The sequence below is a fragment of the Abrus precatorius genome, unplaced genomic scaffold, assembly GCF_003935025.1.
Source record: "Abrus precatorius isolate BTA unplaced genomic scaffold, Abrus_2018 Scaffold5, whole genome shotgun sequence".
Taxonomy (NCBI): Eukaryota; Viridiplantae; Streptophyta; class Magnoliopsida; order Fabales; family Fabaceae; genus Abrus; species Abrus precatorius.
In genome coordinates, this window is record NW_020874395.1 from 2884387 (window position 1) to 2947378 (window position 62992).

The 62992-nt window shown below is 28.6% G+C and overlaps 5 protein-coding genes and 1 non-coding gene across 7 annotated transcripts; 2 read left to right on the forward strand and 4 right to left on the reverse strand.

Moving 5' to 3' along the window:
* Positions 1-2006: 2006 nt before the first annotated feature.
* Positions 2007-5365, reverse strand: LOC113867653 (cytochrome P450 85A-like). The gene is made up of 9 exons (XM_027503065.1): positions 5178-5365; positions 4305-4626; positions 4055-4204; positions 3565-3810; positions 3352-3438; positions 3181-3259; positions 2600-2706; positions 2376-2500; positions 2007-2094 (listed from the first exon to the last, which is right to left on the reverse strand). Exons 1-9 carry the CDS (start codon positions 5363-5365, stop codon positions 2007-2009), a joined length of 1392 nt encoding a protein of 463 aa, XP_027358866.1.
* Positions 5366-20003: 14638 nt separating this feature from the next.
* LOC113868056 lies at positions 20004-20698 on the reverse strand. The gene is made up of 3 exons (XM_027503614.1): positions 20675-20698; positions 20269-20357; positions 20004-20151 (listed from the first exon to the last, which is right to left on the reverse strand). The coding sequence occupies exons 1-3, from the start codon at positions 20696-20698 to the stop codon at positions 20004-20006; spliced, it is 261 nt and encodes an 86-aa protein (XP_027359415.1).
* Positions 20699-23045: 2347 nt separating this feature from the next.
* Positions 23046-25936, reverse strand: LOC113867654 (protein DOWNY MILDEW RESISTANCE 6-like). Its single transcript, XM_027503066.1, has 4 exons — positions 25727-25936; positions 25297-25547; positions 24168-24489; positions 23046-23282 (listed from the first exon to the last, which is right to left on the reverse strand). The coding sequence occupies exons 1-4, from the start codon at positions 25934-25936 to the stop codon at positions 23046-23048; spliced, it is 1020 nt and encodes a 339-aa protein (XP_027358867.1).
* A 1781-nt stretch (positions 25937-27717) lies between these two features.
* Positions 27718-27791, reverse strand: TRNAI-AAU. Its single transcript has one exon. It is a non-coding gene; the product is annotated as a tRNA-Ile (tRNA).
* An 87-nt stretch (positions 27792-27878) lies between these two features.
* On the forward strand, positions 27879-30575 carry LOC113867928. The gene is made up of 2 exons (XM_027503438.1): positions 27879-27996; positions 29882-30575. Exons 1-2 carry the CDS (start codon positions 27884-27886, stop codon positions 30099-30101), a joined length of 333 nt encoding a protein of 110 aa, XP_027359239.1. The 5' UTR covers positions 27879-27883; the 3' UTR covers positions 30102-30575.
* Positions 30576-38718: 8143 nt separating this feature from the next.
* On the forward strand, positions 38719-44440 carry LOC113867047 (developmental protein SEPALLATA 1). Of its 2 annotated transcripts, none has more exons than XM_027501987.1 (8): positions 38719-38903; positions 42423-42501; positions 42708-42769; positions 43013-43112; positions 43565-43606; positions 43685-43726; positions 44125-44261; positions 44344-44440. In XM_027501987.1, exons 1-8 carry the CDS (start codon positions 38719-38721, stop codon positions 44438-44440), a joined length of 744 nt encoding a protein of 247 aa, XP_027357788.1. The 2 variants fall into 2 exon arrangements, with proteins under 2 accessions (XP_027357788.1, XP_027357790.1); XM_027501989.1 differs by having other exon boundaries at positions 44356-44440.
* Positions 44441-62992: the final 18552 nt, after the last annotated feature.

Consider the following 62992-nt stretch of genomic DNA (forward strand, 5'->3'; position numbering starts at 1 on the left):
ACTCAACACTATGAAGAGGAAAAACACATACTATAATACAAAATTCTTGTGGCAACACAAACAAACTTGGCTCTACTCTTAGCTTTTAATTTCATTTTTATCATTTACAGGTCAACCTTTGATAATAGATTGCTATAACTTTCAGCAATGCCAAACAGGACTTAAGGTCGTTTGTTTATCATTTATAGATGGAGTTGGAGAAGATTCATAAGAAATTATATGGTCATGTGCCTTCAAAGAGTGGTAAAATGCAGTGACTAATCTCAATTTTTCATCCCAAGAGTTTGACACCGAATTCTTGTTTTTGGATCAAACCAAGTTCTTTCTTAGCCATTTTCTCTAATCCATCCACCGAAACCTTGTTCTCTTTTCTGTTCATTGGATCGAATTCATAATGATCGTTGATCAAATCAAATTCCTCTTATCTGCTATGCATCTGTTCCCCACTCTTTTTGTGGTGGAACAAACAGCATCTATGGTTCATTAGTCATCACTTAAAATATTTTTTTAAAATTTAATTATCTAAATAAATTTTAATAATTGCTCCATCTCATTAATCTTTTCTAAATTCATCTAATAACATATTTGATGGGGAAGAAGCATCACTGTGGTGCATATATGACATAAAACTTAGCAATGAGTAGTCCTAATATTTTCTCATAATACTCCAAAAATTATGAAATTAGCAAATAGTATTGCGCGCAAATGAAATTTTTAATGAAGCTAAAGTGAAAGAGAAAGCAATAGTCGTGCTATCAACATATAATATTTTCTTAAATTTTTATATAAAATAAAAATATGTAATTTAATTATAAGGTTAATCACAGATATCATGTTGACATTTAACTTATCACATTGTTAGACGAATTTGACATAATATATGTAATTTTATGAACTAAGTTACTTTATCATAATTCCATGGAATAAATTGATGAATACCTATAATTTCAGATATTCAAAGGATTGATTTATGATAATTCTAGGAACCAAACATTATATTCTATAATTTTAAGCACTAAATTAACAAGTATTTATTATTTTAAAGAATTAAAATGACTGATTTATTAGTATAATTTCAAGTATTTATAACGAAATATAGAAATATGAATATCTTGTATAATAATATCTAAAATTAAATAACAAATAATCAAATCTTAAAATATCTTATTAAAAATAATTAAATATTCAAATAAAAGAAAATGTTGCCTGTCAATATCCAAAGCTAAATAATATATGCATCAAATCTAACTATATCATATCCAAAATTATAAATAATAAATACATTAAATCTTGTATTATCCTATTAATAAATAATAAAGTATGTGAATCAAAGAAAATTTTATCTATATATATTCAAGGCCAAATAATAGAAGTGTCAAATATAATAGTATTAATATATATATATATATATATATATATATATATATATATATAAAATAATAGTATCAGATTAACAAATAACAAAATATAAAAATAAAGAATATCTTGTATATTAATATCTAAAATCAAGTTATAAATGGATTAGATCTTGTAGAATCTTGTTAATAAATAATTGAATATGTGAATCAAAGAAAATTTCACGTCGAAAGCTAAATAATAAATGCATAATATCTTATAATATTTTATTAATATACAATTTAACTTGTTAACCCCTGAAGTAGGACTTTGTTATTGAACATCTATTACAGTATATAATATTGATTTTGATAATTATCTAAACGGACATTACGTACTATTTGAGTCTGGTCTAGAAGGTTTAATGTTTTTCTATAATTATTATTCAATCTCAATCAACAATTGGGCCTATTTTTGTTGATCATGATCCATGGAGGTTAAACGGAAGCACTTTGGACAAAAAAAAAGAAGAGATTAAATGAAGGGAAATGAGAGAAGAAAATTCAATCTCATTCATTTTCTATTATTTGTTAGATCATTGTCATACACAAGCTCTACCATCTGCTACATCTCATTACTGTACATACATACAGTCACTGCCTAGTTACTAGTTACTTAGATGTCACCCTTATGTGGAGTCCATTAGGTGCCTGAACTCTAGGAAATTTCATTAGTTTCTGTCCTCCTACTTCTTCCCACCTGCAATGGACATTAAATATATAATAAGATGTCAGAAACAGCTTTAAATCAATATAAATTCTCAAAGCAGACAAATTAGTGCTTAATGATGGATAATTTATTTTGTAGATATATTATAAGTATATGGAGAATCTAGATTGGTCAAAAGTCAAAACCAGTTAGTGAGACCAATGGTGCAAAATAATTGTTGAAAAAATAAGATTGTTCTTTTTTAATTATTTGTGCCAACCAAACATGCTATTTTATGAGGTCTAGATGTTGAATAGGTAAATCAGTCACACCTGTATCTAGTTACAAAGTAGTGTAAGAAAGTGGAAATTTCTGTTATTCCCAACTCTTTTCCTGGACAAAGTCTGGTGCCACCTCCAAATATCAAGAAGTAGTTTTTTGACTCTAGATTTTGGCCCTGCATTTTTCATTTGAAGGTTATTAATATGGTGATATAGTGGTGTTTATAGGAATTTCATGCATAAGCAAAGTAAGAGGAATAGGTTGTTGAACTAACCAGCCATCTCCATGGATTGAATGTTAATGGATCAGGATAAAGAAAAGGATCATAATTTATCTCTCTTGTATACACATATATTCTCCATCCTTTGGGAATCAAATAGCCTGAAAATAACAATATGGATTTAGCAAGACTATTAATTGCAACAAGAAGATGATGGCATTTATTGTGAATAGTCAAATACTTGCATGCTTGTGTAAAATCCGTTAAGGACCCCCCCCCCCTTTCTTTCATTCATTCTTACTTTTTTTCCCTTTTCTTTTGGCCAACTCTCAGCACAGCATTTAATTTAATGCTAAAAGGCCAAAAAAAGTTGGGGGCAAAGCACCTCCTTATCTGGAAATCTTGTTTTATAGTGGAATTGTCTTTGTGTGGTTGTTGCATTGATGGCAAAAAATGCCAGGTGTATATATTATCACTATCTTGGGGATAAATTTCTCTTGAAGTTCAGTTTTACACATTTTATATTGGTTTGCTGAAGTGACCAAAAAGTGAAGTCCTAAAAGTCAAAAAATTAGCTTCTTGAGCCCAAAAATACAGCAAAAGCTATAGGAACCTAACACCTAATAAAAACCCACCATTTAATTCCATGTCTTGAGTGGTTTTCCTTAGGACCCCATTAACTATTGTGGCCAATCTAGAGGTCTCAAAAATCACCTGCAAAGTGTTCAAAACTTGATCAAATCTTCTTGCAATTATTAGAAAAACAAAACTGAACAATGTAATTGGAAATGGCATACAATTCTTACCGCACGAGTAAACCTCATTGATTTGAGATCATCGAAGTCAATTGGCTCATCTGGATTTTTCCTCTCTCTTATGGCCAAATGCTCTTTCTGTAACATATATTCCACACATCACATAGTCAGCAAAGAAAACATAACTACTCTATATATATATATATATATATATATATATATCAGTACATTATACCTAAGAAACAAAGAGAATTTTGCACTCACTCTAAGTTCTTCTAGAGCTTTGGGATGGTCATGGAGGTACTTCACAGCCATCATTGATGTAGTTGAAACAGTTTCGTAACCAGAATACATAACTGTAATTACTAGATCAATGATTTCTTCATCACTTAGTGAGTATCTATTCTCATCTCTTCTCATCAAGAAACCAAGCATGTCATGATGGATTTCATTGGATGCTCTCCTTTCCTCTAATAATTTACTCAGAATGTTGACTATATTCGTCCTTGCCTGCAAGACACAGTGAAATAGGCCTATATTAAATATTCATGCATTTTTCATCTCCATTTACCATGGTCAAAATTTTCATGCAAAGAAATAACAGTGTGTTTGATTCACGTTAGAATGCACATGGATCCACGTTTATTTCAACTATATTAGTTATAGCTGCTGCGTTGGATCAAGTTTGCCAGATTTCTAATGTGTTTTCAAACACATACTAAGCACCAAGATGGGAAAAGATCAATGATCACACCTGAAATCCACGGTGGTAGTTTGTGCCAGGAAGATCAATAGGGAGAGAAAGCGTTCCTAGAACTAGCTTAAAGAACTCAGTCATGAATGAGTCAGATAATGAGCCTGATTTTATGCCAGCAATCTGCCTCAGAGATGAGAGGAAGGCCATCTGATTCAAATGTTTGAGAATTTGGAAAGTTAATATTAGGGAGTTGAATTATTAATTTATGATATGGTTTATGAATTTTGATCGGATAAATGACACAAACCTCTTTAGTTTTCTCTTGAATGTTGATGACTTTGTTATCCCAATTGCTTAGGTGGGCTCTCATGAACTCATCAATTTTTGGCAAAAGCTGATCTCTAATCGATGTGGGACTAATGATGGAAAGTAGTGCTCCTCTCATGTACTTGTGAGTGGAGCCATGAACAGCTGCAATATTACATTTGCCTAAGATATCTAACATGGATTGCGGGTATCCAGGAACAAGGCCTTTTGCTTCATTCATTAGGATGTATCTATTAAGCTCTGGATCCATGGATACAATGGTAGGACAGCCCAGTATGTGGGATTTGAAAAAACTGCCATACCTGCCATTTTGACAAAAGGTAAAATAAAGTTAACAATCATTACTAATAGGGTAAAAGTACATGCATGAACAGTGCTTACCTCACACCCGGTTTAGCTAATTTAAGAAACATCATTAAGTAAGAAAAAGATTTTTCAAATGGGCATGATGATGTGCATGTCATTAATTATTCTTTATGGTCAAGAAAGAAAGTACCACTGAACCAAAGTCTATTGGCTTATTTCTCTTGATTTTCATTTCCATTATACTTCTCAATTTCCCTTCTTTCTTCACCCCCTACTCTCCTGAGAGGAGAAGGTTTTATTGATTTTATTTTTATGCTTAATATCTCTTGAAATGATTGTGCTACTACCAAACAACCCAACAACTTAAACACAACAAGAGTGGCAACTTGAAACAAGCCAAGCTATCACCAGAAGCAAAGGCTATATGGTCTATAAACCAGGTCCCAAAATTTTGCCAAAGCAAGTTTTTTCCCCTTATGCAAGTGAACAGAGAAAGACTCCTTGGACACAACAACTAAATATGAGGAAAACCATGTGATGTTGTTACCTTGCTCTTTGGTTTTTCATGAAGTTTGGACCTTGCTTAAGAAACTCAGTTGTCTCCCCAAAAACTGGCCAACCCATTGTGCCAGGAGGCAAACCTTTCTTCCTATACCTGACTTCATTCCACCTCAAGAGAGCAGAGCAAAAACAGAACACTAACACTACACCAAGGATTGCCATGAACATAGACATTAGTGCTCCCACTCCAAACCCAAACCACAGAGACTTAAAACAGAAGGCACACCTTCTTCTGTTGTAGTCAGGAGTGCACATAAACACATATATATAGGCCCTTGAGCTATACTACTACCATTTGCATATAAGAAAAATAAATTATCATAAAGACAAAAAAACCCGCACTCTACTACTGTATAAGACTAGGTCATAAAAAAAATCAACTATTTCTAATATATCTTCACATTAATTTTTCTTCTGAAAAATTTTTGCATGATTCAAGACATGTGGTCACAACCACTTTTACCATGTTATGTGTATAAATTTTATAATTTACGATAAAAAAAAAATAATAATTATGTGCTACGGTGTGTATAACTAGATCACATGATTTTAAGTTGCCTAAAAATTTATCTTTCTTTTCATTATTTTTTTTCATTTCTCTCTTCTTTATCACATTTTTTTCTTTCTATCTCTCTCATCTCCCCACCCATTTCATTGATGTCAGCATATTATTTTCCTAAAACAAAACAACAACACATAAATTTGAAATTAAGAGATTTAAAAAAGAAAAAAAAGAAGGGTGGTTGCCTTTTATGAAGGATTTCAGGGAAGTGAACAACATAATGCAACAGACATATGCAATATAAAATGATTTATGAATAAAATATTCAGACCCTATTTAGCCCTTCGAGATTTTAAGCTGGAAATGTTTGTTGCTTTTATAGAGGAAAGAGAAAAAAAATTGTTGTAAAGGGTTGGTTTGGTTGATGATAGTTAAATGAGTAGATACTTTAAACTACTTACTGCCTCAGTTTTTTTTGGTATTAAGTGTAGAGGTTATCGAGGAATCGATCAGGGAATTTTAAGGGAATATATAATATATCATTATGCACACATATGACAAATTTAAGTTATAATAAAATTAATTAGATTCAATCTAGTTTTTATTTATGATGTTGTACATCACTTAAGATTTAGCTCATTTATAATAAGACACAAGTAAAATGAAAAAAAAAATCTATCACTAAATTAAATTTAAATATTTTATAACATAATTAATTCTAATTCTAAAATATACAACATCCCTTTCTCATTTTTCATTTCTATTTTTTAAGGGTCAAATCCCATCACTTAGTGTGTGCATCAAATGGAATTGAAAAGAAATTTTCTAGTTTATCTTGATGGTAGAAAGGGGGGGAAAAAGTGGAAATAGTTTAAAGAAAAGGCACATGCATAGCACCCCATTGGACCTAAAAGAAAAGGTGGTCATAGCCAGCCCCAGTCCTTCACATGTCTGTCAATAAGATCTGGTCATGGAATTACATAATTCCACTACAAGACACTCTTCTTTGGGTTACCATGTGAATATGTGCCGAGAGAGGGAGAAAATGGGCATGGTTCCCTTCCAAGTCCTAAATACTAACTTCAAGTTTCAAGCTTTAAACTGACCCTTGTTTCAGTTTCAACCTGTGTGATCGTAATTCCTAGAAAACCATTTCACTGTGCCCTTCACTTTTTGCACTGTTCATTCTTGTGGTCTTCCATAATGGGGTGAATCTTTAAACATGATATATAGATATACCTCAATCATGTTCCATGCAACAATTCCCATTCCTTTATTTTCATGCATGATGCATTAGTATGAATACATACATTATTATATATAATATAAGTGAACCCTTTTCTACTTTAAATATGATAATGTTCCATTACGACATTACCAAATTGTATAAACTGTTATAATCATACAATAAAAAGAAACAAGTAAATTGTGAGAGTGTAAGTTTTGGAGTTTTATGAGATAATTAGATAAAGGACAGCAGAAGGTATGTTTCATATCATTTATATAATGAGGTACGTGTCCAATTAACATGAGCAGATAGTTCAACGTTGTAGCAGAAAAAGATAGGTATTTAATCACATCAATGGAATTAATAGAATTTGATGTTTGGAATTTTGCCATTGTGCGAAATCTTTTCAGCAACCAACCCAACTGCTGCATGAATTTAAAAAAGAAATTAATTTTTATTTTGTTATAATGATTCCAGAAATAAACATGGCTGAGAGGCGTGCAAGGACATAGTTTTTTGCTTAAAAGCAATGAAAACTAAACTTGATGAACAAAGTGATAACTGTTATAATTTGCAAATTGAGGGAATTATTATACTTTCACCATGAGGAGACCATTTTGGAATCAAATCACCTTTCTCTGTTTTTTGTTCCTTGACTTTAAATTAAAATTAACATTTTAAAAATAACTAAGAGGAAAAAATGTTACTTTTTAATCACTTGTCACTTCTCAATTGCGAAAACAGAAGACCAGGAAACAGAAACACAGCTGATTTCAATTAGATTGCTTGAGCCATTGGGCAATTTCTTCTTTTTTAATAGAAAAAGCTCAATAACTAATTTTTTTAAAAAATATTGGCAATTGTTCATAAATCACGAAGTTTTCTAAAGTTTAAAAAGCTCAATTAATATTTATTCACAGTTTGAGTTTAAAAAAAATTGCATGCAATAAAATTAAAACACAAATTCCTTTGTTAATTAAATCAACTCTATCTATATGAAAGTTATGATATTTTACACCATTACGTCAACTATTTATTTAGAATATTCAATTTCAGAAGCTAAGCTTTCAGTAAACATGCACTTCCATATAAAATATATACTTATTGGAAACAAAATTTATTTATTCAAACGAGCACTGTATCTCTCTTTCTTCTTATTATTAATATCTTAAAAATTAGAGACATCACAAATTTTTTTTCTGAAGATAATTAAGGATAAATTTCTTCTCTGTACATGAAAGTACGATTGGACATTAACCATACAAAGGGTGGTGATCAATCATAGTCATGCGATCTAGATGGGATGAATGCACAGCCATACTGTTATCAAATCTGTCATTTTCATCTTAGCATAATTATTTTATTATTTAAAAAAATCTCTAGGAGCAATATTCACTATCAGCACTGTTCAATCGCAATCAAATAAGCATGATTATTTGTTAGGAACCATTGTCCACTTATATATATATCCGATGAGAAAATCTTGTTTATCTTTTTCCCTTTTGTTTATTTATTTGTTTGTGTTTCCTTCTCAAGGTGGAGATGGTTCATTCATCAACATCTTATGGCTAAAGTTTATTGTATAAAGTATGAACACACTTACACACCATAGAAATAAGTACCAAGGTCCATCTCCGTACAGTTTCTAGGTTGGTGTATATGATGATCATGAGTCTCATCAACATGTTTTATGATTTTAATGAGACATGAATTTGGAGAAGGGACTGATTTCTGTATATTATCTTCTCTTCCTTCATTTTGTTTTTTGACTTTGTTTCAAGGGAGAGGACTTGTCATCAAGTGGCACAAAAGGTAGAGAGAATGGTGACAAAGAAGAAAAGTGTGGATCCACAGGCAGATCCATCGAAAGAGATTTGACATCAAACAACAAAATGCAGCCCTTGTTTTCAAGTATATATATCACAAATCAAAAGATGGAATTCACTTATTACCATCTGCATGTCATTTCAGTCTGCCATTATTCATATCTATATCTACCTCAAATTTTTATTTAATCTTCATTCAATAATATGTATATATATAATGAATTGTTTTATAATTGTATTACGTGAATACTGACTTTTCTCACATGAATTTTGATTTTATCATTTACCAACATCAGATATACCTTTTTTAATTATATTATTAAATTTTTAAGCTTATTATTTAGTACATATATTTTTCTATCCCTTTCTTGAATATTTATGAATTTTTTTTCTTTCAACCACAATACTCTTTACACTTTTTAGTTTTCTTTTTAATCATTTTTATCTTTTTTTTATTATCAAAATGTATATACTTCAAAAAAATTAATTAGCTGCTTTTCGTATATTAAAATAAATATTGAACATGTAAAGAATATCAATATTTTTAAAATTTTTATTGAATATATAAATCATCTATATTATTTTAAGAAAAATATTTTTAAGAACACTTTAAAAAATAATAAAGTGTGTATGCATACATGATGAATGTTTTAAAAATATGTCATGACATTCATTAAGTAGTTGATATAAATTTCTTTATCACAATAAAATATTTATAAAAAAATTATCTCTAATTTTATGAAAATAAATTCTAAAGTATTTACTTTAGTTTGAATTATTTTACTAGATAATATTTTTTTAATAAAACAAAATATTAAACTTTAAATATTAAAATTTAATTAAACTATATATTCATAAATATTTAAATTTACTTAACTATCAAGGTAACTATTTATGATACATTACTTGTAAGAAAAACAAGTTGAATAAATAATAAAATAATATTGTACTTGTATTGTTGAAATTAAAAATAAAGTGTGAGTATAATACAATATAAAAACTAATCAGATGTAAACAAATAATATTTTCCATTTCCAAATGTGAAGTGAACATTGTAATAAGCTTTGGGATTTAGAGATCTGATGGCATAACTTGTGGACAGGAGAATGAAGAGACAAATGGCGTAACAGGGACCATTTTCTGGATCACATTAATTAAAGATCAAATAATTGAGTTGGGTGCTGTCAGACCAATCAGAATGAGCAAAAATTAAAAGAAAAAGAAAAAAACAATTATTATAAAAGGATGATTAAATTTGATTTACTGATGATATAATTTTGAAAATGACTGTGAATATATAAAAAAGAGAGTGAGGGAACTAGAAATGGGATAGATAGGGTGGAGTGTAATAATTGGGTTTGGAGAGAGGGAGAGGAATGTCTACCCACACGCACACGCACACATGCATATATATATATATAAAGCTTTCCAAAGGTCTTTTTATTTATCAATAAACCAAACTTCGCACGAGGGCCTCTATTTTGTTCTCTTGTGCTTTTTTTCCTGCCAGAAATTGAGTGCCTTTCTTTCTCCCTTCTCCAATCAAAATGTTATTTTTCTCTAATAATTGCAATTGGGTATCTCTCTCTCTCTCTCTCTCTCTCTCTCTCATGTAGCAGTGTATATGCTTGCACATGCCCACACGTGCACCTAATCAGGACAATTTGGGGTCCAACTTCAACTTAGACTTGAGAAAGAGTCAACATATTTACCCCTAACTCCCTTTGGGTTTAACACCTTTATAGGGCTTAACCCCATCCATCATTCCACTCTTTTAGTCAATTCTCGTGCCCTTGTCCTCTTCCTCTCAACACTGTTTCGCCCCTTCTTTTCCACTTTCCCAATCATACCTCCCTTCTCCTTCATATATACCATTAATGCCATTCATCCCTTTCTCTCAATGCATACCATTTTCATTACGCCTCCATTTCCACCCTCTACCTCTTGTGTATTTTATGTTCACTTAATTTTCGTTGTAACTTACTGGTTGAAGTGGCTTCAGACATGTGACAACGTGAAAACAATACACTCAACATCATTGTCATAATAATGAAATCCAATTACGATAGGATAGAGATCTCGAGTTGTAACCATTTTATTTATCAATGTGGTCTTGTAAACATTGAAAAGGACGGTACCAGGCAGCAAGAAACGGATGTTCCAACCTATGTAGATCCTTTGAACAAACATTGAGTGGTCTATGCCTAATTTATTGTCAAAAGTCTCTGCTGCTTTCTTTATCCATATAAGTCTAAAAACTATTATACTTGTTTGATTTTTTTATTTAATTTATATCATTAGATATAAAAAAATAATAAATTATAATTCATATTATATATAAGTTAAACAAATTAACTTTAAATATTTTTAGATTTATATTAATATAAAAAATTATGCTATATATATTATTCTTCATGATTAACGATGTTTTTGTAAGAGAATTACCAATTGATTCTCCCTCCCAATTAATACAAATAAGAGTCTTGTTTTTGTACAAATATTAGATTTTCTTGAATGTGTATGTTTTACGTTTACGTGATCATAACGTAATCAATAGGCAAAACTTCCTCGCTAGGTTGGCTGCTAATCAAGTTGACTCTTCCCTTTGAAAAAAAAAGAAGCCATGAGTCTTACATATAAGCCATGAATTGAACGATAACAAGATTTGTATTTTAATCTTTGTTTTTTCTTATCCGTTATCTTTTCTTTTCTTTAATCATTTACTATATACTTTTAAATTATAAAAAATAATTTGCCATGATTACAAAAATTGTTAATAAAAATTATTGTAATTAATAAGTAAACTAAATTAATTAAAGATAATAGATTAAATAAAACAAATTGAAGAGTCAAATTATTAATTTTGTCAATTGTCATTAATTATGACACCGATAATAATAAAGTTCATCAATTAACTATATATGTTTTGATTTATTATGTGTACTTTTAAAAGAAAGAATTGTTTTCATTTATCTACTTTTTAAAATATTTAAGATGGTATTAAATATTACCTTTTCAAACTATATTTATATTTAAGCCTAGTAGATAATTTATTTCAAAAAATATATTCTTAAAAAATATAATAAGTAATTTAACAAGTATGAATATTTTTATTATAACATGTAATAGGAAATTATATTTTATTTGTTCATATTTTTTTCGTTAATAGTTATAAAATTATCCTTAAAATATAGGAACTTTATTTATGCTTATTAGACTATTATTATCGTATGACATCAAATGTGAAACACTTAATATTGTAGCCTTAGGCTTTCCTTCTCATGTTAATACACTGCTAATGGAAATTTATTTATTGAAATATTTGTGTAGAATTGTTAAATCCTATTTTGAGTGTCTTACTGCTGATTTTTAATGTATATAACTTTCATTAACAAATTCCATGTCAACAATTGCAAATTTTTTTTTAAAACATGAAAAGAGAAATACTTTATTTAATTGTTAATAATTCTTTATCAACAGATATAAATAATTATTTTTAAAACATAGGGTACGCAATAATTTTTAATTATTAATCATGTTATCGTCGGCGAAAAAAAACATTTATAAAATAAAGATGAATTTTTTTAAAGTATAAACATTATTTTTATCAATTCTTAAATAATAATTCATAAAATATATAATAAATAAAACTTTTTTATATCGCAATAACCAACAATCGGTAAACATGTTGAACTAGTGAAAACAATTTTATAGTTTTAATATACAATGATAAAAAACATCATTGTTAAAGCTATTATGCAATATTTTTATTTCTATGATAATTGTAAAAAACATGTCTTATTTTTAACAATGAACAACATATAGAAATTATGATCATCCACACATAAAAATATTAATAAGTAATGATTTTTTTTATTAAAAACAATAATATTTAATATTATTAGTGCAATGAATAGTTTTTTATTTTGTAAACTTTAAAAAATATAATATATAAATTTTTATTATGTGCCATTAGTACATTTTAAAAAATTAACATAAAAATATTTTTTTATAATATTTAAAAATACTTATATAATTATTGTATTAATATGTAGTATAAATAATAGAAAAAAGTACTCATAAATTATAAGAAAAGTTATAATGACAATAAAAATAATAACCAAAAGATTTTTTAATATCTAATTATAAATTTTTTTTGTAATTTCATTTATAAGAAACAAACAATTGAATAATTAATATTATAAATTTATATTGTATTCTAAAATATTTATAATATTAAATGGTTAAATTGATAATTTTTATATTAAATAAATAAACATATTTACTTGTACAGTTAACGAGTAAGTATTTTGTTATCATAAATATTATGATAAATAAGAATGTAAAAAATTAATAATTAATATATTTAAAAATAAGTCTTTATTTCTTATAATTTAGAATAAAAATATGAACTTTGTTAACTTTAATTCTTAAATCGAATTTAAACACTTTACTTAAAATAAAGTTATAAAAATATAATAAAATACTTCTTTTTAAAATATAATTTATTATTTTTAAATACTTAAAATCAACTTTAAATACTAAGATTAATATTTTTTAAAATATATAATATTTATTTTTTATAAATAAAATTAAAGATAATACAATATAAGAGTCTTGCTAACATTTATCTTTAGGACACCCATTAAAAAATTGAAGTAAAATTTAACTTTTAAAAATTATATTTAATTATATTAAAAATTAACACATATTTTTAATAAAAGTTTTATATTTGAAATTTCTTAAACAGTATTTTAAAACATAAATAGAAGAAAATAAGAATAAAAAGCAGTAGTGTATTAACTTTGTAGTGATTATAATATTTGAACTATTCTTATTTGAATTGATTTGTTAAAAAGGGCATTACTAAGACTTGGCAGAGGGGGGTTCTTGAGAGTGACAAAGTGAGGAGATAGAAAGGAGTGAATGGGAATGAATGCATATTGCAGAAAAGGGTTTGGTTTGGTTTGGTTTGGTTGCAGAACTGAGAAAGGAAAGGACGCGTTGTTGACGTTTTCATCCACAATATCATATCATGATTGAGTGCACGTGTGTGTGTCTGCACGTGTGCTACCTCTTTTCCTTTCTCTCTGTTTCCTACCCTCACGTCATTCATTTTTTTCTTATATCTATCTTTCACCCATTGATCCCCCCAAAGCTCTTAACTGCATCTCTGTCACTGTCTTCTTTTCTGTGTAACCATTAACTCACACATCTTCACTTAACTCTGTCAGACTCTTCTTTATTCCTTCCATTGTTTTACGTAAATTAATCAAAATATTTATAATTATATTATGAAACGAATGATCAAGTAACATTCGACACTTCAGTTACACCTTCGTGTACTTAGTACAACGTAGTATACTGTAACTCTTTTCCCCCTCTTTTTCTTGATGAACAGAGCTCAAAGTACTAACTCTATAGTTATAACTCTTTTTTGCTTATATAAAGGCTCATCGTAGTCTTTACAACCAGCGTGTGTATTATTATATATACTAACCATGTGAATCAATTAATAAGAATTATTCTATCTTAACATAATGTTTAAAGAAAATTAATACGATAATTATACTGACAGGGTAAACGAAATTCATAGGAGTTGTGCAGTAATAAGTATAGTGTTTGGGAGTGGGACGAAGGGGGATTTCACGTGTGATGGTCCATAGGCATAATAACTAGGCGATGACGATGGTGATTGGAATTGTGGATTCAACGTACAGCAACTACTGTTATGCTTCTACTTTCCCTTTGTTTTTTCATCTATCCAATGCGCATTTAATTCGTTCTATTGTTTTCACGTCAAAATGTATACAAGTACTTCCTTTTTCAATTAATGATAATTTATTCTAGTTTTAAATGCTTCATCAATGCATATCAGCTATATTTGTCTTGGAAGTATATATACGTCTGATGCGACATCTCATCCATGTAACTTCATTACAATAAACTATGTGGGAATTGTTGCCCTTCATTTGTGAATTTAAACAAATAAACAAACAAACATATATCGTATGCTGATCATAGGTTAAGAGTCCAAAATGATTTAATATTGCTAAAAAGATAACAAGAGTATTGTATTTGTAAAGGTATTCAACGCCTGAATTAAAATTTATATTAATATAATAACGATAGAAATTACGTATCTTATGATGTATGTAATGTATAATTATGGTATAAGGGCGAGTTTCGCTAGTATGATATGATTATCGAAGATTCTGTTGTTCATATATATTATTATAGGCGATAACTATGATTATATATATGATGTTATGTAGTGAGCGTATAAAGAATATCAAATGCAATGTTTATTGAACTGTGGAAGAGGAAATGGGTGGAATATGATATAAAGGAAGGTTGCGAATACTCTAAAGATTTTTCTCCTTTAAAATTGCTTTGATAATAACCAAAGATACTTTTCTTGATAGCTAGTTAGGCTATGTAGATTCTTTAACATGTTAATTTATATTTCTTTTTAATTAATCATTGAATTATTATAGACAAAATAACTTATTATAGTCTGTTAACTGATAAAAATATAATATAAAGCGAATAGCATGCATGTAACGATTTCGATGATTGTATTATAGATACCCCTCAGCCTCCTTTTAGCTGTACTTTCGGCCCACCACAATTGCAACTGCAATCCTCCATTTAAACAAACACTTCAATCAAATCATATGCATAAATGCATAAAGGCTAGCCTAATAATCAAGAGAGTCCAATATCGTAGTTTCTGGGTCGGACACATTAATAGATTTAAGAGTTATAATGATGGACCCTAAAAAGAAGAGTTTAGAGTTAGAAGATATATAATGTTAAAGTTAAACGATTTTTTATGCGTAAGATCCCATGTTATATCAAAAGAGAGATTATTTTCATTAGTTTCCATGAATTTCTTCCCACGCGAATCTAATCCATGGAGACATATTATCAAGTCAAAGGAAGCAAATGTGTGCAACCTACTCATAACACATTACAATCCTTTGCCAATTGTGTTTCTTGGATTCTTGAATTCTAGAATATGCATTCTAGCTCATCCAAATCTTGAATCAAGTTTATTTTATGATTAATGGCAGGGTTATATAGAAAGCAATCCTTTAGTTTTTGGACCAATGCATATATACATATATATAAATTAGTAGGGCTTTCTATCCCCTCCCCTAATCCGAGTTTTTGCAAAAGATTCTTAGCTTTATGGTGGTTGGCTCCACAGCACAAGATGAAGCGCCCCACCCCATGTGTGGAAGGTCCCCATTTCATTTTGTTTTATACTTGGGAGTGGTTTTGTCTTTGCTGTTATTTCTTTCATTTCCATTGATTCAATTTTGTTTTATAATCCTTCATTCCCTTGCTTTCAACCCACATTAGGTAACCTTATGTTACACACGAGTACCAAAACCCATGTGATCCGGTGATTGCTTGGCCACATTGAGGATGAAGTTCAAGACCTTGTGGGGTTACCCAATTGGAACTAACTTCTCATAGTGCCACAAACAACAAAGGAAAAAAATGCATGTTACCCCCTCGTGGGAATATCGTAATCGTCCTTGGTACGAAAACAAACCATTGACAAGTACTAGTCACTTTGCAATTGTGAGCCCAATTGAGCAACTTTGGTATACCCCCCTCCCCAAAGAACAGAAAATACACACAACCATCCTTGCAATTCCATGCTTTCAATCTTATCTTTTTGAGTTTAAACCTTGAGGTTGACATCTCCATCTATGGACAATGTTGCTTTTTCTTAGTTGATGGAAGATGCTCTCATTCTCCCCCCCTTTTTTGTTCACTAGTTTACTTCAATTTGGATCACTAGCATTATTATGTTCACAAATGTCCATGAACTAAGTAGTTGTGATGCTTTAGGAATGATTGTAACGGATTTGGATTCTTTCGTATTAGCAAAATACTGTGTTATGAGGGAAAAAAATACAAAAAAAAAGGAGGAAAGGATCCTTATAAATAAAGGTAAATTCTATTGTAATAATTGCTTTATCATTTTGTCACAGTATTAACGATTGTGATTAAGGGAAGACATCTTAAGAATTTTGCATTCAATCATTAAGGTTTCAAGTGTACATCTCGCTACAACCGTGTGCATGTGGGAATAAATTTGTATAAGATAGACTAATCATATGTTATGTGCAACCCAAAAGTTTAATAATTAAATCGTTCTGCTAATCTATGTACAACTTTTGCATTTGCAAGAAAAGTCCAGCTTGTGTGTAATCAACAAATCATAGTCTATAAATCATTGTAAATAACATGAACCCCACTACTTTTGCACACTAGAAACCGAATCATGTTGGAAGAGGAAGGAAATATTATGTTATTAATCAGGTTTTGTATTCTACAATAATACATCATAAAATGTTCGAGTAAGATTAGTATTTTGTGTTAATTAATTCGTCTAAGATTGCTAGCATGTGTAAGATACTTCCTAACCTACCTAATCACATGCTTCATAACACAAATCACTGGCTGAGGTGACAGATTGAGCTGCGGAGAAAGTTAGAAGCACTTATATAAAATGATTAATGTTTTAATTATAAAATCAAAGCCATAAAAGTGTGTGTTTTGAAATGAGTGCAAATTCACAGGGTCAGGTTGACTTGATCCTCCTCGTTATTCTCAAAAAGTTATGGCTTCCCCTTGACTATGACTCGCTGAATCTGTGTCGGTGGATATATAAATTAATGTTATGTTGGAAAATGAAAATGAAGGGAATTTACGCTTCCAGTATGTCACATGTCCAGGTTAGGATCATTTGAAAGGGTTGGCCCCAAGAATTTGGGCTAATCATAACTGAAAATCCCACTTTCGAATTACAATTTGATGGTATTGCAAGTAAGTGTCCTTTGGCTTCCAAATTGAGATTCGAAAATCTTAAAAGGGCTTATGGGTACACACTCCTTTCCTTCACTTTTCAAATCAAAATTTTAAGCAGATCTCCCGGGGTCGTGTTTGGTTGATGCAATAAAGTGGAAAATGATTCCCCTATGAAAGTGATGCTTCACTTAGTTTTATTCTTACTATAATTTGGTTGTATTTTGTATTAATTAATTTCAAGTTTATACTTTATACATTCAATAAATCGAGATATTGCCTGTATATTTTTGTATTATATACATTTGTGCTTTAATGCTTAAGAGTAATCTTACAAAAGAAACTACTAACTAGCCTGCCATTTATTTACTAATTAATCAATTTGATTCTTTCTGCATTAGCCCGAGTTTAAGGGAAATGTTAGCATGTAATAGCTTTAGATTTGCTTTTTGCAAACGAAGAAAGTTGATACTACCTTTATACCATATACATGCACTACAAATCTTAAATGATCTAATTTTCTTTTTCAAATCTTCACATGTAATTGTAATTCTTCACGTATAACATCTTATAACAATTACAAACTCAACATACACCTCTCACAGTTCTATTAGTGCTACTCTTAAAGAAGATTCAAAAATAATTAAAAAGCATGTTAATCCTAAAATTTGAAATCATATCGACTCTAACTAAAACCACTTACCAGAGTGAGAAAAGCCTGAAGAGTACTATAAATAGCTAAAGGTAAAGATTTTTTAACCATAATAATTTTTAGCACTCTCTCTTTGCAATCAATCATAGTATCAAACTGTCATTTTCTTAAAATGTGTGTTTATTTTCTTACAAATAAATTTCATAAAAAAACACTATATGACAAAAATACAACCGTCTTGTATTATATTAACTTTCATTTGTATTAAAAAAAAATTAAATAACTTTGTAAAGTCTTAGATCATACATTTTAAACAATATAAATAGAATTTAATTTTAAAACTGTAATATTATAACCATTTTTTTTTAAAATCCAAACATAAAATATAAAATCCTAAAAATTATTATTCTAAAATAATTAATACTGAAATTAATTTTTTTGGTTTTAATTCAAATTCTAAAATCTAAATTAATTATACTTTTTCCATTTGAGAAGTATGAACTTGAAGAAAGAAAAAAGATAGAAAGAAATAGCTAGGCACTCTGGAATTAATTAATAGAAATTGAACAAATAAGAACTATAAACATTAAATTTGAATAATTATCCAGTGGTGATTTTCTATATTAAAAAACTAACAAGGCCTCTCTGTCGGATCAAGGGTAGCCAGGATGAGTGGCCATTGCCAGCAAACAGTGTCGGAATTAAATGGAATAATGGATATATTGGGATAATCTCTCTTGTTCTTTGATAGCTTTCACATCATATCATTCTTTCGTTGCAGCCCATTCATACAGCAAAACATTGGGAGGAGCATAGTGGTGTATATCTTAAAGCTATGATTGATACTCATCTTATACACTACAAACAATGAGATTTTTCCAAGTTTTTTTAATCATCATATTGACATGCTTTATATGTACATGTGTATATTTTTTATTTCAACAAAGTTAAAAACAAACTTCCATGTCTAACTCATCATGTATTGGTTTATTTATATATAGATTAGTTTCTATCAAGTTGTGATGCTTGTGCCCTTTATTTGATCTCAACAAAGCAATCATTTTCAGCTTTTTCATGCTCTATTATTTGCCCTTTATAAGGAAGTTCGTATATATGCACTGTATACTTCAATATAAACTGTAGAGAGTAGTATTTCAATTTGGCTTGTTGAAAACTATCCAAATTAAATTGAATTCTGATTTTCTTATTTTTAAAATGCCTGATCTAAGAAAAACATTGGATGGAGTAATTTAAAAGCTTTATAGTGAATATGTTATTTTTAAAGTGAGATTAGAGAAGAAAAATTGAATAATATTACTTCTTAGTAATATTTGTGAAGATGAAATCTCTGCATGTGTTTAAATGCTCTTTTTTTGAAAAAAAAATAAAAACTTTTAAAATGGTATATTATTTCTCAAGTAAAACAGGGGAGGGGAGAGATGGGGAAGTCAAGAACTAATTTGTTAATGGACCCTAAATCCAATTATAGCACAGGCTATGTGGGCCAAGGAAATGGGTCACTAAAAAGATTTAGTCACAGTTTGGGCTTAAACCTTGTAGTAAAGAACATAACTAAATATTGACCAAAAAAAAAATGAACAGAGCTAAATGACTCTTAATGATATCTATTTGGGTGCTGATGATTACAAAATGCTGAAAAACCAAATCATATATATTTCAGTCACCAGATTCAGATTTTTATGAATTATAACGAAAATGCTTTGATTATTTTTTCATAAATTGAATTATTTTGATGTTCTACATTTTTTTACATTCATTCACTTATCTTCACTAAAGAAGTGGTTAATGGTGGGCATAATCTCAGGTGGTCGAGTACGAAGGAACCTCCTAAGGCCATGCTCACGGTATTTCTCTCCCTCTTCTTTGTTATCCAACACTCCCATATTGCGGCGCTCTTTGCTAATCCTATAGAAAATTTTTCCAAGAAAATGACCAGATAATAAGCAAATTAATACATTGATCTCTTTGTTCATAATGTTTAATTCTTGATTTTAGATAGTTTCCCTTGAGAATCAATTGTACCTAACATCAGGGTTCGTGAGCAAGTTTCTTGTTAGCTGAAAGACCACCATGCTGGTCACAAAGGCCATAGCACCCACTAAAGGGTATACCTATTGTGAACACATATGTTTGAGTAAGGAAAAGTGCAAGTGCCTCATAATTGAAAAATAAAGCAAAATGGTAAGAAAATTTTAAAAGTGAAAAAAAAAATAGATTCTCTCATATTCTAAAATAACGTGATATGAATATATTAAAGAGAGGCAATAAAATTTCACTTCTTATGCTTTGACGTTTAAGTGTGTTTGGATTTGTGTTAATTTTGCTTGAATGTGGTTTCAAATTTACACACAAACAACTAGCTTCTGAGTATAAACAGCTACCGTGGAAAATAAAAAAAACATGCAATAAGAAGTCTATGACATGGTACCTCTGGTTTCATCCAACGTCCCATTTGAAATGCTCTTTTGTTTCTGTGATTTGGAAGGGTTTCTAAGTGCTATTTGGATTATAATAGGGTCTTCTGTTTTAGCTGCAAGAAAGATTTTTTTAAAGAACTTCTAATTTTTTTTTTCCTTCTACTGCTTTTACTTTTGCTAGTGGCATGTATAAATAATGGTTGCTAAGGTAGTTTCATGCAAGGGGTATTAATTATATACCTTAGAACAATGGAGTGTCTTAAAAGGAAAAGGAAAAAGCATTTAGCTTTAGTGAAAACCAGGGGCAAGGTTAATGTTTTGGTACATTTCTTTAAGTGATATAAGCAAGGAATAACCAAATATCGCTTTTATACTGAATATTTTCCCATTTGGAATGAAAAAGTGCTAAAGGGCAATGATGCTAATTGGAGAAAATGACCACATAAATTATAATCACTATTTTATTTTTCCGTCACAGTTTGGATTTGGATTCTTTGAGGCGAAAAAGTTAGTGACTTTCAATGAATTGAAGCAATTGATTTAAATTTAATAGTTAAGATTTTGCTATAACTTTTTTTAAAAAAACTTCTATACATTAAAAAAAAATAAAATTGGCCATTAAATTTGAAAACAGCGACCTAAATTCACCTAAAGTTACTAACTTTTTTGCCCCAAAGATAAAAAAATTTAAATCCTCACAATTATTTGTTCTTAATTTATTTTCCTATTCAATTTCAGTAGTGATACAGGATTTGATTTTGTTCTATATACGGGGGAAATTGAAAGTAGTTATGGGGAAAAGCTTAAATTAGTGGTTTTTATAAGGAAGGGTTAGGTTTAGATTAGTTGTGGACCGTAATTAGAAAAAGCCTATATCTCTTATTAATCACATTGCAAACTAATTGATACTAATATTATCTTATCATAGCTATTATATTTTATCAATTCATTAACATCATAAGATAATATTATAACCTTATCAATAGATTTACTCTTTACATTTTAAGGCAAGTAGTACTAGATAAAGGGTCAATCCTCCTTAGCTAAACATACCTATTTCATTATTCTCTATATACTTGCATCCACCATGCTAACTTAAGCTTCAAATATCTTTTGCTTCTTGATATTTTAAGTAAATATTTAGTTGGAAAATTTTGAAGATAATAGTATTTATAAACAAGTGCAAAAGTTATTAAAACATAATTTATAATTTATGATATTAAAATTGTAAAACTAAATTTAATACACTAAATAATGTTATAACATAATTTATTTCCACAAAAATTACTAAAATTCTCACTAACTCGCATTTAGCTAAATTATTAAGGTAACTAATATTTATTTTATTTTATTAAATTTTTGTTGTGATTTTCAAAGATATTAAAATATTATATTGATTTTTTTTAGAAAATGTTAACATTAATAACTTATTGGTCTAATAATAAAAATTGATATTGTCCTTCTACAAGCAAATTAGGATATTAAATAAATAAATCTATATGATATTTTATGAATGGGAAATTAAATTAATATTAAGTTTGTATTATTAAGGGACAAGACTAATTTTTTAATGACTGAATGATTAAACTGATGTTATTTTTAAATACTAAATTAATTTAGCAGAGCAATTAACAACTCATATTTTTCTAATTATAAAATTTGAAGAGAGTAGTTATATACACAAATTTATCCAACATTAAATTGTATAGAGAATTGAACTCCAGTATCATCAAATTAGTCATAAGTAATCTTTAAGGTTAATGAACTTAATTATTAATTTACGGTTCACTAATATAGAAATGGTTATACTATATTCAAATTGATAGTAATTAAATATATGTATATATTAACAATATAAAATATTAAAAAAATAAAATTATAATAAATTGAGTTAGATAAAATTTGATCTTATCATATATCTTATAAGATCAACAATTATAAAAGACTAAATAATAATAATAATAATGAAAGGGAATGTTAAAATAAAACTACATGCTATAATCATAGCATTAATTGCAGTTTTAGCTTATTAATTTTAAATGTGTAAATACTTATTTTAGTCTCTCAAATTGTAAATATCAATCACTTTAATATTTAATTTAATAAAAAATTACTTTGTTGTAAATTTTTTAATAAAAACTAATCTTAGTGTTTTATATTAATTTTTATTGTCGTGTTGTATCAAAAGAAACAAACGAATGTCTTTTATAAAATAAAAAATTAAAATGAAATATTTATAAAATCGAGAACTAAAGGAATCTATAATTGCAGTTTAAAATACTAATTAAAGTGAGTATTTATTTGTTTTTAAATTCATAATCAACAACTATGCTTTACATATATCATATGTATAAACTACTTTAATCTGAGATAAATGGAGGGTTATTGCAATTGCAATTCTTCTTCAAGCTTGGGACCCTTCTGAAAGAAACTTCTTCGAAACTCTCCAAATGACATGGATTTATATAGTGGTGGAGTGTTTTCATTAATCAAAACTTGTGCAGGCTCTATGATGCTTTCAAATGATGGATACATAAAATAGGCAACACTTGTGCGTGCAATGTTTGAATTTGTCACAGCTCTGTGTTCAGCACCCACAAGCTTTCCATTAGTGATGATCTGTAACAGTCATACATCCTTGAAATGATCAAAGTTTTCTTCCAAAGTTAACGTTGAAATTGATAATTAATTATATTAATCATTTTCTAAGAAAGCAATAACATTGACTATTTATATAATATATGTAGTAAGTCGCATGATTGTTACTAACTACCAATATTTAAATAAAATAATATGATTTGATTATTTGTTAAAAGCTATTTATATGTATTACAATTTGACTAAATTACTCTTGCGTAACACATTACATTACGCTTTCAATTTTGATTCAATGAAAGTAATACGTCATATACCTTTTTATATTAGAGTAAACTTATCATGATGTGACATATTTACATAACTTATGAGAATATTTCAATTCCATTTCAACGTTCCTTAGATACTAACTACACCATTATTATGCCTTTGTAGTATGGAACCACTATTTAATTTTTTTTTTTTACTTGGTGGGTGTACATATTAGTAATCTGCAGAAGATATTATGCAATCATTACAAGAATAAAAAAATAAAATATAACTTTAGTTGCTATATATATTTAATTTGTCTTTTATTTTTAATCTCTGCATTAGAAAATACATTTTAGTTTGTATATAATTTTTTTTTTAAATTAGTGTATTTATCATGTAAAGAGGAAAATAATAATGCTATGTGTAAGGATCAAAATGTAGGATGTTTATAAAGAGGGATTAAAATAAAATGCTAGAGTAAGAATTAAAATAGAATGATGTCAAATATAAAAATTAAATTAAATACTATTCTAACTTCAAAAAATGATAGATTCATAAATATTTTTTTATAAGAACCAAATACATGAATATTTGTCAACTTCGGATGAAATCTATGTTAAATGAGAAGAAAGCAAGTGCTAAAGTTTGAAATGTAACCTGCATGAGAAGACCAATGTTAACCACAAAAGCATTGGGAAAAGGGTCAACAGCAATCCATTCACCGTCTTTGAGGACTTGAAGTCCTTGAATCTCTTCCTCTAGAAGCAGAATAGTGAGAATGGTAGGATCCCTGTGCTTGGCTAAGCCCAGTGTTAAACTTGGATCAGGGCAAGGAGGGTAGTGATGAATTAACACTGATGGATTTTCACTCAGTCCACCACAAAAATAATTTGAGTTTAGCCCTAACCCTTCACTAATTAGCTCCAAAATTTTAAGCCCCAGTTCCTTCATTTCTCGTGTATATTTTCCAACAACCTCGCTGAAATATTCCAACACGAAAGGTTGTTATATATATAATTATGGATCTTGTTAATTAATCAATATTTTTAGAGTATATCTATGTGTTTTTACTAAAAAAAAGTACTTTAATTCTTTAATACACTTGTTAATATTTGTACAAGATGTCACTTTTTTGTGTGACGAATTAACGATATACAATTAATATATAGGTAATGGCCGGCTACTAATCTAGAAGACAATGGAATTAAAGTAGCTTATTGCTAATTAAACTATATTAAGGTTGAGCTGCGTTTTCTTGGTCAAGTCATTTTAATATCATCCACTCAATCAAGTTTTTTGGGATTATATATGCAATCACTTCTTATTTAGATTTGAAAGCAACCAAATGAACTGAAAAACTTACGAATCAAATCCTTTTCATAGGTAAAATATTTTGGGGGAGTTTGAAAAAATTATGAAATTAACTTAATAATGATTTTGATAAGTTCTTTAGCTTATTTGATAAGTTTCTTATTGCAATTTATTAAATTAATTTTTAATAAATTTTATGATCAAATTTATGTTATAATTTTCAAGTAATAAAAAAATATTAAGCAAATACTTAATTAAACTGTATAGCTTAGATTAAAATTGTTATAGCAGACCAAATAAAATTACAAAACTGTTCAAATTAAAAATGTCAATTGATTCCTACAGGAAATATCGAAATTGATTTCTAACTAAGACTCGTAATATTGAAAATCATGATCAAAGAAGTACCAATAATAATAATATAAAAAAACTTAAAATCTAGAATTAATGAAGCAAACATGAAAATAATCTTTACCGATATTTGGATGGTTTCTGAGGCCAATACTCCATAAATTCACCTGATGGAGGACAAGGGTGTGTTAGTGAGTCCTTCCAATAATGAATCGCATCTTTCTTGTAATTCTCACTACTTGTATAGAGCCTGCAGCTTCCATTTGGGTCCTTAGAGCATTCATTTACCTTTTCCTTGGGATCCATGGCGTGAAATTCTTTGAAAATGTTCAGTGTTGCTTCCCTTAAATCCTTGGAAACTCCATGATTGATCACCTACCTCAAAGAAATAAAATAGTTTAAACCTAATCAAAGAAAAGTCTAAATAAATCAGGTCACAAAGCTTAGAATGAATTTGAAGCTAAAATTTAAAATTCAACACATGCATGGGATAAGGAGATACATGGTATATAGAACAAGAGGAGATAAATTAAAGAAAGTTGATATTAATTAACCTGAAAAAAGCCATAGTCAATGGAGGCTTTTAAAATTTGCTTAGTGGTATGGACACGATCATGTCCTCCAAGATCAATCACAGGAATAGTCTTATCTAATGAACTAATAACCCTTCCAGGCCTGTTTTCTGGTGCTTGTACATAAGATGGAGGCACTGAGGAATGAACATTGTACCAGCTTGACACAAGCATCTGATCCAAGGTCTCCATGCCTATACTCTCTCTAGATTTTTACAAGTAATTCACATGCCACCCTCATCTTCTTATAGCTGCATATGGGTGCAAAATAGCGATGTGATCCATGCAATTTTTTTTTGGGTTTTGCTTTATCTATTATTTTTTAGTTACAAACTAGAGCGACGATAGTTGCCACATGCTGTTCATATAATTTATAGTATTTTGCATGAACCTTCCATCTATTAATCATATTTTATTTTATATACTCAAGAAGACCAAAATCATCTCATATTTATTTATTTCTTCTATTCACAAAAATTGAAAAATATAATTTTACTTGATAAGAACCAAATTAACCCTTTGATACTTAGATATATCATGTTCATTAATCAGATTTTATTTAGTCGTAAAATCGGAAAGTCTTTGTTAATTAATATATGGTTAATTTGGACTATAAAATATTACACGATAAATATCAATGCCTTTTTTTTTTGTGTGGTACTATAAAGTATATAAAATTACGTTATTTTACAACAAATATTGAAATAGTCTTAATTTACAAATTATTTATTAAAAATAATATATTTAGAATAAATTTTAAACAGCGATGAATTACGTTTATTTTAATATTATTAGTTATAGTTTTGTTGACAGAATTACCTTTACACGTTTTGTTGACATATCTTTAAATACTCACAAAATTAAATAAACAAAATGGTTATTCATACAGCAAAACCAACCAAGTTGACCTTTTTTTTTATTCATGTATATTTAATGAAGAAGTTCAACATATATTTGTTAATTCTTATATGAACATAGTGATTAGCAAAAAATTCTTATAAGCAAGTTTGGTCGGTGCAGGTTTCAACAACAAATAAGAAGATTCCTTGTTTTATTCTGAAGATTAGTTGCCATAGGCAGAGCTTAGAACATATCATTATTGTTTTTAAGGGTATGGAGCTCAGCAATCTAGAAGAAAATGATGTCCAATTCGAAAAGTTATTTTGCAGAATTCACTAAACAATTAAATGTGCATTCATACTTCTTTATTAAGTTGATTGTTGACAAATCAACGTAGAATATGAGAAAAAATAAGATTAGCAAAATAACATCACATTATGACTCAGTGGTGCAGTAGCATTGAAAGAGATACAACAATTAACAGCAACCCCTTCATATCATGTTATCAACTCATTCATGAACGTGGATATATGCCTGCTTTTGAGTATGTTGTTACAAAAAAATAAAAAATAAAAAAAATAGCAATTTTGAGAGAGAACTTTTGGTTATTACTTTTATTTTTAATGTATTTTTTTATATTTTTATTTATGCAAAGATGAAAAATAAACGAGAGATGAAAATAATCGTATTCTATGTAACATATAATTTAATTTTAATTATTGAAATAAAAAAATTATGTTTTATTTTTCACTTCTCTTATATATATTTTTATTTTATTTTAAATTGGTTCCTTAATTTATTTTTCCACACTTTTTCCTTTTACGATGTGATTATTGAATATATACAGTGGGTGAACCCAAAATCTCGTGTGAATAGAGAATTTTATTGAACTCTATTTGCAAATATTTTAAATAAGAAAAAAAGTAAAACAAATTAAGAAAATCTAATAAAGTCTATTTGCATTTATTTGTGCGTGTTAATTAATTGGGTTGCATATCTTTCGTGTAGACTTTTGACTTGGGTTAAAGCCCATGTTATCTTAAGCCCACATTTCGCACAAAAGATATTCTTAAACCAACCAAAAACGTAGAAAAAGGGAAAAACATAGAAAAAAAAGAAAAATCCTTCAAATTTGGCCCATGCAGGTCTCGAACCTGCGACCTTCGCGTTATTAGCACGACGCTCTAACCAACTGAGCTAATAGGCCAGTTATTAATATTGGCCGTAGTATAATTAATATAGAATATTTTAATCTGACTATTAAAGGGTAACAGAAGAAGAGAGCGATGGAAGAAGAGAATGGATAATATTACATCGAGTGAAGCAGCTGGTTTCGCAGTGGGTGCTATGCTTCTCTGTGCCACCGTTAGTGCCACCAAAATTGATGCTTTCTTTTCTTCTTCTCAACGCAGGTTCTTTCTCTACATGTGTTTCTCAAATTTTCTTTTTTGATACAATTATTTTTTTTAAGTTTTGTCACCAATAAACCCCATTAAACTTATTGAAGTACTATGTGTTTCTCTGGCATTATTTTTACTAACCAATGTCAAATGTCACATAAATGCAAACAAAGATGTTACAAGTTCTTAATTTTAATGTCTATCTCACACTGAGACGTGGATTTATTTATTTATTTATTTTGCTACTTTTAGTTTATTACTTAAATAATTATCTCTGAATTTTGATACCCATTATTTTTTTTATGCGGTTACTGGGTAGTACAGAATCACCACCGTGTTCTAACTTTGTTGCATGCTTTACGACTTGTTCATATTTTATCTCTGAAAGTTTAGTGGTTTTTTATTTGCGTTAGCCTGACATAATAAATATCAGGAAAGCAAGAAGGAAATCATGGGCTCAAACCTGCTTATTTACTTAATTTCCCTTTTCAAAGGTTTTATTCTATGTATTAGGCCTTAGTTTTAAACTTAACGGGGAGAATTTGACTCATGCATGTAAATTAGCAATTAATCAAGCTGAGCTGGCTGTTGCCATTTGAAGAAAACGTAATAGCTGCATTCATGAAAGAGACTGTTAGTATTCCCAGTTTTTTTTTTTTTTTTTTAACTCTTGGGGACACAATTTTTTTCCCGGAAAAATCAAGTTGTTTCTTAGTGTTAGAAGTTAGAACCTTAATTTATTTTAGCACGACTTAACGAACTGCAATTTAACCTTGTTATAGTGTTAACAAGGTGCTGGTTCTGTAGTTCCTATTAACCGCACAACTTAAGGAAACATTAAAGTTTTTCATTCCATTCCATCTCAATAGCAAAGATGCAAAATCACAAATTTCTTTTGAAAAACACTGAATGGGCACAATACATGTGCGTTATCCATCAACAACTTACATATCTTCCCTTGGATTCAAATATTGCTGTCCAGTTGCAAAGTAAGGTTTTTCAACTGCATTATTGACCTTCCCACTATAAGAAGACAATTTATGGTTTTACTGTGGAGATCAATTGTGTAAATTTATGAATAGTTTTTTGATGTCATTATTTTAGTTTCAAGTGATTGCTAGCTAATTTTACTTTGAATTTGTTAGCAAGGTTATAGAGCAGTACTTGTAAACATGAAATTTTGGCAAAATCATGAAAAAAAATGTCTACAATTGTCATGGTTGAGTAGTCAGGTTTTCTGTATGGTCAGGACTTAAGAGGAGAACTCTCAGCGTTCAGAGTTCTTTTGATCTTTACATGATTTTATCTCATCACGAAGAAATTTTGTGTTTTTCTGTTTCTTTTGTCTGGAAGTTGGTTGTATGTGCTTGAAAATTCTGCTTTTGTTATTTGTTTTCTGGCAAGTAACTGAATGCAACTTCAGCATATCAGATTCTTCAGAGTTCAATCTTCTTTAAGTGCCCCTTAAAACTTGGTAATAGTATATCATGTGAACATATTCATCTGGTGCATGATATTTTCAGTCTTGTTTATACCACAATACCATGTTGCTAATGTAGATATCTGATTCAGTCTCTATGCCAATCATGTTTAATATCATAAACGCAGTAGACTGCCTAGTCCTTCTCTGCCCTCAAGTTATCATTATTGGTATACTCACTATTTGATTCCATGTCATGGTGTTAAACATTTCACAGACCCCTCATTTTAATGCACTGACAATGAAGTGAATTCTGGTGACTTGATCTTTAACAGTGGTCACGATCCACAAAGTGGCTGTAGTTGAGGAATAAAGAATTTATGATAATAAAATAAAAACAAAACATTAGATTCTGTAGAACTATGATGAGAAAAATATTCTGAACAAGCCATGTAGTGAGACGTTGGTTTTTTGCAGCTCATTGGGGATGTGCAAGAGATGTGGCAATCTGAGGAGATTGGCTTGCTCGAGATGCAGAGGAACAGGGTCAGTCAAAGAAGGAGGAATACTTAGTATCAAACTTTTAGATGATTTATATGACACATTTGGTGATAATGAATCAAAGGTGAAGCGGATAGCATGTGTTAAATGTCAAGCCAAAGGTTACTTTTCATGTCCTGAATGTTCTGAACTATAATCTCAATGGTTTTATCTTCTCTCCCTACTAGTATTCTAGCCCACAACATTCAATCGTGCCATGTAACATTGTGAGTTGTGAAACTCCTCATAGATGGTGGTATGTAACACCAGTTTTATCTTGTGCTCATCATGTAAATTCACTATATACCTTGTTGCAAGCAAGAACAAGAAAAATTCTAAATTACTACCTCTAGTCTTAAATACAAGACTCTTTTAACTACTTCACGAGAATTAAATACTTTGTTCTCATTAAGGATGTTTTCGTAAGAAAATAATTGATTCAAGAAACAACTTGCAGGGGCTCTTATGAAAAGACTCTGACAAACCCCTTAAAATGGTCTTATATTAGGACTAGAGGTAGTAGAATAATGCTACTTTGACAGGATTTGTCAATTAGTTGTTTTCATTTATACTTCATTATTGACCTTAATTGATAAGTTTGAAGTTTGAACCCAATTCTTTGCAGTTGTGTCTAACATACCACGAGGTCATCTTTGTTACTTTATTTCTTTCTAGGAAAGATACCATTGGTGCATTTGATCATTCATTGGACCACTATAAGAAAGAGAGAAACTATAATCTTAAAGCAACAATGCTTTATGAATATCACTTCATTAAAAGGGGTTAGTAAGTGTGCAGCATGTTGAATTGCATGTGAATTTGTAGAGAAAATTTTTGATATGGCACTAGATAAGACAGAATAACAGATTAGAGACAAGTTTCATTCCAAAGTGTGAGAATGATTCTTCTCATGTCAATTTAGCACGTTCAAATCTTGAGTCTATCTCTCTCTTGTTTACCTTGAAGATAGAAATAAAAGATTTGAACATGGCCTGTTATATGAATGAGAGGAATCATTCTCCAAAAAGAAAAGGTATTCTTTATAGCATTATCAATTTAATTTTTTTTGTTTTCTTGTATGCATATTTCAAAAATAAAATAAAATTGTGGTCACATTTTCCGAAAAATGAATAAATTCTCCAATTGATTATCTAAATTCATCTTGGGTGGCCTGTGTTTCTATGTGGGTTTCATGTGATTTATGTTATTTTAGCTGCCAAGCAGTGTAAAATAAATGCTCGAAATTCAAAGTTATATGAATATCATAACCCAAATTTGACACAGTAAAGCTTACAAGTTTATTAAGAGACGTACATTTTATAAAAGCCTTCAATAGGTTATAAATAAAATTTTTTGAACTTTTTTTCAGTTTTCAATTAATATAGCCGCTGATAAAAATATTATTATATAAAAGTTATGTTGAATTAGTTTATTATAAATAAATTATATCAGGATTACAATTTTTCTTTTGTCCAAAAGGATTATGAATATTCAATTACGTATTTGAATAATAGATAAACAGGCCAAGCAAGCTTTCTTAAAGGCCTAATCCTTAGCTTGCTTAGTTGGATTCATGTTTAGAAACCGATTATTTTGGAGAATCATTTTTTAATAATTGAAAAAAATTTAAATTATGCTTTACAATGTAATTAATGATTACAAATAAATGTGTGTTTGTATTAACAGGAAATAAATATTTTAATGAGCAATTGTATTTATAATCAATTGTTTTCATAATTAATTATATAAAATATCTTATATATATATTTTTTATATTTTATATATTTTTCATTTAAGACAATCATATTCGAGTTGAGTAGGACTTCAAAATAATTCTATTGTGTTTGGATTATATAAAATAATCATTTTTTTCTTGACTAGGATTATAGAGAGGGATATGATTTGCAATAGTTAATTATTTAATTTTGCATTTAAAATAATTATTTAAGACAAATAACTTAAAAAATTATTAAATTATTTTACTTGTTTCTTTTTTATCTACTTCATTTTTTCATATTTCTTTTTGCGTCCAAACATAGTGGTATTAATGTTTGTTCTTCTCAAACAAATAAGTTAGTATTTCAACTCCCCGACATGAAATAACCAGCAACCATTTTCTCCATCAAGGAATATGCATGGAGGCCTATTGTTTTGCTCCATAAGAATAACAAAATTTGGATCACACTTTTGAACGGTGTTTTGGGGAATACAAATTGCCTATGGGGTTTATGATCACCTCACTCCTCAGAGCTCATAAGTACTAATGGAAGTGCAGTGAATTGAAGAGTCATGATGGCTATATACAAGCGAACTCTAGACTATGATAGGAAGTAGCTAGGGCTAGGCTTCGGCTTTTTATTAAGATAAGAAAAACATTCACTTAGAAATTTGTTGATGATTAGAGTTTTATTTTCTAGGCTTGGTTATGAAGGCCCATTGCTTCATCTACCCTTCAATGTTCCTGATTTGGATTATCAAAACAATTGTGTACCTGATTACATAAACATAAATATTGTAATTGGGACAGGGAAGTGGCATTCTTTTCAGTCCAGCTTAATCTGTTTGGAAGCACATTCAAAAACAAAAGTTATGACTAATGAAATAGTGAATTCATGATTATTTAAATGAAAAATTAAATGCACTCTTACTAGTGAAATTTTTTATTAGATAAAACAACCTCTTCCCAGTTTAATTATTGGACAAGATCAAATCCTTAAATTGTAGTAAGACAAAGGTCATCAATTCTCATTCAAGAGTTAATTCCTATGATCTCTTAGTAAAAATGAACAAAATAGGTAGGATATAATTTGGGTAAGATCATATGATACAAATTGATGCTCAACCACTCTCTCTTTATGTGGCAAGCTATTAGCTATGCACCGAAGGTTGTTCGTTAGTTTCATATTACAGGTAAAATTAGGACAAGGGAATAAACATTTGTCCTACATGTTACACACACACACACACACACACTGAAACCACACTCCATGTGTTAAGAGATTGTCTTGAAGTAGCTTGGGTGTGAAAAGCTTTGGCTAGATCCCCACGTGACATAACTATTTTTATGAAGATTGAAGATGTGTTATAATTGGATTTGATTAAATTTATGTGAAAGAATGGGGTGTGGACCAAATGGAAGAACCTTTGTGGTGGTTTGTTAGGCCATAATGGGGTGTAGATGCTGGTCCTTTAGTGTAGGATAGAGAGTCCTAAGTTATTCCCTAGTAGTGGTAACTATGCAAAAGACAGAAACTTGCACGTTTTGGGGGATAAGAATCTCATAAGAAGAAACAGCTACAAGAGTTCATTTAAGAAAACTATTACAATGTTCAAGGTTAGATTCCCATACCCGATAGGCTTAGACGATTTTTTTTTAGTCAAATTTTTTATACCATTAAATACTCTTTGTGCTCTAATGAAAACACCATGTCTTTAGTAAGTGTTGCATGCATTGCAATTTTATTGGTGAAATGATGTTACACTTATTTATTCTTATTGAAAACCAATGTTAAAATTTATCCATTAAACAACACTATGGCACGTGCATGGCCAAGCCAAAAGAGTTACGTATGTGTGAATGTGTGTTAGATTGATTTGGGATAGACATATCCATTTGAGTTGGTTTATTGAGAAAACCATTTATTTCAAAAAATGGGGATGTTTAGACAAAAGAGAATGTATCAATAAAATTGGGCTGAAAGAGTTGTCGTCTTCAATTTGGTTACTTTGACATTAAGAAGTTACATAGACACCTGTGATTCCATTATAGTTAACGTGTCTCTAAGAGGGTAAAATTTAAAATAATCAAATACGACTTTTTATGTATATTTTTATAGATACATTAAAGCAATAGAATAAATATTTATCTGAGTGATGATTGGACAGGGTGAGTGGTTGAATCTACGACTGCACAGTAACTCTAGATTTGCTTTTCACGGCACGCGTCGGAAGCACGGTCACCGAGGGAAATCCGAAGGCTCTGTGCTCCTTCCTCCTCCAATCGACACGTGTAGCGGAAGGGTGCAGGGTTTTCCATCAATCCACTTTGCGTCACCTGGTACTGTGCATTCTGGCCATTCAGAAATCGACACGTTGCAATGACACTGTTCCTTTCTTTGGAAATTGGTGAATTTTGCAATGCAGCCAAAAAGCCTTTGTTGACGATAAAAGTAACGCTTACGTAACCACTCCTACGAAATCCTCTCCCTACGATAATTTTATTAAGTAAATATATATATATATATATATATATATAGAGAGAGAGAGAGAGAGAGAGAGAGAGGGAAATAGATATCTAATTATATTAGTAACATTTATTCTAACATTGAATAATAATTTGTTATTAGATAATTTAGATTAGAAGTTTTAATTATACAAAATTATATTGAAAAATTCATATTAATATAAATTATTTAATATTTTATAATATATTTAAATTAATGCAATGTGTATTTTTAAAAAATATAAAAATAAAATATTTTAGTTATATTTATATAGTTCATTTTAATAAAATTTAACAATTCGATATATTAAAATTACATTTTTATATAAAATTATTAACGATATAAAAATTAATATATATATTGATTCTTTTTTAAAAATTTAAATAAATTATATTGACTTAAAAAACGTTTATTAAAAGTAATTAATGTATCAGTTTTAAAAAAATTAATTATAATATTTTAAGTTTGTATATAGTTAAAATTAAAATTTATTGTTATATTAAATTTTATTATATATTTATTTAAAAAGTTTGGATTAAAATATTAAAAATAATATATTGCGATCATGAAATTGTCATCATAACAGACGTTAAGCTCTAAACTTAAAATTATTGAATATATAATTTGACCTTTGAAAGTAATATCTGATAATCAGGTGGAACTTTAGTTTCCCTAATTTTTTACAATTTCAAATATTTGATAAATCTTTACAAATTATAAAGTTTATTAATCAAACTATTAAACTATATATTATTATTATAATAATCATACTTAAATTTAAATAATTTAAATATTTATAAATATACAGTATAATTATAAAATTTTTATATTTGGTGTCATTGAATCCTATCCCAGGGTTCACTAACATTAATATGTGTAAATCTTCCATGTATATATGAAATTGTATTCATTCAATCGCTAGATTATAAATCTCCAAAAAAGAGATTACGTTTATAAAATTAAAAAGATAATTCTTATCACACTATTAGATTATAATATAAATAATTTTTTTTCATAATTTCATAATTTAATGTTTGAAATGATAATATTTGTACTTTATAAAATGTGATTAAAAATGTTCATTTGCCCACACTCACTAAATCCATGTATGTAGATATGTGTGTATTTCCTTTGGAAAATGATGCACACTCACAAAGTTGGGGGGTGTTTCTTAGGCCACAAAAATGCAACACATTTAGCAAAGTTAGTTGGATAAATAGATTTGAATGCTATAAAATGAAATGATCTATGTTTTCCATATTTGGAAAATGGAACCCTACCAATTCCCACCCAAATTGCTTCCTTTGGCATAAAATAGAAGTGGGTGGAATCAGGCGTAGCTAGCTGTGTCCAATTGGTGTTTTTCCAACTAATTAACCTAAGTCACCTTTCATTTATTGGTTCTTTTCAAATTCAAATCATTGCCATTTCTTCTTAGGGTCTGGTTTTGGGTGTTATGGCGGCACCACGGCTACAAGAAAATGACAACTAACTTGGTGTGCACAACCTAAATAAATTAGACTCAGCTATATCTATCAAATTTATATCTATTAACAAAATTGTCGAATTAAGATATTTATATTAATTAATATTTTTTATAACGGTTAAGTTCAAAGTCTTTATTAAGTATATTAATTTCATAAAAATTTATTAAAAAAAAGGTACTCTATCATGTTATTTTTTAACATATAATATATCTAAAAATATAAAAATAAAATAAAATTTCATGTACATACCTGCAAATATTTAAAATATATAAAATTTGATAAACATAACTACAAAAATAATATAAAATAATTCAACAGTTAAATTAATCAATCTTATATTTTATAAAAATTTATTTAGTAAAATTAGTATTTAAATCTTTTACTCATTATATGTAGCAATGAAGAAAATTTTAAGATTAAATTTTATTGTCTAAACTCACTTGGTAACCATGGTTACAAACATTAGCCTGTGTTATGTTATATAAGATCATCTAATTTAAACAAATTTTATTTGCCATAACATAGTAGATATAAGAAAAAAGGAACGAAAAGTTTGAGGTGGTTAATCTTTTCATTATCACGAAGAAAAATAGTAACTAGTTAAAATAAATGTTAATGTATGCAATGTTTCATTAGCTAGATTTACAAGATGTTTGACACTTTAGAGGAAGGATAAAAGTTGAGAAAATGTTTTATGTGCTTTTGATGTTGTCATTTAATCAAAGCATAATACGTGTTAATCTATGCTTTGTCATTCCATTTAAAATTAAAGTTGTTAAAATAAGTTTAATTTGATGGGTTAATTCAAATAGTTAAACAAAATGACTGTAAATTGAACTGACAAAATTCAAACTCGAATCAAGTAATTTCATCTCAACTTAATTAACCTAGTTGTTGGATATCTTCTATATATACTTGTTGGGGATAACATGAAGGCTCAAAGTTTGCTTAATTTCACTTTATAAGATATCAATATCGATTATCACACCATTTAAAACTTTCTTATTGGTTGACATTGATGTCCCAAAATCACAAGCACACTTTTAAACTTTAGAATCGTTGAACTTAGTTTATTTTTGAAATATTAGCAAGTCACGGGGTTGGCTCGCCTAACACGTATTGAACTAGATTAGGTTGACCAAATACTAGCTTGAAACATACTTTAGACTTGATTTGGGCTAACACAAAAATACCCTAATTTGAGGCAACATGAGCCAAATGGGCCAAATTAAACCATCCCAAAATGAAGCTCTACTTAAAACTACACTTGTTGGTGCACTATCTTAACAAGCTAAAATGGCATTCAAAGTCTTCAATGAAGGTGATATGACATGTTAGAACTTTCTAGGTGCTCGTGGCTATGATTATTATACCAAAGTGGGTGAACGATATAGCATTTACCATTGATAACATTACCAATCTTTTTGTAGATGGGGAATTCGTCAAAGATTATACCAATTAAGGAAGTGTTTGGCAAGTATGTCAATTGTGATTGTTAGTGCTTTTAGCTTGTTGAGGTCAAGCTCTTGGAGTGGTGAAGTTGGTAAATCCAAGTTTATAGGAACAATAATCAAGAGAAGGAAAAAACAATGAGATATATAAACTAACATATAGATAATGTTTTGATTGAGGAAGAATACCACAATAAACTTATATATGAAACTCTAACTGTTTTTTGTCTTTATCACAATGACATAATTAAGTAAATTATTAAATAACATACAATATATAATATTTATTAGTGTTTAATAGGTAATTTATTAAAAAAATTAATTGATTTTAATATTTTTAATTATTATTTTAATAAAATTTATAATAAAAATTTTATTTAATAAAAAATATAAAATAAATACTCAATTAAGATATTTAAGTGCCCATGCCATAAACAATTTTGTAACTGTTCCACGCATAAGAAACTGGTTTCACATCATAGTTTAGCTCTATAGGAAAGAAGGGTTGGTTGGTATAGGAGCTGACCATTCTCAATCTGACTATTCAGGTCACAATCTTACTTTCACAGTTCTCACTTCAAATATATATATCTATATATATTAAATAAATATTTATAACTTAATAAGTTGAATGAAATTTAATAAGTAGTACTATTTAATCAAACAATGTTAACAAAACTTGATTAATTTTTTTTTTAAAAATAAGAATCTATTAAAATATTTTAAAACTCAATAAAATTATATATAGAAACCTAAAGTTTACTTGAACCTTTCCTGTTTCTAAAGGATTAAATTTCTTTTGCATGTTAGAAATTGGAGGGCAGTTGAAATTTTTTTCTACTTTGAATTATAATTTATTTATTTTTATAATATTGCTCATGTTATTCTAATTTATAATGACTCCTAATTCTAAAAAATGTTTTAAAAAAATTATAGAAATGATAGACACGTGAGGGGTACACTTTTAAGGTATTTGACGACGTTCTTGCTCTACTCTTCTTATGCGAACACAGTCGAAATATGACAGATTTTTCAAAATAACATTAACACATAAGACAGCTGTCACCACGCGGAGGTGCAAAGCACGCGCAACCCCATCAAAGTAAAAGAAGACAGAGCGTGTTTCCACGTGACAAGGGTGCGAATGGGGAAACCCTTTTTTGCCAAAAATACCTTAACCAAGTAAAGCATGATAAAAAGAAAGTTGTATGAAACAGGAAACTAACACCAACCCTAAGCTGCACTCCATTTTCTGGTGGAGATTGAAAGAAAGAAAAAAAAGGAACTTCTGAAGATAAAAAAGCCAAGTTAGAGAAGAGAGATAAACACAAAGATGCACTGTGTTTTCTTTCTCTCTCTTGAATTTTCCTCTCTCTAGGTTTGCAAGCTTTGAACTCCAGAGCTTTCTCTTGTTTTCACAAATTTGGTTGCACTTGGGTACTTGACCCAGAAAAGCAGCATCAACTGGTGCTAAGAGAAAGAGGGGATAGAAAAATATAGAGATTATATAAAAACAGAAAAAGAAACAAAATTTATAAGAAAAAGGAAAATTTTGAATAAGGGTGTGGGGAATAAATAAACCAAGTAGGGATAATAAGAATAATAATAATAATATGGGTAGGGGAAGAGTGGAACTGAAAAGGATAGAGAACAAGATAAACAGGCAAGTAACATTTGCAAAGAGGAGAAATGGCCTTCTCAAGAAAGCCTATGAGCTATCTGTTCTCTGTGATGCTGAAGTTGCCCTTATCATCTTTTCTAACCGTGGCAAGCTTTATGAGTTTTGTAGCAGCTCTAGGTATGTTTTGTATTCATTATTGTTATTATGTATGTTTTGGCACTTATAAACATACATATAAAGTTGAAAGAGTTTCTTTGATCTTTCTTTTTCTTGTTGTGCAGCTATCTTTTATTTGTTGATATGTGGATATAAAAGATCTGCTTGTAATAACTTGCTTTCCTCTACTTTGATTTGTTTATTTTTAAGAAGACTACTTTTTTGTGTTATTTTTTTCTACACATGAATGATTGAATCTTATTTCTTACTATGTGAGTTTGTGGATTATACTGGGTTGTGAGATGTTTCATTGATTCTCTATGAGTTGGAGTTGGAGTTGAAGTGATCGAGCTTCAACTTTGATTTGATCTTTTGAATGTGAGGTTGTGAGATCTGGAGATGCAACTCATGATCTGGCAAAATATGTGATACTTTGTTTTCTTGTATGGTTACTTTTGTTGGATATTAGTTGATTAATTTTCTTTTTTCTTTTCTTTTTTTTTTCTTTTCTTCCTCCTCCTGTTTTGAGGGATATCTGGTTAATTTTATGTAATTTTGTTAAAAAAATTTATTAACTAATGAGGTTAATTATAGATCTGTTCTTTTTATTAACCTGGTTTTTCTTTGTTTTCTTTGTAATTTAGTTTTTTTTTTCCTGGGTTTTCCTTAAAAATTTGGCTGTATATGTGAGTTGCTGACAACTTCTAAATTGTGTTTAGAAGCAGTACTAGATTGGCTTGAAATGAAGTTCTTATCCCTCCAACGACATATCTTTAGTCTAATGAAGCAAGGATAGGATATGTAGCATTCAGTGTCTTGCACCAAAAACAAAATAAACACTATTTTTTTACCAAAAAATAAATAGTTTTACATTTGGAAAACAATAGAGAATGTTAAATTGCATCTTACAATTAATGTTTATTTTTGGGGAGGGGGGCGGATTATTGTATCTAAACATATTACAATATCATTTTAGTACTTTCCATGTAAGAGTTATATTTTTCTCATCAATTTACATCAACTAATATAATTTCTCCTTTCCTCCATATTTATTCTTTGTTGAAATTTTATGATGATCTCATAAATTGTATTGTCTCTTATTATTAATAAAGTCAAATACTTTAGCAATTATATGATTTTATTAGTACTTCAAATTCAAATGACCAGTAAGAATTAGGTGCGTCTTAACGAGTATGTCGATCTCATTGAAGTTCAATGCTGAAAAAGTTTGTTTGTTATATTAGACATTAAATAAGTCTGAGAAATTATATATAAATAATAATATTTCTTCACTGCCCTAAATTTTTGTTCTTTTTCCCATCTTTTCATGGGGAATAAGACAATAAGAATGATTTGACCTTGAAATAAATACTCACACCAGTTTAATTAGCACATTTATTAGATCTTTTATGTATATTTCAGGACAAATATTGCACAACATTATTCATCTAGATTTACTTTCAAATTGAATGCTATTAGATCTCAAGTGTTATAAAAAGCTAGTACAAAGAGTGCATATATTTGTCTGACAGTTAGGAGGATTATAGATTGAATGGTAAATGAGTTAGTTATCGAATGATCATAGCTTGGCAGCTTCTGGGGCATTTTGTAGCTTATACATAATGAAGGAGATTTTTAAGAACAGTAACTGTGATTTTTATTAATGTTATATACCTTATTAAAATTAGATTTTTGCATAATCAATAAGGTGGGGCAAAATTATCTTTTTCTAATGGTGTGTTAATTCATTAAGATGTATTAAACTTTTGTCTTAGTTTCAAGTTCCTGTTGAACAGTTGCATATGAGATTGAATGCCTATTGTACTCTCTTAATAAAATTTCTTCACTTACCCAAAAAATAATATGTATAGCAAGTTTGGGATAATATATAATAATGAAAATTAGGGGAGAGTCAACAAGGGCGATAGTAAAATGAGAACACTGCATTAATTGGGATTTAACCCTAGAAAAGATTTATTGGGAATAAGAGAATCTATAGTAGTATTGCATTTAAATTTTATTCAAAAGTATTGTAACCGGTCTGTAAAATATAGGAATATTTAACTAACGGTTGTATGATAACGCTTTATGCAACTATAACACAACCACGTGCATTGATATGTATCTATAATGTGTTTTAGTTAAGAAACACATGAGTCTTGCATTCACTTGTGTTTAATAGTAGAAAGAACAAATGTGTAAATATCTTTCTTCATTTTGTATATTCTAGTACTTTTCTAGCTGTAATCTCTCATGGTGAACATCATAAGACTAATTTTATGTTTTGTCATGCATCATAACTGCTTTTAGCTGCTTAACATCCTGAAACCATGTTCAGTTATAATACATGTGATAGAATATACAAATTGAGTTTGATATAATAACAACCAGTCACCAACCCCATTTGATATTATTTATCATATATGAGAAGATCCCAATATCTTTGTTTTCTTTTTTCTTTTTTCCCCTTCTTAGTAATTTGATATTATATATAGATGCCCCTTGTATTGCTTTAGAATATCAAATGAATCAATTACAGGTCAAGTGGTGCTTTAATTTGATACTTATATTAGGTTGGATGAAATGACAATATTGGTAATTGAATGAAATATTTATTTCTATGATTTGTTTGGAATGGATAGAAATAGGATTATGATAATATTTTTCCTACTTTTGTTATGTTAGAATTGATTGGAAAAATAAAAGAAATTATTTATGATATTTGAGTACAAAGCAACGTAGATTTCCTCACTTAAATTTACGATAACATGATCTATATTTAAAGCTTAAGGAAGACGCATTTTCTCGAGAATCAATTTTACCTTTGTAATTATCTATCCAAATATAAGAATGGCTTAACATTATTCCTGATCCATTTCCTTCAACCAAGGAACTTTATCTATCGTATTTTTGTATATACTTGTATTGGAATGATATATATATATATATATATATATATATATATATATAATATATATAATAATTTTTTTTTATGAATATTGATAATATAAAACTAGCAATATTGTTTCTACGTTATTATATTAATAATATAAAACCATGTGTATTTATTTTCTACTTTAAATGCTTTAATTTCTATTGTCTTCATTTGGTGGAATTTTTGCAATGATATTGTTGTATCAACTTGCATTTTGCTTCAAATCTTCCTTAGAGATCAAGGTCCTAATATACATATGCAGAAGCATTATAGTGCTTTACTAGTTCGTTATAGTCACACACACATATATAGAATAACCAATGACCAATATTCACTCCATACCAAGCTGTAGAATTTAGGATAGTTGTAAAATATTGTTAAAGTAAATATTATTTTAGTACTTTGTAAAGCCCTTAATTGAAACGGTTTTGTTTTTATTAAGGTTGAAACTTGAGGGTAAGGATGATATAGATTAATAGTCAAATATATGTGCATTAACAGTATATATTGATGTTGTTATTCCATTTTTTATTGGATATGGTTATCCATGCACCAAACACCGTCATCAATTTGACTAGTGCTTCCTTTCCTCTTCCTTCAATCAGCATGCTCAAAACACTTGAAAGGTACCAAAAGTGCAGCTATGGTGCAGTGGAAGTCAGCAAACCTGCCAAAGAGCTTGAGGTAGTGACTGCATTTGTTTGATAACACTATAGCATTAACATTTCTTGGAAATTTCAATTAGGAAAGTCTGATTAAATGCTAGAACTTTGAATTGGAATTAAAGTATGCCAACTTATAATAAAATCTATCTTCTGTAAATTATGTTTTTTATTACATAATGCAAAGCCCTTTTGTTATTTTTCATTTGTCATTTGCTTTTGTAGCAGAGCAGCTACCGAGAGTACTTGAAGCTGAAAGCAAGATTTGAATCTCTTCAAAGGACCCAGAGGTGAATTTCATATAAATTATTTTTAAGAAAATAAGAAAAATGCACAAAACTTATAAATTTAGCACCATAAGAGCTTATAATCTGTTTTTCACTTTTCTCTTGTGGGTTTAAGGTTTGAGAAAATTTTCCTGAAGTCAGTCAGTCACTAGTCACTACTATTCAATTTTATTATTTTTCAAAAATGCTTTACAATTTGCATCAACAGTGTTTCATTAAGATCATTGCATTTGTTCTATGCTGCAGAAACCTTCTAGGTGAAGACCTGGGCCCATTAAATACCAAAGAGCTTGAGCAGCTTGAGCGGCAACTGGATTCATCTCTCAAGCAAGTGAGGTCCACAAAGGTAATGAAATATTTATGTTTCATTTTTTCATAAAATTATAAATATTAAAGCTCATTAATCTGGTACTTATTATTAGTTGTTGCAGATTGGCCCTGGCCACATGACTAATGTAGTTTTCTTCATATCATTTCACATCTTTTTATAGGATATTTTATATACCATTTTAATTTCTATGCAGTGGTAAACTTGGGACAAATTTTTTCTGGATTAGGAGTCCAAAGATCAGACAGTTATATAACGAAATTATTATGTTGTAGAAAATTGACAACAACAGGATTTTCTCTTAATTAAATAACATCTTTTTAAGCCAATTTAAAGATACTTTCAAGAAATTGCATGTATTTTCATAATTAAAATATGTCCATACGATTGGAAATGCCAAGTCACTAGCCTTAAGTTTAATCATGAAATGCTTATTTTATGACTTCTGTTGTCTGAACATCATTTTGCAGACTCAATTCATGCTGGACCAGTTAGCTGATCTTCAAAATAAGGTAAATAGTGTTCGCATAACTACAGAATAAAGAAACTTTGTGTGTGCGTAACACTTTCAAGCTATTGTTTGGATACAGGAGCAGATGTTGGTAGAAGCAAACAGAGCTTTGACCATGAAGGTAACATTACACCATCATCCATGAAGTTCACTCCACTATAAGCAAGATTGGCAATATAGCATTCCTCTTAATTCATTCTAGCAAAATAAATTTGCAGTGCATATACATCTGATCCAGTGTAATAATTTTTTTCTAGTTATGATATACTTTTTCCTACAAATCCATTTAGGAATACAATCTTGCATCTATACTCTTGGCCAATCAAATAGGAATTGGATAATTGAAAGTTAAAATTTTCTTGCAAATGGTCCTTAGGATCAGTGTGCAATTTGTCTTATAGTAAATGAAAAATCTGTTCTGTTTTCTGCATTGTTTTAGTGTAACCTTAAATCTTTTATTATTCCATTCAAATTAAGGTCCTCTAATGATGATTTGATTCATGACAACTCTGTTGGCAGCTGGAAGAAATCAATTCAAGAAACCAGTATAGGCAAACATGGGAAGCTGGTGATCAAAGTATGCCATATGGTACACAGAATGCTCACTCTCAAGGTTTCTTCCAGCCTTTAGAGTGCAACCCCACATTGCAGATAGGGTAATCTATAATCACTTTCTTGTATGTATTTTAGTGCTTCCTGTGATTTGAATTCTATTTGAACACTTGTCCCTTGATGCAGCCCTGACTACAGGTACAACCCTGAAGCCTCAGATCAGCTAACTACCACAACTCAAGCTCAACAAGTGAATGGTTTTATTCCTGGATGGATGCTTTGAGCTAAGCTCACTATTTTGCTGGCTACATAAAAGCAAACACCTAAGGCCAAAGTCAAATGCCTCTTGGTGTTGAAAATGTGTAAATGCTGCATGTGCTTCTGTTATTTGTTTTGGCATAAAAAAACACAGCAGTGACTGACTCGAAATTATTATAACTTTAGCCATAGACATATGGTATGTAAGAAGCTTATAGTACTATTTTGAATATATTTGAAGGAGAACTTTTATCTAAATGACCAGTTAATATCAAATTTCTTTTGTATCACTTACTAATCTGACTGCTTTAAGCATTGTTTTCAAACTTGCATTCATTAAAGAACTGTAGTGTGATGTGAAAATAATGTAAACTATTATAAAGCTATGGCATTGTCGTTTTTGAATTTCTTTCAAGAGAGAACTACAAAACAGAAAATCTTAAGAAAAATATGGATGAAGCAGGAACATAACCCCCCCCCCCCCCACAACAAAATCAAAGCACAAATTTTTTTAAACTAGATGTGGAGTGTTTGAAATTTTGGAAGTTTTAAATATGGTTGAATACATGATGCCTCGGAAATATAATCCCTGGCCCTTTCATTAGAGGAAAATGTGACATTCTTTGAATTGTAATGTTGATGTCAAATGATCAATTGATTGTGTTGTTTGAAATCCTCAACCAGTAAACTTGGGTTCCATACTTCTATTGATTATAATTAACAGAATAAGCCATTATGGATAATTGTTAAGGATTTTGAAGAAGGCAGTTACTCAAGTCATGATCAACTCAAAAAGAGAGTTTTAATCCCAATGTTGATCCCTTTCAGAATGCCACATGTGTAGCTCCACTTGAGTTTATCAATTATCATAAGATTTTTCAATATCCACTAGCCATAAGGCCCATTTGTTTCGTGGATTGAATTTGCTGATGAGCAATGACAATACATTGTCTTAGATACTCTTTGCCGTGACAAAATTGCACTTAAATGTGTGATTATGAGCAATAATTGTTTACTTTTTGTTTACATAGATTTTAGTTAGTCCCTTGAAGCCAAGTGCAATAGTAACAAATTCAAGTGTATACACCTTTGGTACAAGAACCCATGAAGTGTATTTTGTATAGCAATTGCGAGACTACTAAATATATAAAATTGTGGGTTTTTTCCTACAGAATTTTTGTTGTTATTGTTTTTTAGGCTTCAATGTTTTGGACTCCATCGTTTGTTTTTCTTGGATTATTAATGGGCCACAAGGGTATATGTGCTTTGACCAAAATAAAAAAATCCACGTCTCAATTGTGATAGAGTGAGTTGATTTTTTTTTAGATTAGGTTTGAATTAATATTTGTCTACAATGTTTAAGGTTATTTAAAATTGGTCCCTTAAACTTCAGGAAAATGTTTGATGAACGTTGAAATGAGATATATTTCTAAGGTTTCTTTTGTGTTGTATGAGTGTATTTCGTGTATAAGAATAATTATATACAGTATTACATGAGATGTCAATTTTTAATGGTTTAAATAATGAAACTATAAACTTTATATTCGCTTTATTTGTTGCCTAATTAGTATTGTGGTACTACTTTCTTTGAAAGATACCAATTTATATATTATTTGACCAACTTAATATTTTAGGTTTGGTTTCACCTTGATTATAACTCAACAAATAACTAGATTGAGTTTAGGCCAACTTGTCAACTTGATGAAGTATTTACTAAAAATAGGTATTTTCTACAATATATATTTGCAACAAATTAGGTAAACATAAAATATTATACATGACATATTAATTCAAGTAGAAAAATTTATAATTTAAAATGAATTTTTAAAAAGACCAAGTTTTAAAATAGTATGTTACATTATAATATACTTTCCATAAAAAAGATACATTATTCTAATTTCTAAGACTCAAACCGGATTCAATTAGCTTGATCTAGTTAACTAATGTTTTAAAGATATTGATTAAAAATAAATAATAAATAATTATTAAAAATTATAATAGAAGTATATTAATAATTTTTTTTTTACTTTTAATTAATTCTTTAACTAATATTCCAAAGACACCCATTATTTACCAAAGTATTTTTGTATGCCATGTTAGCATCCTAAGTTAATATTAACCTGAAAATGAATTTAGCTCCCAACAATGATATCAAATCATTCTTCAATTTTGTTATTTGAAAACTATATATACACAATATATAAATGTTTTTTTTCATCTACATGCATCTAAATAATACTCTATTTAATATATATATATATATATATATATATATATATATATATATATATATATATATATAAAAGACGTCAGAGACCCTTTTTGTGGGGGAGAGAAACCAAAATACGAAATTTTACATTCTGGATCCCATAGCAAATGTGGTCCCAAATGACCTTCTTATCGCCTGAAATACAAATGTGCTTTTGAGGCTAAGCTGAATCATGAAATGTGTAGACAGTGGAATCCATTTACTTTCTACCAATCTAATAAAAATGTGTACTCAATGTTTCTTGGATGAATATATTTTTTATTTTTGCAAAAAATTATTTATTTTTAATCAAACTAGAATTATATCAGTTTTATTAAATATAAAGACTAAAAAAAACTTTAATTGGTCATATTTTCATAAATTTAAAACATATTTAAGTTAGAATTATGACATGATACAAAAGTGGGGTAAAAATTTGTGCAATATTGTGATTTCTGTAATTATGGGAAGTGTTAAATATTAGCATGGAAGGAAGCAAAATGAGGTGTGGGAAAGGGACTCAAAGTGGGAGATTAGTTGAGATGTGAGAATGAGATGAGAGAAAGGAGAGAGAGGACCACAAGTGGCATCCATGTCTCCTCACTCATTTATTCGTTTTCTCCCACTTGTTTTTGGCCTTTCAAGCTTTCATTAGTGTGGAAAGAATAATCATTTTTATGCACAGCTTTCATGGCAAAAGGTGTCAACATTCTTATCATTGATTTGATGCTCAACTTCAACCAACGTTGTCCCAATCAAATGAACAGTTCAATATTGAATCAATTGCTTCATCCACTGGTTGTCACTCAAGAGTGTTCATCATTCGGTGTACTTATGCTAAACCAATATTCAATTACATCACTAATTGAGAGTTGGTGCCCTTTCTCTATCCACAATTGTTTTAAACAAGGGAAATACCATTTCTTTATCCATAATTTATATATAGACAAGAAAAATAGATTACCTAAAGTCATGGATTGCAATATTTTCATGTAGAAAACATAAAGGTGCGTTTGTATATCTACTTATTTAAGTATTTCATGTTATAGATTTAATAATAAAATTTATTAAATATGCTAAAATAATTTATTATGATAAGTTACGTAAAAATATCATTAAAATAAATTAAAAATAACTTGTAAGAGTCATAAATTATTTTATTCTTTCAAACAAACATGTATATTAAGTTTAGGGTGTGTTTAGATTTTGAAAGTAAAAAAATGAGTAAGGCACCACTAAATTCTTTTATTTACCTAAGTTTGTGATATAATGAAATAGATTACTATTGCAAAAATAAGGAAATATTTTTTTTATGTGCTGATTTGGGGCTATATATATTGCATCTTAGTTTCCGTTTAAGTTAGGTTTGACAGGTCATTCTTATCAATGGTGGTAAATTCAAGAGGTTCAGGGTAATTTCATCGAGCAATTCCCATAAGTTTTATATATATATATCGCAACTAGGGTCACGATGATGGGACGACGAACGTGTAAAGAAAAAGAAGAATCGTAGAAAAAAAGTTACAATCAGTTAAAAAAAAACTAATAATAGGTAGTTGCTACTAAAATTTATTAAAAAATATTAAAAAACTTTAAAAAAATATTTTTAAAACTAAATTTGGCCTCGAGAGTCATACATGTATAAACATGTAAGAAAGATATTAGTACCTTACAACGTTTGTTAATTAAAACGGTTATCTTCTAATTAATTGTGCAAAAAATTATTCTAAATTTAAAAATATTTATTTTACTTTAAAAGAAAAAAATTAATATTTTTTACTATTTTTAAATTTGTTATTATTATTATTTTCTAGATTTTTTCAAATTTTTACAATTTTTCAAAGATTTTAATTTTATTTTTTAAAATAAGGAAACACAATTAAAAAAATTATTTGAATTAATGAAATTTATTTATAAAAATATTATTTTTTTCATTTTGTATTAAAGAAATATATTTTAAAAAAGAGAATTTATCTTGGCACTTTACCTTTTTATGAAATAAAATAATATTTTCATTTTTTATTTTTTTATAAAAAAATATGTTTGAAATTACTTCTTAGTTTAAAACAATTTTAAAAAATATTTTAAACTTGAACAAAAAAATAGACTTGATAGGTCAGGTTCGCGCTCTCTTACGTATCCTCCGCATGTAACAGAAGAATCAAAGTTGCCACGTAATTTTTATTTTTTTTTTGAAAATTGGGTTTTGGATAGGTTTCAAATATTTTCTTCTTTTTTTTTGAAAAAAAAACTTGATTTTTCTTTATTATTTTTTTAAATAAATCTACTCTTGCATATGATTCAAGTTAGCACACAGCTAATTAATAAAGTCTTACGATCTAAGCAACATTGAAGGTGAATCCACCATTCTATCAAAATCGCTTGACCATTACGTGGATTTAAAATACTACTCTTATTTTTTAGATAACAAAAAAAATGATGTACCTATTAATATGGAATTTTTGCATGTAAAAAAGGAACAAATGAGAGACATATAGAATAAATAAACAAATACAAGAGCAAACAAAAATGATGAAGAAATAAATCTTATTTTATTTAAAAATTAATTTTTTTTAGGTTAGAATTTGCAAAGAAATTAGAGTTTTTAGAATTTATGAAAAGAAAGAATTTTTAAGATTTGAAAAAATTAAATTCTTATGATTTGCAAAATTGTTAGGGTTGAAAAAATAGTTTGTTTTAGACTTTGCAAAAAAACGAATGATTTTGGGGTTAGAAAAACAAATATTATTTTTAGGGTTTGCAAAAAAAAAAAATAGGGTTAGAAAAAATTAATTTTTTTAGGATTTGAAAAAAAAGGAATACTTAGGGTTCAAAAAAAGAAATTTTCATGAATTTGAATTTTATTTTTTTAGGGTTTGACTGAGTGAGAAGAAATTTAGGGTTAGAAAAATGATTAGGATTTATAGAATTTTTTTAAAAAAAAAGAAATTTTATTGAATTTTATATGTTCATTTATTTATTTATTTATTATACTTGCAAAAAGTCTTAGATCATGAAGGATAAGAGAAAAATGTACAAAATAAATAAACAAAAAAGGAGAATCCTTAAAAAATATAGAGAGGATGAGAAACAAACAAAGAAGGAGAATCTTTATTAAATAAAGGGAGGATGAAAAATGAACAAAGGGAGAATTCTTACTAGATAAAGGGATGATAATAAACAAACCAAGAAATAAAAAGGAGAACACTTATTTGATAAAAGTTTTTCATTTTTCCCTCACGGTTGAATTTTTCCTTCGATTTGTTCTCTTTAATCAACCTTAAGATGTGCTTTAGAATTTTTGGCACTGTCAGATAGCTTTATCTGATCTCCTCTCTCTTTTTTACTCTTTGTTTCCTTGGCTCTCTCTAGAACTCTCTCTCAAGGAGTTTTCAATTCTCTTTTTTCTCCTATTTCTCTCTCTCAAAGAGGTCTCGATTCTTTCTTTTCTGTTTCTGTATTCAAAAGTCGTTCCCCTCTCTAAGACCTAAGCTTCTTATTTATAGACATTTTTTGAAACCCTAGATTCTATTTAATATGCAATTATTTATTTATTATTTTTTTATTTTAGTGAAGGCTACCTTATTTTTTGATGACCAGTAATCGATTTTTTTTTCTTACTCATCCATTTTCCTAAAAATCTACAAACTACTTTGACCATTTCTAAATCTAATTTTAAATTTAAAAATTGAAAATATGAATTTGAATTTTAAATTAGCTTTTTATCTACTTTTTTAACCTCCTACAAAATGGAATTATTATAATTAATTTTTAATTTTAAAATTTATTTTTGAAAGAGACCCAGATAAAATTAAGTATTCACAGTTGCCCCTCTTTAATCATTTTTTGCTAAATAATATGAATAATAAATTTTTTTCTTATTATTATAGTAAGAAATGGGTAAAGAAGTGAATCAATTTAATCTGTGGTCCTGTGTAACACAAGCATCGTACATGAGTCAAGTTTTGTGAAAATGTAAAGGTGCTAGTCAGATTCTGAACTTTAGAAAAATGTAAAGGTTCCAGTTAGATTTTGGACTTTGAAAAATGTAAAGGTGTTAATCAAATTCTAGACTTTGAAAAATGTAAAGGTACCAGTCAGGTTCTAGACTTTGATGAAAGTAACTGTGTTAGTCAAGTTCTGGACTTTTGATGAAATTAGATATGCCAATCAAGTTTTAGACTTTAATAAAAGTGAATGTGCTAGTCAGGTTCTGGACTTTGATAGAAGTGAATGTTCTAGTCAGGTTCTGGACTTTGATAGAAGTGAATGTGTCAATAAGATTTCAACTTTTAACAAAAATGTACCAGTTAACTACTGGACTTTTCAAGAAGAGGTCAGTCAAATCTCAATTTTTGGTATAAGGAAGGACACTAAAGCTTTGGAAAGGGAGTAGGAACAAGGGTCCATGAGGCACGCTAGACATGAGAGCGTATGAAACGACTAAGCACAAGGCCTACAAAATGAGGCTCATATGATGAGTCAAACATACATGGCTATAAGTTAGGGATAGAACATAGGCATGTAAGATAACAGGAAATCTCGCAAGATCCAACTAAAATAAGAGTAAAGTTTATGAGATATAAGAGGCATGAGTGGTGGAATGAGCACGTGGGTCTTTAAGAAAAATTGGTATGAGTGCTTCTGAAATGTAAAGCACGAGACTTGTGAATTGCAACAAGCACAATATTCTTTGATGCACAAAATGCACGAAGCTTGTGAATAAGCACATGTGTTGGCTTAAGCCTCAAAGATGTACGAACATGGGTACTTATAAGATGGATAGGCACTATAACTTTTAAAATGACCTAACACAAAATCCTACAAGGTGAAATAGGCACTAGGCATAAAATTAAAATAAACATTAAGACCTTGGAGATGAAACGCACATAGAGACTTATAAAATGAACTTGCATGAGGGCTTTGTTGGTAAGCGAGTAAGAATAGATGTGTTAACCTGTGAGGTACAACGAGCTTAGGAGTTCATAAGTGTAGAACCTATGTAGGCACAAAGGCTTGTATAATAGGCAAGAGATAGATTTTTGAAAGCAACAAGCATGAAAGCCTATAAGTGGGTAGGTAGGAGTCTTTTAGATGCCACAAGCATAGAGACATATAAGATTAAGAAAACACATAGAAACCTATGAGATGAACTTACGTGAGGAATTAGTTGGTAAACAAGTGAAGCCTGTAAGAACAAGCGTACTAACCTATGAGGTACAACAAGCTTACGAGTTCATAAGCATAAAAGTCAAAGGAATAAACATAGAATTTATGTAGGCACAAAGGCTTGCACGATAAGCAAGGGATGAATTTTTGAAAGTCACAAGCATAAAGCCTATAAGGTGGGTAGATAAGAGTCTATCAGATGCCACAAGCATAGAGACCTATTAGATTAAGAAAGCACAAAAACCTATGAGGTCCATGTAGAAGCAAAAAGTTTGTAAGATCAAGAAGGTCCAAAGACCTATGGATTAAAGTAAGCATGAAGACTTGACGTTAGGCCTATGAGATGATAAGGTATGCAATCTTCTTAGGTGAACAAGTGCAGGTATGATGGCTTATGAGTTACAACAAGCATGAAGTTATGAGGTAAGTACATGCGGAAGCTTATGAGTTGTAGTGAGCATGAAAGTCTATGAAGAGAGCACGATATTTTATGAGACATAATAATTATAAGGGCCTATAAGGTGAGTAGATGTTAGACATATTAAGTGGCGTAAGTACCAAAACTATTAGAACAAGCACGCTAACCTATGAGGTGTGCAATCTTAGGAGTGCATACGCACGAAAGCCTAATTAGGCATACGTACTATGCATGTGCAAAAGGGCCTATAAGATAAGGTATGAACTTATGAAAGTAGAAAACATGAAAGCTTATAAAGTGTATAAGTACAAAAGCCTGTAAGATGAAGAAGACATGGAAACCTATGAGATGAAGCAAGCACAAGGGCTTTGAGATTAGCTGACTTTAGAGCTTACAAGATTAGATAGGCTCATGGGTCCGTGAAATAAGATAGTTATAAGACCTATGAGTTTGGTAGGTATAGAAGTATGTGAGATGAAGAACGCACGAGAATCTATTAGAAGAAGTAAACACAAGAGCTTGAGATTAGTTGACAACATAGCTCATAAGATAAGATAAGCACATGGGACCTATGCGAGATGAAGAATGTACAAGAATTCATGTGAAGAAGCAAGCAGAAGTGCGTAAGATTAGTTAACATCAAAGCTCATAAAATGTGATAGGATCATAGGCCCGTGAAATAAGATAGCTATGAGATCTATGAGATGGGTAGGTACAAAAGTATGTAAGATGAAGAATGTACGAGAATCTATTAGAAGAAGTAAGCACAAGAGCTTAAGATTAGTTAACATCATAGCTCATAAGATGATAGAAGTGTATGAGATCAGAAATATGTAAGAACCTACGAGAAGAAGTAAGCACAAGAGCTTTATATTAGTTGACATCAAAGCTCGTAAGGCACAAGGGCCCGTTAAATGAGATAAACTTGAAACCTATGAGATGGGTATGTACAAAAGTCTATGAAATGAAGAATGCACATGAACTTATAAGGACAAGCAAGCACCACAGCTTGAGATTAGTTGACATCAGAGCTCAAAAGATGAGATAAATACATGGACCTGTGAAATGTGATAGCCATGGATCTTTGAGATGGGTATGTATAGAAGTATGTGAAATGAAGATTACGCAAAAACCTATAAGAAGAAGCAAATACAAAAGCTTAAGATTAATTGACATTAAAGCTCATAAGATGAGATAGATACATAGACCTATGAAATGTGATAGCCATAGATCTATGAGATGGACCTGTGAAATATGATAGTCATGGATCTTTGAGATAGGTATGTACAGAAGTATATGAAATGAAGATTGCGCAAAAACCTATAAGAATAAGCAAATACAAAAGCTTAAGATTAATTGACATTAAAACGCATAAGATGAGATAGATACATGGACCTATAAAATGTGATAGCCATAAATCTATGAGATGGGTATGTATAGAAATCTGTGAGATGAAGAATGCACAAGAACCTATGAGAAGAAGCAAATATAAGAGCTTGATATTAATTGTCATCGTAGCTAATAAGATGAGGTAGGCACATGGACTTTTGTGGTGAACAAATATAGGCATAACAAGCTTATGAGGCTTTAAGGTGAGTAGTAACTAGAGCTTATGAGATGCAACAACAAACACAAAAAGCCTATAAGATTAGGAAAGCATGACAAGCTATGATAGATAATATGTATAAATGCCTATGAGATGATAGGTGTGAGGCTTAAGGTGTAGCAAACACATGAGCCATTAAGAAGTAATAAGCACAAGGTGATATGGAATAAAGTAGACACAAAGACCTTCCAACGGTTAAAAAAAGAGTTATGAGATGGAGCCAATAAGACAATCTTTAAACCAAGAGTAAATGGTGTCCTTAATAGGAAGTGGGCATAAGGACTTGAACAACATGAACAAAGGCTTATGAGATGTGACTAGTAAGATGATCTTTGAACCAAAAGTCATTGGTGTGCTTGATAAGAAGTAAGCACAACGATTTGAACGACAAGAAATCTTATGATGCAACAAGTGTGAGTTTATGAAATGAATGTTTATTATAAGCAACAAACATAATGAAGCTAAAACTATGGGTGGCTGAGAGATCAAGATCATCTAAGTAATATGAAAGACAATCCTAGCTGAATTGATTGATGCATGATAATGTCAATGGTGCAAGATGTCAAGATGATATAAAATATAAAAAAAGATATAAAATGAATATTAACAAATTATTTTTATTTTGAAATAGTTTGAAACCTATTCATCTTTACAAAGTTATACACCCTATGAATCAAATATGAGTAATCAAGATGATGTTAAAAAATGATGCAAAATAAGTTATTTTTATTTTCAAATAGTTTGAAACCTATCATTCTTACAAAGTCATGCTCTTATGAATCAAATATGAACAAGAACTCATGATTTTTTTTTGCTTGACTTGTGACTAAATCCTTGGCCAACATGCTTTCAGATTAGCTTCTGCTAATATTCTGTGAGTTAAAATGATGATATGCTTATTTTGTCATGTTGTATTTATCGAGAACTCAATGAACTTCATATGACTCAAGACAAATCAAAATAATTATAATGTTCCTTTTTTCTTACACATGTTCTCTTTCAATATATATTTATAAAATATGCAGAGTGAATTAATGGTAGAACAAAGAAAATCAACAATTTACTTAAGAGAAATGAAATACATTGCAAAGAAGGTAATGTTATGGTGGGTGAGAATGAAATGCATATAGTTTGAAGTGGATGGAATCAAGATAAATGATTACAATGATACTAGAGTAATATTTTTTTTATTTTAACAATGCTAGTAGCATATGTCAATAACATTGACCGCTTGTGAACAAGCTTAGGAGTAGGTTAACCAAGCTTTAAGCCTTATCTATTATCCTAGTTTGAAGTCTTGCATTTCAATTGACTTTCTTTTGCCTCAGTTTGCATTCACGTCATTTCATTCTTTTCATCTCAAAATCATTAATTGCCTCGATTTGAAAATCTTGTAACACTATTTACTCTAATTTAGGGCTAAAACTTATTGATTGTTCTTGTTTGAATATACATCATGTCAATTGTCTCAGTTTAAAAATTTCAGCACATCAATTAATCTAAAACTTTTATCATGCTTTTCATTTGTATTTATGATCCCTTTTGGTACCTTTTTTTCATTTTTATTCTCTTTTTTTCTTTTCATTTCATTTGCATTTATGATCTCTTTCGATAATATTTTTTGTTTTTCTTTCATTAAACCTTTTTTCTTTTTCTTGTATTTTTCAAATCTAACAATCAAATCTTTCTTTTTTCTTTTACCCATCCCCCTTTTTTTTCTTTTGGTGTTTTGTTTCTTTTTCTTTTTAAATAAATCTCAACCATCATATCTACGAGAAGTGAAGTCTCATCAGGAAATCCTTATGGCATAATGTACTCAACCTTTGATGTTCAAATGAGGTTTAATTCACGAGTATGATCACATTTTTCATTTTCAAACCTTGTTTCTATTTGCACTCTTTATAACAAGATTTTGTCTTCCTTAGGAAGTTATTTTAATTCTACACAAAGTTGCCCCAGTTATGTGTGTACAAAAATACGATACCATTGCATTTATTCTTTTTTGATTCAAACTTCTTTCTTTCTCCTAAAATAATTGTCATAATTGCAATCCAATTTCTGTGACCGTTTATTACGCCAATATTCATATATTAAGAGAAAACTCTAAATACATTCACTCTTCTCATTCGCTTGAATAATCAGACAATCAAAATTACTTGGTATGATACTGTCATTGTTGCATTGATTGTGCTTAGAAAATGGAGGATGAATGAAAGGTGTTAAAGTATGTCATGGGATAAAATTATGGAGAGAGTGAACTTAAAACTCAAAGGCCTTCCAATCACAACTTTTATATTATCCAATCTGATCAACTTCTATTGTTCTTCATCATTACTTTCGATGTACTTTTACGTCAAAATTTCCTTACAATTTGGTAGGAATAAGATGTAAAACTTTTTTTTGTTGCTATTATCATTTATTGGTAATTTTCCATGAGTATGAAGTGTCTTAGAATTGTGTGATAGTATTAAAAGAAAGGACATATGGTGAAATGGAGTAGTAATGGAGGATAAGTCTTATGGATGGGCAGGGTGTGGTTGTGAGTAGTTGTTTAAAAAGTTAACAACTATTGTGAGTGTATAGACCAAAATGATATCCTATGTCTAGAAAAAAAGGCTCAATAGGATATATGATTTATCACAAAGGTTTATTATGGTACAAAGATAGTAATATAGGTAATGACGTAAAGTTGAATAGACATTGGAGAGATATCTAAAATGAACCAATTTACAATTTTTCAAAGATTTTAATTTTATTTTTTAAAATAAGAAAACACAATAAAGAAATTATTTGAATTAACGAAATGTTATTTATAAAAATATTATTCTTTTTTTCTTATTTTTGTATTAAATAAATGCATTTTAAAAAAGTGAACTTATCTTAGCACTTTACTTTTTTTATGAATTAAATAAAATTATTGTTTTTTATTTTTTACAAAAAATATGCTTGAAATTACTTCTTAGTTTAAAATAATTTTAAAAAATATTTTGAATCTGAAAAAAAGTTTACACTTAATAGGTCATGTTCTCGCTCCTATGTATCCTCCATATGCAATGAAAGAATCAAAGTTACCACGTAATTTTTTCTTTTTTTTTGAAAATTGAGTTTTGGATAAGTTTCAAATATTTTCATTTTTTTTAAAAAAAAAAAAAACTTGAATTTTCTTTATTATTTTTTTTAAATAAATCTACTTCTGCACAGGATTCAAGTTAGCTCACGATTATTGAATAAACCCTTACGATCCAAGCAATGTTGAAAGTAGATCCATCACTCTATCAAAATTACTTGGCCGTTGTGTGGATTCAAAATACTACTCTTTTTTTTAAACATAATAAAAAATTGACGTACCTATTAATATGGAATTACTGCATGCAAAAAAAGAACAAATGAGAGACATATAGAATAAATAAACAAATAGAAGAGCAAAAAAAAATGATGAAGAAATAACTCTTATTTTATTTTGGAAATAATTGTTTTTTAGATTAGGATTTGCAAAAAAAATTAGGATTTTTAGAATTTATGAAAAGAAAATATTTTTAAGATTTGAAAAAATTAAATTTTTATAATTTGCAAAATTGTTAGGATTGAAAAAATAGTTTGTTTTAGAGTTTGCAAAAAATCGAATGATTTTGGGGTTAGAAAAATAAATATTATTTTTAGAGTTTGCAAAAAAAATAATATTGAGTTAGAAAAAAATAGTTTTTTTTAGGGTTTATAAAAAAGGGAATACTTGCGGTTAAAAAAAAAAAAGAAATTTTTACGGATTTGGATTTTATTTTTTTAGGGTTTAACTGAGTGAGAAGAAACTTAGGGTTAGAAAAATGATTGTTAGGATTTATAGAAATTTTTTTAAAAAATAAAATTTTATCTATTTATTTATTTATTTATTATACTTACAAAAAGTGTTAGATCATGAAGGAGAAGAGAATAATATACAAAATAAATAAATAACAAAGGAGAATCCTTAATAAATACAGGGAGGATGAAAAATGAACAAAGGGACAATCTTTATTAGATAAAGGGATGATGTGAAACAAACCAAAGAATAAAAATGAGAACACTTACTTGATGAAAGTTTTTCTTTTTCTCTTCAGTTGAATTTATCCTTCGATTTGTTCTCTATAATTGACCTCAAGATGTGCTTTAGAATTTTTTGAGTTGTCAGATAGCTTTCCTCTGATCCCTCTTCTTTTGCTCTTTATTTCCTACGCTCTCTCTCAAAGAGGTTTCAATTCTCTTTTTTTTTTCTCTCTCTAAGAGGTCTTAATTCTCTCTTTTTTGTTTTTGTATTCAAAAGTAGTTCCTCTCTCTGAAGACCTAAACTTCCTATTTTTAGGTATGTTCTGAAACTTTAGATTCCATTTAATATGCAATTATTTATTTATTATTTATTTATTTTAGTAAAGACTCACTTATTTTTCGATGACTAATAATCAATTTTTTTTTCTTTCTCATCCATTGTTTTTAAAATTTACAAACTACTTTGACTATTTCTAAATCTGATTTTAAATTTAAATTTTATCTACTTTCTTAACCTCCTACAAAATCGAATCATTATAATTAATTTTTAATTTTAAAATTTATTTTTAAAAAAGACCCAGATAAAATTTATTTTTGTACAACAAGTTTTTAAATTATTAATAATTAATCAATTTAATAAAAATAATAGTAATATTTTTTATAATAATAAATTTTTTTAAGATCAATTGTTAAAATAAGTAATGTAGAATTTTTTTGAAAAAAATTAGTTAAATTTTGAATTAATTTAAAAAATTTATTTTAGATTAATTTTTCATAATTGATATAAAATTCAATTTAAAAGTAATTTTTTATTGGTTAATATTTAAATATATTTAGAAAGTGAAAAAATTTAATTTTAAAAAAATTTCAAAAGAAGTTGCGCTACACAACAAAAAATTCTCAAGCAAAGTTTGAAAACAATAAATTATTACTTCTATTGGGAAGCTTTTGTTTGCATTTTTTAAGCATGCTAAACACTAATTTTATTCTAATTATATATGTCATTAACGAACATTTCAAGCTTTATTTTGTATTTTTATCTTCATTAACCTACATGTTTTGAGATAACATTAACAAATATTACATATTCTTCATTAACAAACTTAATGAAAAGTGTGAACATCCGAATATTATTGAGCTTCTATTTGTACTTTTTAATAAGATGAACACTAATATCATTCTAGTTTAGGTATATCATGAATGAACATTTTGAAATACATTTTGTATTTTTGTCTTCATTCACCCATTTACTTTGGTATAATACTAGATGACATTACATGTTCTTCATTTACAAACTTAATGAAATAAACAAATTTTTATTTGCATTATGTGTTTTTGTCTTTGCCAACCCATTGTTTTCATACAACGAACATTGTTCTCTATTTACAAAATTAACATAAAGCACAAATCTCCATGCATTCGAGATTTTGAGTATGATAAACATTGTTACAATAGTAATTCAGTCTAGTATGAGAGAAACTGTTGATTCGTACAATTGGTTATTGTGTTTTGTTGAAAAGTCTCTGGCATAAAACTACCGTACATTGAAATATGATTGAATACCTCTAAGTCAGAAGTTGGTCTCTTTCCATTTTGGGTACATAATTGATGAACATCTTGAGCTTTATTATATATTTTCATCTTTATTAACGTATTTGTTTTAATACAACATTGATGAATATTGCATGTTATTCATTTTTAGACTCAATAAAAATCATGAATCTATTTGCATTATCTAGCTTTTCTTTTCAATTTTGGTTGTACTATTAGTGGTTTCTGTTAGAATTGGTAGTTCACGTTAAAACAAAAAGAAAGATATGCACGTGCGCTAAAAGCTTAAAATTATTTTAAAATTTTAAAATAATCTTGTGGTATTTTCAAACATATACTCAGACTTTGATGAAATTAATTGTACTTGTTAACAAGATCAAAAAATCTTGTAGCAAAGAGGCAAGTAATATTTCCAACATCTATCCAAAAGAATTCATATAATATACACGTTAATGGATAAAATTTTATGTTGTTATATTTTGTTATCAGGTATGGTTCTGATAACAACATATAACAATTACAATATGTTTGTTGTTATTAATGATCTTTAGGTTATAACATTACTTTTTAATTTTTCACGTAACTTTATTCCATTTTTTTTCTTTATTAATTCATTTATTTTGGTATGATATTGACAAATATTACATGTTCTTTATTTACTAACTCAAGAAAAATCGCAATTCTCCCTACAATCTCTAGTGTAGCAAGTTCTAATCTTCATATTGGCGACTTAATGAATTTGTCAAAAGAGAGAAAGTCCCTCTCAATATGAATATTTTGTAACTCATGTAGAAAATCTACACTTTCTAGATTAATTAAGGATAATTACTATAAAATACTTTGTTATTTACTTTTGTTGTATAACTGATTTAAAATGTCCTTAGTTATTATATTGTTTGTAATTAAATTAATTTATCAAACTGATGTAAAATGTCATTTTTAACTAATGTAATAAATAATATTCATCCGTGTAATAAAATTGGAGTAGTAAATTAAACTCATAAATCAATTTAGCTTATTTAATTAGTATATTAATTGTTTTTATTTTCATTTAGTATTATATTTTTTATTTATTTTATTTTAATTTTTAAATTTATTTTTTATTTCATGGTAGTATTTTAATTTTATTTTTTAATTTAATTCTTTACATTTTTATTTTTAATCTAATTCTCTAACTTTTTTAAATGGACTTGTTAATCTTTTACTTTGTCAAATGTTGAACATTTTAGTCCAAAATGATTTTTATCATAACAATTTTTGTGGTTAAGTGACGTTTGAGATATCAAAATAACGTTGTTTATCCTTTTTATTCCAAAATAATATAATTTTCATCTCCTCTTTGCCCACATCTCCGCTACTTTTACCATTAATTCCATTGTCTCTCCACTATGTTTCCTTCCCTCTCCACTGACATTTCTTTACTCTTCATTCCTCACTTTTTTCTCTCATAAAACTTCTATGTCTTTTCCCTCACCCTTTATTGTTGTTGCCTTACTAGATTTCCCTTTCCATCTCTTAGATTCTATATTATTTTCTCATTGGTATAGTAATGGGAATTTGTGGCATACTAGAAGACAATGGAGGTGGAGAACGAGGAGGGTGAGAAACTTTGGCATTTCTATCGTTATCAATTTCTCCTTATTCTTCTTTTACTTGTAACTCTTCATTTACTTTGGTTATGAATGCAAGGTTACAACAATGTGACTTCAAATGAGAAAGTATCATAAGAGACTTCTTTATAGCGATGTGGTTTTGAGAGAGAGATACTTTGAAAAAAAATAATGGTGTAAGAGGTGGCAATGGTGGCAAAAACATCATGGGTGGGAATTGGAGGGATTGCTAGCAATAGTAGTAGCAACAATAACAAAAATTAATTAGATTAATAGATAAGGTTATGTGAAATGATGTCATTTTAACATCATAAGTATCAATTAAAAGAAAAAATCATCATCATTATGACATAATTAGTTAGGCTAAAGTATTAATAAAATCAAGACTAATAAATTTATTTAAAAATTTCAAAAATTAATAGAAACTAATTTCTATTTTTTTAATTAAGTTTATTTATCATTCAAGATTTACAAATTTATAACTTTTCTAATTTCTTTTAGTTAAATTTTTTTATCTCTCGCTTTTTTGTACTAGTTGAACTATTTCTTATAACCTTTTTAATATTTTGTTTTTGCTGCTTCAATAAAAATAAAAGATAAAAAGTCATTAGGATTGATGATTGATGAAAAGTTTGAATTGAGTTTAATTATATTTTTTCTTCGTATCAATGTGATTTGCCCCGAATCACATTATAATTTATATATTTGTTGTTAACAAATTTTAACTATAAATTATAATTACTAATATTTTATAACAAAGTACTGAAACATTATTATTTTAAAAAATTAACAAATATTTATAATTTATTTGTCCGTTTCTTTTATTCTTGATATGATATTTGAAGCTTTTTTTATTTTTTTTAAATTTGATACTTTTTTATAAAATTACATTCATTTTTTACTCAAAGTTTGAAGAAAAGTCAATAATTATTAATAGATTTAATTAAGTAATTGATTTCTACAAAAGTTATTTAGATTTAATTTCTGAAAAAAAATTTGAATATAGTTTATACTTTTTCACAAACTACTATTTTTAATCTCTCTATAAAAAATAATATATTGATATACTATTAAGTCTTAACTTTTAATTACACCACAAGAATTAGAAAGATTACAAATATCAGATTATAAAAAAAAATGTAAACTATATTACAATAAAATATTTTATAGTAGCTAAATTCAAATTATATAACTTTTATAAATACCAAACATTTTATTAAACCTTGTTAATACAAAAAATTACTTGAAAATAAAGTGCCTCATTTTTTAAAATGACATAAAAACTAAAAATAATAAAATAAAACATTTTAACGTTATTTAACACTAACATCCTCTGAAGCAATTTTTTAAAAAAACAAAGCTAGCAATCAACGGTTAACAACAAGCCCATGAAAGATTGATTATAAATATGGTCTTATGCATCAACAATCCAAACACAAATTGGATATGTTAAAAGGCAAGCCCACTCAATTGATGTGCCATCTTGTTTCATTCTATTAACATGCACAAATCTTGACCAAAAATATGTAAAATTCACATGCATAACGTTCATAGGAAAAAAACAAAAACATTAACATGCACAAAACGACAATATTTAAAATCAATGAGAGACCAACCCACCTATCACCAAACCAAACTAGTTATCATTAGTATTACATTATTCGTATATTTTCATGTAAGCTTTTATAAGACTATTTTTTTTTTTCTCTATCTCTCCACTGTATCAACTATATTATTCCATATTTTTTCTCTCTTTTGGCTTTCTATCTCTCTTTTTATTGCATATTTTGTTATACTAAAAAGTTGTGTAAATACACCTTTCAACATTTAATTACAATAAATTTTATATTATATCATCATATATTTACTTTTAATAGAAGTTTTAAGCCAATTTTAAATAGCTAGTAGAGTTAAATAATATTAGAAAAGGGTAATATATTAATTGTTAATTAGCT

Bases quoted from the DNA above. Each gene is read 5' to 3' on its own strand.
- LOC113868056 (XM_027503614.1), bottom strand. From the start codon at position 20,698: ATGGGACGTTGGATGAAACCAGAG. The intron at 20,358-20,674 runs GTACCATGTCAT...TGTTCACAATAG, and splicing joins GACGTTGGATGAAACCAGAG to GTATACCCTTTAGTGGGTGC. The intron at 20,152-20,268 runs GTACAATTGATT...AATTTTCTATAG, and splicing joins CTCACGAACCCTGATGTTAG to GATTAGCAAAGAGCGCCGCA.
- LOC113867653 (XM_027503065.1), bottom strand. From the start codon at position 5,365: ATGTCTATGTTCATGGCAATCCTTGGTGTAGTGTTAGTGTTCTGTTTT. The intron at 3,260-3,351 runs GTAAGAATTGTA...AACACTTTGCAG, and splicing joins CAATGAGGTTTACTCGTGCG to GTGATTTTTGAGACCTCTAG. The intron at 2,501-2,599 runs GTTAGTTCAACA...TGAAAAATGCAG, and splicing joins TCAATCCATGGAGATGGCTG to GGCCAAAATCTAGAGTCAAA.
- LOC113867047 (XM_027501987.1), top strand. From the start codon at position 38,719: ATGGGTAGGGGAAGAGTGGAACTGAAAAGGATAGAGAACAAGATAAAC. The intron at 38,904-42,422 runs GTATGTTTTGTA...TCCTTCAATCAG, and splicing joins GAGTTTTGTAGCAGCTCTAG to CATGCTCAAAACACTTGAAA. The intron at 43,113-43,564 runs GTAATGAAATAT...ATCATTTTGCAG, and splicing joins AGCAAGTGAGGTCCACAAAG to ACTCAATTCATGCTGGACCA.
- LOC113867928 (XM_027503438.1), top strand. From the start codon at position 27,884: ATGGATAATATTACATCGAGTGAAGCAGCTGGTTTCGCAGTGGGTGCT. The intron at 27,997-29,881 runs GTTCTTTCTCTA...GGTTTTTTGCAG, and splicing joins TTTTCTTCTTCTCAACGCAG to CTCATTGGGGATGTGCAAGA.
- LOC113867654 (XM_027503066.1), bottom strand. From the start codon at position 25,936: ATGGAGACCTTGGATCAGATGCTTGTGTCAAGCTGGTACAATGTTCAT. The intron at 24,490-25,296 runs GTAAAGATTATT...GGAATATTTCAG, and splicing joins CAGAAACCATCCAAATATCG to CGAGGTTGTTGGAAAATATA. The intron at 23,283-24,167 runs GTTACATTTCAA...TGACTGTTACAG, and splicing joins ACATTGGTCTTCTCATGCAG to ATCATCACTAATGGAAAGCT.